Source organism: Carassius auratus, chromosome 6, assembly GCF_003368295.1.
Source record: "Carassius auratus strain Wakin chromosome 6, ASM336829v1, whole genome shotgun sequence".
Lineage (NCBI taxonomy): Eukaryota > Metazoa > Chordata > Actinopteri > Cypriniformes > Cyprinidae > Carassius > Carassius auratus.
Genome location: NC_039248.1, coordinates 14255649 through 14311825, shown reverse-complemented (window position 1 = coordinate 14311825; position 56177 = coordinate 14255649). Strand labels below are relative to the sequence as shown.

Genomic DNA, 56177 nt, shown 5'->3' with positions numbered 1-56177 from the left:
ATTCTCTTCTGTGTCAGTCTTCGCTTTCGCCGTATTTTCAGGAGAGTGCAATGACACATGGACACGTGTGCATGGACACCTGTGGTCTCACAAAGCTCTGGTATATAGCTGAATAATAACAAATAAATATCAGATACTGAATGGCTTCTTGTTTCCCTCATACAGGATTACGGGGGTTTATCCTGGAGCTTTTCTACCGAGCTGACGGGTAACTTTATCACTAAAAATGACACGACCACAAAGCCAGTTCATCAATCATAGACAAGACGCTCCGCTGATTACATCGATGTAGGGCAGTAAATACAACCTGACCTGTTTCTGAGTGAAGCAGGTATGAGAAGAGCTCTACTGGGATCATTACATAACAAGGGCTTTGACCTGGAGGCCCAAATAAAACAGTATCAGAGAAATTAGAGCAAGTGGGAATAGTTAGACCATGAACACCTGGCTGCTGAGGGAAAGCAAGAGGCAGCCATTAAATACACATTAACCCCTCCTGACTGATTTGCAAACTAACTTTTTTGCAGTTATTATATATATATATATATATATATATATATATATATATATATATATATATATATATATATATATATATATATATATATATATATATATTATTGCTGTAAGTGTAATGCTGAATTTTCAGCATCCACAAGCATTCTGTTTATTGTCAACAAAGCTGAAAACATTTGTTTTGAGTGATCTTCATGGAAAGTGTGATGCAATATTTTCCCCAGGATTTTTTGGATTAACTAAACGTTCAAATGGAAAGCATTTTTTGAAATACATTTCTTTGGAAACACTTTAATATGTTAATGGTTTTATATACTCTTTTAGCATTAACATATACAAACAAGACAACAAGATTGAGAATAAATCTATATTTAGTTGGAAAAAGACAACATCTACAACCCAGTACATTGGGACTTCAGCACAAAGGAAGGTGGAAAATTCACTACAATACAGTGACACTGAATATTCTTCATATTAAAAATATTTTTAAAGGCAAAAAGAGATAAGCCGGCAGACAGAAGAGCTTGTCCATGTCATATTTTCAATACAAAAGCACCTTCAGAAATGGCCACAGCATCAAGGAAAAAACACAACACCCAAATTAACAACAGGCCACTGAGAGAACCCAGTACTACTGTTGGGAAACATTAAGAAAATGTAACTTTACAAGCATCACACAACAAGAAAGCAAGGCTGAAATTGCCATTCAAAGCATACTGTTGTTCAAATAAGATTAAGATTGTGGTTTAGCAAAGTCTTAATGCAGGTACAAGTTCAGTTGCATGATGCACAGGCATAGATATATCCAGCCTTAGGCATGAGACAGATGTGTAATGATGAAGATACACAGTGAAGGTGTCTGTAGGATCTCAGCACCGCTGGTTCACAGTAGTTTAACTCTGGCTGTCGTCTCGAGACAGGAGCACGGCAATGAATGAGTCAGAGCAGGAATACTTCATTAAGGCTGGTTCAGCTGGTCTGGTCAAGTTGTTTTCTGCCAGCTGTGTCGTGAAGACATTACAAACTCACTTTTCACCAATGCATGGCAACTCACAAGATTATTACAAAAAAGGTACAGGAGCTGTAAACATGGAATGATGTCAAAATGCATGATTATAACAGTCAAAAAAAACTACAATCAGAGAAATCATCATGTGCTCAGTGTGTATACAGAAAAATCATATGCTACCCTATTGTGAGTTTCTATTGCTGGTTAGAACCCAGAACGAGATGGCACAATGACATTTTGTCATAAAAGAGACAATGATTATTAATAAAAAAGAAAAAAATCAGAAGATATCTGTACATTAACATAAGGCATCTTGTAAATAAACATTAAAGGGTTATAATATATCACGTACCATGATCTGCTAGTATTGCTAATGTAAATTCTAATGTAAATTCTGAGGTTTTGAATAGGGGAAATCTCATCCCATTGACTGAAAGTAGGAATTTAAAGAATGGAGAAATTGGTAAAGCAACACATGTTGGTAACACTTTGCAATAAGACAAAATGTAAAGGTTAAAAGTATCATGAACTAATTCTGATTTTTTTTTTTTTTTTGTGCAACCTATAATGGCTAGTTAGGTTAATGTTCATTCTACATACACTACCATTCAGCTTGGGTTTGTCAAGATTTTATTATTATTTTATTTTTGTCTGTTTGTAATATAGGCTTATTTATGATGTTACCAAAAATATTTAAAATAAATAATTCTATTTTGAACTTTCTCTTTGTTCAGCAAAGTTATCATATTAAGTAGTAATAATAAGAAATGCTTCTTAAGCACCAAATCAGCAGATATGCAGAAATGATTTCTGGAGGTTATGTGACATAAAAGCCTGGCATAATTTTAATATACAAAAAAAACAAACAAACAAGAAAACTACAAAAACATCTCACTGACCCCAAACTTTTGAATGGTAACGTATACTAATACATTTTTAGCATTTGTTTTAACAAGTTGTATACATTTACTTTGAATTATTAGCTACGAATTATTCATTAACAATTAACAATAGTACAGCACATTTATAAATTAACACTGATTGACATTAATAAATGCTGTTAAAATGCTTTTCATTGCTAGTTCATGGTTCCTAACACATTAATGATAACAAATTCAACCTTATTGTAAAGTGTTTCCCACATGTTGTTTCAGTAATTAAAATAAGAAAAAAAAAAGTATAGGACATACTAAGACTTTCATACTAAGGAGCCCCATTTTTTACATGACATGCAAAAAAAATGAATAATTTGTTCGCATGATTTACTAATTCGTTCCCTCAATTTACTAAAACGTGCACACGATTAGCGTTCCCTCGATTTACTATTGCATTCCCTCGATTTACTATTGCGTTCGCTCAATTTGCTAAATCGAGGGAACTAATTAGTAAATTGTGCACACAATTTATAAATCGAGTGAACGCAATAGTAAATCTTGGGAATGCAATAGTAATTGTGTGTGCACGTTTTAGTACATTGAGAGAACGAATTAGTAAATCATGCACACGATTTAGCCTTATATTTTTTCCTGCGTGTCATGTGCGGGGCTCCGTACCATACAAATGCATAAACACATCACCTTATTTTACTCTTAAAATGCTGATCTGCAAGTTTTAGCAGTTGTTGAACATGTGAAACACAGTTGGCCTGGTCTACTGCGAGAAAATAAAAAGGGCACAGTCTAGCGTGTATTGATTTGACAGGAGGGGTTGGCTTTGTATCTCTCCATTGTTTAGACACAGTGAGTTAATGGGGGAGGGCCGAAGCAGCACTGCGTCAATGTGACGCCTCCAAAAGACACCTGTTTCCTCCTCCACTGAGCGCAAGCACCCTTCACACATTAGTGATGCTGACATTTCAACCCTCACATCAACCCCCAACTCCTCCCTGCAACTGGACGCCTTTAAAAGCATCAGATGGGGTCAAAGCACTGCTGATGAGGCTTTGCTTATCTGCAGATATATATGACAGAGTGCAGTCATTAAAAATGATCGTTTCCTGTGCTTCATGATACTGAGAACCGCCCACACTGACCTCACCCTTTATTTGCAGAAGACACAACCACATCAGTGGACACTATCACAAAGCAAACAATTCATCTGTGCTGTGCCCTAAAGTGAAAAATTCATTCATGGGTTGGTTTTGTCTTTGCACCACAAATAATTTGTTTACTAGGAGCTTTGACTCTCCTTTTTACAGAAAACAGGAAAATTTCTAATGTGGATACAATCAAATAATAGCTTGGGGTTTAGCTCATTTTAAGGCGAATAGTGAATGAATGTATGAAGATCATATTCTGTCTATAAAAAAAACAATAAAAGGAAACATCAAAACATACAGTAAGAGTTCAAGCATCCCACTACAATATAGTGCATGGCTTTTTATCTTTAAAAGGGTTTTCCGAAGCTGGGATACCCATAAGTAGAGGATCATACTTTGCATGTTCACTGCAGTAATTCATGAGGTCTGCAGAAGCTTTAGATACCTGCACAGGAGAGATACAATATGAACAACAATTGTTAGATTTGTATGATTTATAAATTAACAATTTATTAGTCATTAAAGGGGGAGTTCATTTGCTACATAAAACATTTGCAAATAAAGCACCATTTCCATTTCATGTTTCCATCATCACTTTCTACAATACTGGAAAAGTAGCAATTAAAACAAAAGTTTCTGCAACTGGGGAAGCATGTGGCTCTTTTTTTTCTTCTTACATAATACTGTAAATGATTTGCAGCAGATGATATGCAATTACAAACACTGTCATGTTATCTTGAATGCCTGATGTTTGGGAATGCAGTCGTTTGAGACAGTTATGGGAGGTGATTGATTTGTATGAACACCAAATCATTTTAATAATGGATTTTGCCTCAGGTATTTCAAACTAATAAAATAACATTTAAGATGGTTTGGGATGGGCTGGTGTGCTGATTAGTTCGGTCATTCTATTACATGATTTGCTGAGGCAAAGTAGCATGAGTTTGTTGTTGTTGTTGTTTATGCGAATCAAGGAATTTATTCTGATTAATTTTTTAAGATTTTATGCAGATCTTGAAAAATGATATGTGATAATTGAGGCCGATGCGATACACATCTCGGTGCATAGCCAACAAAGAATAAATAAAAAATATGATGCGATACGATACAAATCACCCTTGTTATGAAGCAGTGAAGTCCAATCTAGATTTGAGTCGACAATGCGATTCGATGCAATGATCGCTAAATTAACTTAAAACGTAATTCACCCAAAAATGAAAATTAGCCCATAAATTACTCACCCTCAAGTCATCCTAGGTGTAGGGGGTGGTTGGTGTACAAAGTCCTCCTGTAGTGAATCGATGCATTTTTGTAAGAAAAATATTAAAATTTAATATTTAAAAAGCAATAATCAATTTAATCTAGCTTCCGCTCACTGTTGTACAAGGAGGCAGCTCCGGGTGGATGATGTATGAGGTCAGCTTTGCTCAGAAGGGATGCACGCGAAAGTGCAGGGGAGAGATCAAAACAAAACAATGTTCACTAATTAGAAGTACAAAACGAGGATTTGTAAGAATTTCGATATACAGGTGCCGGTCATATAATTAGAATATCATCAAAAAGTTGATTTATTTCACTAATTCCATTCAAAAAGTGAAACTTGTAAATTATAATCATTCATTACGAACAGACTGATATATTTCAAATGTTTATTTCTTTTAATTTGGATGATTATAACTGACAATTAAGGAAAATCCCAAATTCAATATCTTATAAAATTAGAATATTGTGAAAAGGTTCAATATTGAAGACACCTGGTGCCACACTCTAATCAGCTAATTAACTCAAAACACCTGCAAAGGCCTTTAAATGGTCTCTTAGTATAGTTCTGTAGGCTACACAATCATGGGGAAGACTGCTGACTTGACAGTTGTCCAAAAGACGACCACTGACACCTTGCACAAGGAGGGCAAGACACAAAAGGTCATTGCAAAAGAGGCTGGTTGTTCACAGAGCTGTGTCCAATCACATTAATAGTGAGGCAAAGGGAAGGAAAGGATGTGGTAGAAAAAAAGTGTACAAGCAATAGGGATAACCGCACCCTTGAGAGGATTGTGAAACAAAACCCATTAAAAAATATGGGGGAGATTCACAAAGTGTGGACTGCAGCTGGAGTCAGTTCTTCAAGAACCACTACACACAGACGTATGCAAGACATGGGTTTTAGCTGTCGCATTCCTTGTGTCAAGACACTCTTGAACAACAGACTGTGTCAGAAGCGTCTAAAGACAAAAAGGACTGGACTGCTTCTGAGTGCAAAAGTTATGTTCTCTGATGAAAGTAAATTTAGCATTTCCTTTGGAAATCAGGGACCCAGAGTCTGGAGGAAGAGAGGAGAGGCTTACAATCCATGTTGCTTTAGGTCCAGTGTAAAGTTTCCACAGTCAGTGATGGTTTGGGGGTCATGTCATCTGCTGGTGTTGGTCCACTGTGTTTTCTGACGTCCAAGGTCAACGCAGCCATATACCAGGAAGTTTTAGAGCACTTCATGCTTCCTGCTGCTGACCAACTTTATGAAGATGCAGATTTCATTTTCCAACAGGACTTGGCACCTGCACACAGTGCCAAAGCTTCCAGTACCTGGTTTAAGGACCATGGTATCCCTGTTCTTAATTGGCCAGCATACTTGCTTGACCTTAACCCCATTGAAAATATGGGGAATTGTGAAGAGGTAGATGTGATATGCCAGACACAACAATGCAGAAGAGCTGAAGGCCACTATCAGGGCAACCTGGGCTCTCTTAACACCTGAGCACTGCAGACTGATCGACTCCATGCCACACCGCATTGCTGCAGTAATAAAGCAAAAGGAGCCCCAAATAAATGTTGAGTGCTGTACATGCTCATACTTTTCAGTTGACCAAGATTTCTAAAAATCCTTTCTTTGTATTGGTCTTAAGTAATATTCTAATTTTCTGAGATACTGAATTAGGGATTTTCATTAGTTGTCAGTTAAAATCATCAAAATTAAAGAAATAAACACTTGAAATATATCAGTCTGTGTGTAATGAATGAATATAATATACAAGTTTCACTTTTTGAATGGAATTAGTGAAATAAATCAACTTTTTGATGACATTCTAATCATACGACCAGCAGCTGTAAGCCAAGAGGAGACTGGTTTTCCTTTGCTAAAGTAAGGAAACTTTGCTTCCTTTGCTCCTGTTAACAAACGTTGGTTTTCACGAGACTCACATGTGCATACCCCATACTTCATCCTCCTGGAGCTGCTTCTGTGTACAACTGTTGGTGCAAGCTACATGAATCGATTTCCTACAGGAGGCCTTTGTTCACCCCCTGGAGCCATGTGAGACACTTTTTTATGGATGGGGGCTTTTTATTTCACTTCTTTTGGACTGATGCCATGAAACACCAAATGAGTGCCATTAAACAGCTTGAAAGATCAAAGACCATTTTTTATATAACTCCGACTGGATTCATCTGAAAGAAAAAAGTCATATACACCTAGGATGACTTGAGTGTAAGTAATTCTTCTAACGCCTCAAGGCCTATTTCATAAAACAAGTTTACCAAATAAGCCAGGCTTATTTCAGTTCGTCTGACTCATTGTCAAATGTTTTGGTTCCATAAAGCAAATTTAACATTGATCAACCTCAGTCACTGTGGCAACTTATTCTGGGAAACTAACCTGGTCCCGGTCAGGCTAACTGTCAGGCTAAGCTAAGTTCCTCTAACACGCAATGATATTACTTCTAACTCTCTCATATACTATTATAGTCATGCAGCCGTTAAGACTGGTTTTATGATAATCGTACCTTTTATATTGAGCAGAACAAATAGGATAACATTGGAAAATTACAATCTAAAATAGCTCTTTAAAGCATTAAAATCACTAAATTAAAAATTAAAATAAATAATTAAAAAAAAGACTACATTTTAACTTCTTAGAAACACACATTAACTAATTTGAGCTTAGTAATTAGGACTGTATTAGCTTACATTTTATTTACCCATTACAATAGTCCCTTTACAGTTACTGCTCTCATAAAAAATACACTACAACATTTCTACAAAAGGCATATTTAATGTCCAACAACAAATATTTTAGCAAAATGCAGATTTTACTCAGAATTATTGTATCACTGACATCACTGTTTTCCAAAATTTGTGTGACATTAGTACATTGGGACATTAGTATGCCATTTCAACTGTCTTTAATTATGCTAGACAATTATCTATTTTCCTTCCCAATTTGACATGATATTTATGATCATGAGAAACATACTTTTATAAATGGTATTTTAGCATTAATCCATTAAGTAGTAGTATTTGACACTAATACCATGGTAAGTGAAAGGAACATTACATTTACCTTTATCCTCTCTATGTTAGCTTCTATCCGTAGCTGTTGAACAGTCCTTCTGGCCTGGGCTATATTATTAGAGCTTTGCATCTTAGACGACATCTTCGATTATCTTCACGGACCTGAAAACAAATGAAAAGTTGATTTTGACATGCACTATAAGCAGCCTGCAGAAGATCAAAGTTACACATCATTTAGGTCCCATGATTCATGAACTACATACAGCAGAATTCTCTTACAAAGCATGCAAAACAGGAAATTTACATGTATGTACATGTTAACACACATAGTGAGACAGCAAAAACTCTCTGAGGAGGTACACAGGGTAACTTTGACTCCTGCAAAGGTTGGGGGTGTATAGTGTGTCAGGCCCCCAGCGAGGGGCTTTTTCACTGCGTCTGCTTTGCGACTGCAGGAGGGAGAACTAAAGCAAGCTGTGTGTGTTTGAACAGATGATCACATGCTGCCAGTGGTTCAGTCTCTGCGGCTACTGTCTGTTCCTGCGTAACACGCTTTCCGTAAACCATCGTCACCGGTTCCTCTGCCAACTCATCTTACACAATGAACACATGTGCACAAGTGGAGAGAGACAGAGTCAGCAGTGCAGTCGCTCTAGCAGAAGGAGTTGTGCAATGTAAACGGTCTAAGAAAAACGGAAATGGTGGAGTCAAACGGGTGGTCTCTCATCAAACAGGAGATAAAAAGAGGACGATTAGCTTTCTAACTTCCTAAATTTAGTGAAACAAAGCAATGTTGAAACCTGACAGGTTGATACTGAAATGCTTACATTTCAGCAGTGGATACCAAAACCAGTAAAATTGCACAGCAAAATGAATATGCCAATAAACACACTTCATTAGTTTGAAAAAAGAAAAGAAATACAGAAAAAATTCAAATAAAGTATAAATATAAACAAAAGTTCCTTAATGAACAATCAGACATCTCCAAAGACAGCTCTACCAAAAAAGTAAATGTCATTATCCAAATCATTAATAAAAAAAAGTTTCAGTATATTGTTTTCTCTTTTTATTGTCAATACAGTTGTTTCATTGATATTGACTGATAATGAAACAACCCTGCTGAAAAAATAGAAACCATCACAGAAATGGCACTACAAATACCATTACAAACATTACAAACCATCAGCTTTCAACAATTAAAACCATTTAAAATGGTTTCCTGTATTGTAGTGTGTTTTGGGATATATTCCAATAGTATTTAGTGGTTTTAATAAGACACCAATAGAAGGCAACCAATTTTCAATAGAGAGCAAAAGGCACCATTTACAGTTTCCAATAAAACCAGTACAATTTCCAATATAGCCAGTAAAACCATCACAAATTCTGTGATGGTTTCTATTGTTTTTTGTTGTTGTTGTTGTTGTAGCATGGTTTAACAAACAAAACAGATTCTTAATTTCTTGTTTGATTCTTTTTTCGCTGCTCATGTTTAATGTAGACAAGTTGTGAGTGTTGGTTTTAACAACATGGGAAGTGTTTAACAGAGTGGCTTCCATATTGCTACATGGTCAGCTGCATAATCTCTAGCACAACAAACCCTGATATCCTACTTCCTGAGAAGCCCACACATAGCTTTATCAAGAAATAAGAGGAAGAGTGTATGGCTGTCTCCTGTTCGACTGGCACAGGGCTGGTATCTCTACACGGAGGTCCGTGTTGGGGGTGACCTTATCTGGCCGCACACCAGACAAACTTAGAAGGGGTTAAGAGGTTTGGATAACAACTAGTTGTTAATGCAGTGACATAATTAGTGTGAGACAGAGTCCATAGTTGCTCCCACAAGCCCTGAGGTCAAGGGGCCATTCATACATTACGGGCCAGAGAACAAACTGTTTAGCTGCTTAACAAGTATAGACAAAACATGACACTTCTGATGTCATCGGTTTACTTACCATTACATCTTCCGGACAATAAGGCATCCCAGGTTGCTAATTTTATTTCAATCTAGAGTTGATCAAATCAACTGTTTTGCATCCATGTCTTTTGCTTTAAGACAGGAAATGGCCGATTATCAATGTATGCGATTATCAATGCATGCGTTTAAAAGCAGTTATAATTGAGCACATATTGTGTGCATCTCTATTGAGGTTTAGACAACAAAACACAAATATATACATTATATGTACATGTTTTTTTTTTTTCCGTTTGTTTGTTATCTCATTGATTACCGTTTTAGCTTTTATTAGTTTTATACTTTTTGAAGTAGCTTTTAGATTTATTTAGAATTATTAGATTTTCCAGTTTCATTGTATTTTTAGTTGAAAGTTTATAATTTTGTTGTGTTTTTTGGGATTTTCATTTTGTTTTTACATATTAAATTTAGTTAAGATTTTAAATTTAGTTATTTTTCCGTTTTAGTTATTTTAGTAAATCAAGCTCAACTGAAAGAAAATTAAAAAATATGTCTTGGCAACAAGATGAAATAAAAAAAAAAAGTTTAATTTATATTTTCTTTTGTTTCAGTATACAATTATTTTACTTAAAGTAGGCTAACTAAAATTATTTGTATGATTTTAGTTGTAGTTATTGTTAACTCAGAACTCAAAACTAATGCTAAGTCAGAACTATAATAATAATAACAATAATAATTCATTTTATTTATAGGCACCTTTTTTAAAACACTCAAGGACACCTTAAAAAATAATAAAATACAAAATAACTAAAAAAGGAAATGCACAATAAAACACAAAAGTATATCAATCAGAATAAACGTAAAAAAAAAAAAAAAGATCTTACTTTTTTTAATGTTATGAAAGAGTCTGATTTAATCCGAAATCGTACCAGTCTGAGTTGAGCAAATGCAAAAGACAATGTCATTTGTCCAAGGACAGATTGTGTTGAGTTGATATCAGTCAAGGTTGAGTAAGAATGCAGCTCTGTGAAAGGGCACAGTGTTCCTGTGAGGTAATGGTTCATTCGCACAGAGTGGCTCTGAGAGACAACCAGTTTATTTTCTGCAGACGCAGCACAGAGAGCACAACTGTGACGCAGACAGACACGGCTCAAGAGATGGGCCAATCAAACTCGCTCGTGACCTCTGACCCCTCAGGCTGATTGTTGTGCTCATCAACTCACACCAGCCAAGCAGAGGTTCCCATGTAGAGACAGAGTCAAGATGACAATGTGATTAACCTCCAAAACTAGCACCCAGCAAGCCTTCCAGGAGCCCACATCCGTTTCATTAACCCACTCCCTTCTCTCCCTGCAGTATAAATGATTAAAGATGTGTATGAATGTATAAATAGCGAAGAAACAGGAAGAGGGGCGTCTGTGAGCCTGGACTCAGAGGAGAAAGGTTTCGCTAATTACTACATATCCGGACCCACAGGATTTCATTCATCCCTCTCACGTTCGTCCTGATAAAACCCTTCATTTGCTCTAGAATTTGTCCTTTCTGTGCTGGGAAATCAGTATGTGAGGTTTCTGCCACTAAAGTCTTTTTATGCATTTGCCCTCTACTGTCTGCGCAACACTGACTTCGAATCGTCCAGCAGGTTAACCGCTGGTTTAAATGCAGAGTGGACACAGGATGTCGGCCAGTACAGCTGGCCGCTGAAGAGAGAGGACACTCGAGGTGCACTCAACTGTGCCGGACGGCTCATCTGGACGTCTCGACTGTAATTACAGCTTTAGAGAGAGATACCCAACAGTCAAGCACACTCTAAAAGCTCAGGCTGACGCCACAGCATTCAGTCTTTTGTTACATCTCTCTCACATCTGCCCTCGCTGTGACCCTGCCCCCAAAAACAAATGTGACGATTCAAGAGTGAAGGCCTATTCACACTAACAAATGTTTGGCATGAAAATTTTCTCTGTTTAGATCAATGTAAAAAAAAAAAAAAAAAACTGTAGCTGATAGAGATTTGCAATTCATCAAAATGCAGTTTTGATTTTGGCTTCCAACGTTTATGAAAATGCAAAATCAATTATTGTTCCCTATTCACTCCTCCATAAAAGCCCAAACTTCAAGTGTAAATCAGAAAAATCATGTAGCATGACTTCCGTTTATGTGAAAGTGCTCTATCACAGAACAGAACACGGGCAAGTAAAGTAAACTTTTATCTTATGGTGCATGCTTAAACAGTCATATTCATGCAGAAATGTGTCAAAACGTGGCACTTGGTGATTATTCATTGTAAACCCTCCTCAGTTTGGTCTTAAGTGAACATAAACATTTGAGAATGAAAACATGTATATATATGTATATGTATAAGTATATAGGATCTGTGCAGCACTTAGCTGTGATGACCAGTATTATTCCTTCTGCTGACTGTGTGCATAATATTAATCAAACAACAAAATACAAAAAGAAAATTACTCACAGCTATTGACTGAATGATTTTTGAAGCTTTAATAATAACTTTAACAAGTTTGATTCTAACAGTGAAGACTATGCTGTTTTATTTTACATTATTCAATTTCTGCAGTAGCTGTTATGTGACATGTCATAGATGTTATGGCTGTTAGCTCAATACTTTAGATAAAAAATTAAAGCATTGTTTCTTTTATTTGTATCTTTAAATATTTAGGATTTTGTTTTTATTGTATTACTATTTATTTTTCAATATTTTTTGAGGACTTTTAAAAATATATAAGTTACTGTAGTATTCTGCTGTGGTATCGAGAATTGTGAAATTTTGCTGGTATCTAAAATGCACATTATAGCAACTTTATTAAAAAAAAATATATATATATATATATATATATTTTTTTTTTTTTTTTTTTTAACTGTACCATAAATGTTCGATTTGTGTGACATAACAAAAATTAAACTTAAACTGCTGTCATTCATTCAAAACTGCTGAAAACCTTACCTTTTTAACTGTTTATTTTTGTAAGATATTTTGAGATCAAAACAAATGTGTGGTACTTTTATGTGTCACACCATAGGACATTACATCACACTAAAGGACAGAAATGGTAGCTATTAAATTATTTGTATTTAATTTTGAACATGTCAAAGAATAAAGTGCAATTTTGATACAAATTATATCAACATGTATTTTAAACAAAACAAAAAAATATTTTAATCAACAAAATTCAGTCTTTAAGTCAATCAGTATGTTACTGAAACGATCTTTAACTATCTTTAAATTAATCACTCATATAAAATTTTGGTCATATGACCCACTCATGATAGTGTTAAATAATTATTTAGGTTGCATCTGGGAACTCAACATTTTCTTGAAATGAGAAGCGCTTATCAACTAAATATAATCATTTTTAAGTTTTAATTATAAAATTGTTATTATTATTATTATTATTATTATTATTATATAGCCATAGTTATATATAATTACAAAATGTACCCACAATTGAACAGCTCTACAAAATTCAGCAAACCAGGATTTTGTAAATCACTTTTTTTTTTTATCAGAGTCGGTGGTATGCATGATATGCAAATGTTTATGCAGTCTAAACAGATGCATTAACAGCTGTAACAAAAAAAAGAGTGAATGAAATAAGGTGTTGCATTGGAGAGCTGGTGCTCGTCTAATGACGGAGGTCAGGAGGGGTTGGCTGGATGTTTGTATGTCTTGCAAACGTGTAGAAACCGTGTGAGAGAGGGCGAGTGAGATGAGAGAAAGAGAAGGGACTGTAACCGCTTTGAAGTGTGTGACTCGAGCTGAATCACTAACAAACAACAAGAAGGGGAAACTAAGGAAGACCACCAAAAGGCAGAGTACAGACCACCTTGGGGCACAGAGAAATACTGCAGCTGACTGAGCTGCCCACTGGGCCACCCACACCTCTACATACAGGCTCGTGCCTCCCTCCCGCTCTGGCTCTGCCGTTGCCTGCTGGATCTCAGCCAGGACCAGGCGGCTCCAGACATCGACCCAGCCTCTGATGTAGCACTCCAGGAATAACAGAGCGCTGACATACTGAGACCACCACAGCGGTGACACGGAGAGTGGGAAATGACTTTCAAAACTATTTTACAAATTATAAATTAAATCTTCACATTTTCTGAAGAACAAGTGTGTCACTGCAATGCATGGTTAGAAAGGGTTGATATGTTTTTAGCATTATGGGTGGTTGCTAACTGGCTTGCATAAAAAACAACATCAAAAACACCTGAAGTCTCAAAAATGCTTGGGTCTCTCCCTCAATGTAAATACTTGTTACAATCCAAAAGCATTTAGAAAAGTAATAGTATCTTTTAACAACCTGCAAGATTAAGGTATATTGCAGACATGCAATAGCACAAATGTAGTTTGATTCACAAGCAAATGACTTTTTTGAGCAAATTCTGTTCAATTGTTGGACTATTAATTCCATTATTTGTAAGACTTATTGTACAAAATCATAAGATACTGAACTGAATCATTAATTCGCAAACCAGATATCATTATACTTGAATGCGCTCACAACAGACCCGAAATAGAAGACAATGCTGAATAAATTTGTAGTTTTTGGTATTTTTGGACCAAAATGTATTTTCAATGCTTCAACAAATTTTAACTGACCCTCTCACATGGACTACTTTGATGATGTACTCTATGCTACAAGAGTATTTGTTGGTATGTACACTACAGTATGCCTTTCACATTAATGTTATTCATATTCACACTGCACTAGTTCTTTTTTTTTTTTTTTTTTCAAGACTTGAGGAGAAGTATATATACAGCTGCGTTTCCAATGCTCAGACAGGAATTTGCCAGCTGGTCGTACCTCACATGAGAGCCCTTGACCACAGTGACAGCCCAAGTCTGACTGGACCACCATCACTGGGACAGAATCCAGCAAGTGTGCACATTAAGTCTTTAGCATTCTGAACATAACGTCTTAAGATATACATGAATAAAGCACTGTGTTCCCAAATGACTGGGTGGCGGTATGGGTCACAAAGTTCTAAGAAGAACAAGCTAGTTCTTATTCCCCTGTCCCACAGAGTTTTTTTTTGCCAGGTCTATTATCTTTCCTTCACACAGCATGATTGCTAAGTGACGGTTATGGAAAAATTGTGCCTTGTGCTGTTGTAACACAATAAGGCTGTTGAGTTGGATGCACAGTGCACAGAAAGGACAATGAAGACTGTGCTATCAGAGAACCGATGCACTCCAGCTTGTAAAGTGGGAGATTATGGCTAGACAGCAAAACACGGCAGGCCGAGGTAACCAGTTTAACAGCACCCTCATGGGAGCTAATCTCCGAGAGCCAGATATTATCAGACAGACAGGCTGAAGCCATGAAGCGTGGGGAAGAAGGGAGACAGCCTCTCTCACAGTGACGCAGGGCTTTGGGAGGGGAAGGCGGGGGAGGTGAGGAGTGTCGACAGAGGTGTGTGCATGCATGTGTTTGTTTAAATGGAGAGATGGGAGTCACGAAAAAAAATGCTGAACACTTTAGTGCTGACTGTGAAGGTAATTCTATAGATAAGAACACATTAAGATACTTGATCATGACAGACAAGAGATGATAGATTGTGTGAATGCCTTAGAGGTGTCAGGTAAAGGCACCAAGCATAGATTGTTTAATTTACACTGTGTACTCGGGACATGTAGCCAGTGAGTCACAGCTTGTGAGTTTCTCCCATGTCTCCAGAGTGTCTAGGACTAAGGGACTGAAGAAAAGAGATGAAAAGTAAATGCACACCTACATCCCTAAAACATCCGGGACTGTAAGACTCCAACAGCCTCCATTGCGTCTGATTCAGAGAGTATTCTTCTTCTTTCTGGCTATGGCTACAATTACAATGTCACACCTTGAGGTGTGAGTTTGGAAATGTCATGCTCAAACAGAATAAAAATCTCATATCAATATTATTGCAATTGTGGCGCAAATGCAGCCAGTGTAAATGCATTCATGTCACCTCTGAGCTGCATAAACCGTCTGGGTAACTACAGTGTACATCTAAATATTTGTTTGTTTTTCACATTTGCTGGAACAGAAATTTTAGTATCTGATGTGAGCACACCAGACAGTGCTGGAACGAGAAAAATGTGGCGGTAAAAGCCATTTGATCTCTCAGTACACAAACGCACAGACATCAGATCTCTCTCTCCTCACACATTCTTCAAGCTGGCCCGCACACAGCTCTGCCCAATGCAATGTGGACTGCCAGGTGAGAGACTTCAGAGACTCCGACTTCACTTTCAAGTCTATGAGCATCTCGCCACATCTGCACGGCAGGACGAAAGCCAAATCAGAGAATGACCATCAAATGCAGCGGAGAGGAACGATGTTTGCATTTGGGATGGGCGGCCCTTCTGGGGTATGGTGGGACAGGAAATGGTGCGGCACAGTAGGGAGAGTTCAGTTAGGAACAACCAGATGCAACATCAATGAACGAACCCACCATCTGCTTCTATTAATATACCAGTATGGGACAAAGAGAGATGGGTGGGGGAGAGAATGCAGATGCAGCAGAAGTCTGTTTGCTTTAGACCTTGGCTATTGAACGAGACTATCTGGCATGAAATTCTGGTTAAATGGGTTGAGAGTGTGCGTGCACCTTAAAGTGGCCTCAACTGGCCTTTTGTAAAAAAAAAAATCCCATTAAGTCCACTTGTCCTTGTAAGTTTGTGCCAAAAGCAGAGGCTCCACGCTTGCCCTTACTCTTAAAGTCAGTATGAAATTAAATTCATTTTTTAAATCCATGGACTGTTCATCCATGCATATGTTTTTATTTTTACATTTATTTTAAACAATGTCGCAACTCATTTCGTGAAACAACAGACTTCTATCAGTGATGTATGCCAAACTTCTCCAATCATTTTGTCTGTTTAAACTTTTCTTACAAAAAACAGCAAGCTCACATTCAAATGTAGTACATCTGGATTTCATTCACATTGCCATTTTCATATTATATAGATACTTTTTTTAATGGTCGCTTTAATACGTTTCAAATCAAATGTGAATGCAGGGCTATGACTATGTAGTATGTGATTGCAGATGCAGCTAAGAAGTTTCTAGCATGCTAAAGACCTTGATAAGGTGGTTCTGCTGTATTTAATTAGAGTTGGAGCTTACTGGATAAAGCAGTTTACAGTGGAAATAATCTGTTGTTTTCCGAGTACTGATATTTACGCAATTACTTCATGAAAGTTAATCTCCAGATGAGTCGCTGGCCGTTAATACCAGGAATTATAGTGCATTTACATCGATTCAATAACAAGTAGACAATGCTAAACAGCGTCTAAAATATTTTGAGCGTGTCCACTTTCAACCACTCCCAGAGGTAGTCAAATACTGATTCAGTGGCATGTGGTTAAAAGACTTGAACAGCCACAAAAGGTCAATTACTCCACCAAACGTTTGAGTGTTCTGAGCATTTTGAGAAAATGCACCTGATCCAAACTTTGCTATGTTGTGCCAAAACATTTTCATCTCCTTTCCATTCGCTTCCTTTCCTGCTCATAATCAGCGTAAAAGCTTGATTCATTCAGTCTTACTTGTGCACTGAACTCGCCGGCCCACAAAAGTGATGTAGAGTGTGACAAAATAGGAAGAGAGGGTCTAGACAAAATCTGAACATAAGTTGCCATAGGTGATGCCTTTAAAAGGCATGTTAAGACCAGGTGTAAATGATAATATGTCAAAGCTGACCACTTAAGATCAGATCTCGATAAACATCTTAATAACAAGTGGAAACAGGGCCCTTAATGGGACAGCAAAAAAACATCCAGGAACATGCAACTGCTGAAACTGACTCAGTGTTTCTTTGTGTTCTTTTGTGGCATCAGCAGCTTTTATCCTTACTGTCACTGTGGTTAATGCACTAACAGAGACAAACATTTTAAATCACTCGACATCTTCAGAGCTGCTGGTAACCTGTCACCTTTTCTTCACCCTACTGTCATGTTATGTATAAGTGCATCTTTAAGGAGATCAAAGAGGACGGGTGAGTCATGCAAAGGCCATCTTTTATGACAGTGTGCATGCTCACCTTCGGTGAAAGCCTGTATGAGCAGATCACAGCTTTTGTTTGGGTGTTTTATCGTGGAGTGGAGTTTGATAGGGGCTCTGTGTGTGGTGAGAAAGTAGAAAGGCTTTCTTCTGTCTCTGTACAAACAGATCGTGCACTATGAAGCACTGACTCACCTTTATAAACCTGATAACACATACCAGACATGAAGACGAGCAGTCTGTCTGGACCCTGTTTGTTCTTAAACGATGCACAACAGACACTTTCATTTATTTAAAGTCATTTCATGGTTCATGCTATCAAAGCAGATCATTATATTCAGTGATCTCGGCATGCAGACAATAAGGAAGCTGTGGTTGCATGTGTGCAAGAAGGGTTGCATTAAGGTTCCCAGAAATTACAGTATATAGTTTTCCAGTTCCTCAAAATCTCAAAAACTCATTGACCCTATTGAGAAAATGTTGCACTGGTGAACTCTGCATGTGAGGTCTACATTTATCTTATGGAAGAAGAAGAATCTCTGTATTTCAGCCAAGTAACCAATGCTGAGAAGCAACACTGAAGCATATTTGCGAGCATGAAAAAAAATGCAAATCAAGAATAAATAAAAATCACTACAGTCACATGACATGGTTTAAGGCATGAATATGCATTAGAATATGCATATGCACAATATGCATCAGAATCACCATAATTACAAGAGAGCTCTGCATTGTACCGACTAGGGGGTTACTTTTTCACCTTCAAGCAAAAATGTGGATTCTTATTCATACGATTAGATTATGACTTAGAAGATGTGGAATACACATATTGCATGGACTACTTTTGTGTTAATTTTAATTAGAAGAAACTTCATATTGCTCTCTATTTTAGCTCAACAGATCTTGTTCCTGTTCACTTTGATTGTATGGAAAGAGCAAAGAATTTTGCGATGCATGAAAGATGGTGTGTGTGTTGCTTGTCTGGTGTGACAAAAGAGTAAGTAAATGATGACAGAATTTTATATTTTGGTCAACTATCCCTTTAATTCGAACTTCAAAACAAAACCACATAACTACTTTCATTTACTGGAACATGCTAGTTGCGTAAAGACTGGAAGAGTATCTATGAATATCTGTCGTATTTCATGTTAAGCTGGTCAACTCTGCGTTTCCTGCTGCGCAACAGTACAGACGCACAACTCTGACGTCCGTCAGGGGATGTCATCATTTGTCAGTGGAATAAATGTGAGGGACACAGTAAAAGAGACTCCCAGCCAAGCCTGCACGCAGGAAAGCTACAACTGGAAGAGCGTGTATCTTAAGATCAAGCAGAGCGTTTTGGACACAGCACCCTCCCCAGGGTCTACAGAGGAGGGGCTGATGCTGACAAGAGCTCAATCCCATTTTTTTTCCTTTCACACACCACTCCCTGCAGCCCTGAGCTCTGGGTTAGACTATTTTTGTGCTGCTCGAACAAACACATTTAGGTCCTGCCAACGAATCCATTCCAAGTCTAGGGGCCAGGCCAGACTGAGCTCATCTCCCAAGAATCCAGTTTCAAACTAACGGTTCCTCACATTAACACATACTGTGACCCTAAAAAAGTATTTAGACACCTAAGCCACATTCAATATGTATAAATGCAATTCCATGAGATAAATTAAACTAAGTTTTATAAATAATTTTTGAGCTGTCCTTGCAACTCCAATGACAACTGTTTGTATATACACTGGGTAAAAAATAATAATAATAATTAAAAACATTAAAAGTAACAATTAAAAGCTTTTTCCTCGAAACTTACACATGGAAAAATATCTTCATCAGTCATTGTTTTTAAGTTTTTAAAATACATAGTGACATATTTTTGTAAAGTATTTGTAGCAAATATCATGCATTTTTAATTCATAAACATCATCACAATTTTTTATAGGTTGTATAACATGACATTTTACAAACTGAACTAACCTTGACAAAAAATGCTCAAAATATTATGCTATTTTATTGACCTTGTGACAAAGTTTATTAGCGGTCTTCGCTGTAATATAATTTCTTGTTTTTTTTTTCTGCATGTTGGTTGCATCACATGACATCACAAAAACTGTCAAATTTTACTTTTTTTCAATATACTTTTAACCTTTTTGGACAGCTCTCACAGGACCTATGATATCTGTTGGGCAATGAAATATGTTTGACTCCGTGCCATTTTTTCATGAATGACTTTTGAGACCTCACCTCATCCGTCCAACAAAGATGTTTAATGTTAGCTGCTCTCACAGCAGCAAAAAAATGCTAGTCAACCGATGGGATCCTCATCACACAATGGACAGACGAACCTGGATGGTGTATTTGTTGGACATTAACTCAATTCAAGTCTCAACTTCTCGTATACATGGATCTAATGTGAAAACTATACATTTATGGCATTCAGCTTTTTATGTCGTGTAAGCTTTTCTAAAATCTTTGTAAAAAAGTTTTTTTTTTTTTTTTTTAAGTGTACCAGGCTTGGCATGGGTTCCAAATTTGCACAGTTGTTATTTGTTTTATTTCACTATCTCCAGAAGATTTTCAAAAAACTTATTTTTTTTCTTTAGCATATCAGAACAAATTTGCTTCCAAGTTATGCATGTCTTTCTATAAAATGCCACCTGCTGTAATCTAATACATTGTTAGTAATACTTTATATGAATGTGCCTTGAAGTGTCTGAAAACATCAAATGCTCAAATGCCAGTCAGATACAAAAGTACATATGTTGCCATCTGACTTTGCATGTAAACTTTATTTACTCTCTTTATCTCTATGCAAACACCTAAATCTCTCCACAAACAGTCACAGTAAAAGAGCAAAGCAAGGATTTGTATGAATGTGCAGGCAATGTGTGTGTATGTACGAAAGCACAATAGCTCAAGCAGCACAGGATCAAGAAATTGCTGTAGAAGTGAGTACAGAAAAGCTTTGGGTGTGTTTGGGTGTGAAACTGACCCATCAAGGATACATGGCAAAGTTGTTTAGTCACCTTTTACCTTCTTTCCATTTAAAAACCATCTCCGTTGTGTTAAGAATCGCAGCTTACATTCATGACAATGACGTCACATTTCCATGTAAATCTATGTTTACTCTCCAGTTATGTGCAAAGAACATCAAAGATGAACACATTACTGACATACTGTAGCAAAGTTATATTTAAATCTCCTAAAATCACCCTTCCTTACCTCTACTTTGATCTATTTAAATCAAGCCATCCATATGCACAAAAATATTCCTACAACTATTTGCTGTTTCCTAAGAACTGTTATGACAAGCAAACAGTGCAGATGAGATTATGAGATATTTCAGTGGAACTGACAGCAGGCATGAGACAGACTGCAGAAAAAGGACAGTGATGGCATGAGGCAGGAATGTGAGGTGCAGCTTCACACACAAACATAGGTTGTTATTTTGTTTTACAGTAGAAGAGTACATTCTTATCTCTTAAACATGGTGTCACATGCAAGGTTATGTGCTCTTGTTATCTTTTAGATGGCGACAGTCTTCTACACACCCGTAAGGAAAGAAAAAAGAAAAATCACAAATGTTCAGTATCTTCAGTATCTCAATCGGTACTTCAAGACAACAATGACGTTATATAGGGGGGCAAATAAGGAATTTTGCAAGCCTCCTATGGTAAATAACCATAATAATCTCACATGCATACTCTACTGATAATGTAATAAAATCTGCAGTCAAAAGTCATATATTCTTACAATTCTCAATGATTACTTCTAGACTAAATGATCTGAGTGAACTACGCTGTAGAATATAGATTTTTTTTCTTTTACAGGTTTGTAATTGTACTGTTATCTGTAATTTCCTTTTTTTTCTCTCTCTCTCTATCTCTAAAGGAGAAATGTGATAATTATTATTACATATTAAATGAGAATGTCATTAGGCATGACTTAGCAAAAAGGATTTTCTTCCACTGTGCTTAATATTTAAACTGTCCCCACCACATACAAACATACAAAAATAATAATTTAAGCTGGAAAAACTTAAAATGCAAGCTTTAAATTCATATTACAGCACTCTTTTGGAAAACAATGTTATATATTGATTTGTTTCAGTACTTTCTAAATGGTGCTTCCATTACTATTGTCAATCTTGCCTCATCTGTGTTAGTCAGCTAGATGATGTCATTTTTCTTACATTTAAATCAGCAGAATACACAGCATCAATATTCAATATATCACAAATGACTTATGCAATATTTAAGTTTGCAAAGCACTTGACCATTGAATGCATTGACAATGCAACACCGCCCTGACAAAATGAAAATTCTGTTAACTGGTCAAAAACACTCACAAGTAATGCGAGTTATGTAATCAGATATCTTTTTTTTTTTTTTTTTGAAATTTGTAAAATACTTTTAGTATGTTTATTATAGTAATACAGCATGAGATAAGAAGTATCTAAACATTTAATATTTGCCACATTTTGCAACAGAAATATTAAACAACTTAAAGAAATATTTAATGATGCAAAGAAGTTTTTTTGTCAAATTCCACATTTTTTAACTGGAAATAGACTTTTCCGTTCACGTGTTTCATGTAGAGTACTCTGTTTACTATTTCAATGTGATGAAACAAGAAATATTAAGTAACAGCAAATGTCTGTGGGAAACTGGCACAACAAACTAAATCACCATGTACTGCATTTTTGAGATATTGCAATGTGACTCAGTGAAGAAAGTCCCTGATGCAGGTGAAAACAGCCTCTTTTGTTTTTGTGGAGGGAAAAAGAGAGAAAAGCATAACGATGACCTCATCGTGGCATAACTTAACAATGATGTGTGTTCACAAGCATCCATCTCTTGCCTACATGACTGAATACTACCCTTACTGTCCAGAAACAAAGAGTTTGTGTACAAGGAAGAGAGAGAGAGAGAGAGAGAGAGAGAGAGAGAGAGTGTGTGCACGCACTCAGGCTGACCTCAATGGGTAGGAATAGGTAAGACTGGGAAATCAAGCTGGATTCTCTCACACTTCAACGGCTGATGAGAAAGCACCTGACCAAAGAACACATTCCTGCATAGTTAGTCACCTCCTCAGTGCAGTTCAAAGAACACACACTCACACAAACACATGCATATGTAAGCTTACATACTGTATGAGAAAATCTAATGCAAACAACCTTGCATTGTAGATGCAAATTTACTATTTACTATTATGTAAATTATCACGTGCATTGTATACTTTTATCACTGTGTTTTACACAAAGTTATGTGTAGTATATATCATACAGACTTAAATTTGCAAACTGTTGAACATTAATCAGATTTATATCAGAAAAGAGACAGATAAATCAATTACCAAAATAGTATAGTATACATAAAATAGTTTCTGACACATGGCAATGCTCTACACCCTGTGTGAAACTCTGGCCTCTGCATGGCTGCAATCTTGAGAAGGGGCCTCAATGACAATTGAGAATTCAGAGAATTCAGAGTTAATGCTTAACTGGAAGCTGGGCGTTAGTTCAGTTCTGTTCCTCCCTTGATTCTTAGAAGTGCCAGCACTGTTTTTCTAGTGAAGTGAAATTGAAAGATTTCTCTGAACAGGTGGAAAAGGTGAAGCCTACCTGAAAAAATAAAAACAGTGCCTGCAGGGCCAAGGACAAGAGGGGGCTGCTTGTGGTGTTGTTGAGCAATGACATGTCCGTTAAAAAAAGGAAAAGCAAGGAAGACATTTCAGAGAAACGTTTGTCAATAAAAACCATGTGACTGTCTTACGGTAAGGCAGAGTAAATGGAAATATAACTGAACTGAAAACCCAGAAACAGACAAGTCTGTTAAAATGCAGTGCAGAAGGGTCAAATGCTTAAATCAGAGCCCTGCGCATTAAAATCAAACGCAAACTATCTTAAGTCACACAACGATCTTGTTTTGTGTTCTCACTCGTCCTACACTACTCAATCTGTTTCTATGAGAGACATACACATGGGGTCATCTTGCTCTGGTGGGAGGACAGGACAAGGTAGAAGTGAGTGTATGTTTGTAAATGTGTGTGACTGTCCTGCTGTGGTCTGGAGGCCGTTCTCTTGACCTGTAGATGGAATGTGTACTTTGTGCAAACTTAGTGGGGGGCCAGTGCTAATATGACCCTTAGAGAGACTGAACGGAGGCAGACGGCTCATGGGAAGGTCCCTCCCCTCTCTCTTGTCAAATACCTTGGTGAACACATTTCTGAGGACCTGGCTTGGACTAACCACATTCAAGCTCAAGTTAAAAAAGCCAGACAACGACTGTACCATCTGAGACTAGAATCCTGAAAACTTTCTATAGCCCTGATTGACTCAGTGCATCTCATTGTGGTATGAACAGTTCACCCAGGATTTTAAAGCCCTGCAAAGAGTAGTGCGCTCCACTGAGCACATCACCAGAACATCTCTCCCCTCTCTGCAAGACATCCACACCAGGAGATGTATATCTAGTGCTGTTAAGATCCTTAAAGACCCCACCCACCCTGGAAATCCACTGTTTCATCTGCTACAGTCAGGCAGATGCTTCCACAGTCTGATGGCAAAAACGGAGAGGTTCAGAAGGAGTTTCTTCCCCCACGCTATCAGACTACTAAACAATGGACATTAAACACACTACACTTTAGAGACTGGTAGTGTAGGGTAACCCAATAACTCTTTGCACACTGCACTTTTTCATGACAACCTAACTATGCACATCATCATTTCTTGTAGCATCGCTACACAGTATCTGTGTAGTAGTTTAATATATTATGTATATTTCATTATTTGTACTTAATTATCTTTTTATTTTATTTTTATTCTGTATATTTTATTATTTGTATTTAATTCTTCTTATTTTTTTCTCCTTATTTTTTTCTTAGATTTCATTATTTGTATTTAATTTTCTCTAATTGTTTTTCGCACAGTCTAAAAAGAGTACGCCAGACCTACAATTCACTGCTTGTTGTATGTCATATAACTTGTATGTGACAAATAAAATCTTGAATCTTGAATAAATCTTGAATCCTGTTAATTTTCCATGTTCCAACCTCCCAAGGAGGAAGTGAGGAAGAACTAAAACCTGGGGGGGGGGGATCCCACCATAAACAAGCAATGAGCCTTTTCAATCAGTCGTGATAGTTTAGAAAGCACTAACTGGCACAGTTGGTCTCAAGTATTATTTTCACAACTCTACAATCTCACGGACACGACCTCTAACTCTCCATAAGGAGTGTCCATGCAGATTATACATCAATGACTAAAGTTGTTGTTTTTTTTTCAATAACAAAAGCTGCAAGACACTAGACATGTGCCGGTATTCTGTAATGCGATACATAAAGCTAATGAACATGCATGATATTGTTATCGTGAGCGCTTCAATAAATAAATGCTTAATTTGCTACCATGATTTAACAAAATTAAAATGAGGGAACAAATTAGCGCGGCATGACCATGATTTAACTACAAGAAGAAAAAAATTCTCAAACATAGCAATGAATTAAAATATTTTGGGAGCAAATTCTTAATTTTATGTCATCTGTGGGGTTTTACAGTAATCCAAATTTTTGCCTTTAGAAATTATTTTTTGTGGTAGTTAACTGTGTAACAAATGCTTTTAATTGCGCTAACTTGTCCCCAGAATATTATTTTAGCTGCATTTCGAATGAAGCAGAATTAGAGATGTGTTAGAATTAGATATGTGCCACTCACCTGCTCTGAGGCTATACATCATGTGGGCTCATAAATATTAATAAGGCTGATAAGATAAGGGTTTCAATGGTAGATAAGACTCATTTAAACACTGAGGCAGTTCTGAAGAAATGTTTTGTGTATAGTATACTCATCCAACACAGAGGGACACACATATAGACACGGTGAGACAATACATTGCAAGAACACAAATAGCACAAGCATCTGAACCATGTCAACGTAAGTTGTTCATAAGCTTTGCTGCTTTTTTAATGAAGAGCGTTTGAAACCCAGTAATTGCCAGAGGTCTGTGTCCGAATGTCTGCTTTTGATGTGCATGAGGAGACGAGGTTTATCCTACAGGAAACACAGTGTCTAAACTGCCTGTGATGCACATAGACTAAACATACATTACTGCACATGCAACAGCACATTACACCCACATACACAGACACATGTATTCTCAGCATCGGAAACTCCTTCAAAAGACTCATCATTTAAAGTGGTTGAAGTCCAGTTAAGCTAACCATTTGCATTATTATATAAAGAGACACCATACAAATATTGCTAGCATACTAAAATTGCTCAAAACTTGCAAAAATGCAGAATTTCCCTTTAAAATGTATGTGCAAAAGTCAAAGAGTGCTTCTATCTGTTTTTTTTTCTTTAATTATTCAGAACATCCAGACACAAAAGACAAAATTTCCATTAGAGAATGCTTCCTTTATGTGGTTCATGTGTGAATGGTTCACTCTTTACATGAACCTACTAACACTGTAGGTTCCAATACAAACATTTATGTCTGAATTTATGTCTAAAATCTTTACTTTCAAATGTCCCAACCCTCAAGCTTTAAACATGTCAAATTCCTAAAGATTTAATTTTGGAGGAATTTCTTCTGCCTTCTTTAGTCCACAAAAAAAAATAACCTGGAAATTATGCAAATGTCAATATAAATAAAGTCAACTTAGTAAAATTTGTTCCCAAATGCATGTTAAACGCAGTGTTTACAGAGAAACGGCATTAACTGTGAACCAGGATGCTGTGACAATGCAATATTATAAACTGCACGTGTATAAATAAATACTCTGAAACATGCACCTAAACAGATTATATAATTCTTCAATTAAATAATAATCTTTTATTTGATAATCACAATTTGGTAAGATATACAGCTGTTTCAGTTTAACTTAGATGTTTATTTTTAATGTTACATTCGATTTAATTAATCCATGATTGCAAAAAATACCAATGTAATGTTCTTTAAATGTGCAAATAAGAAATAATTAAAGCAAAAAAAAGAGAGAGAGTTTATCTTCTACTTAAACTGGAATATTAACACTCATTAAACTGTGGGGGTGAGAGGACTGGCAAAGCTGCCCCCCTCTACTTTCCAACACATTAATAATCTCTGGCCACCGACAGCCACTGCCGCTGCAATTAAACTCTACTTATTTATGGCCAGGCAAATATTTCCTTTTCCTCTGTCTGCCAAGAGACATGACTTCAAATGAACCTCAAAAAGAGAGAGAGAGAGAGAGAGAGAGAGAGAGAGGACAAAAAGCACCATGAAAGGCAGACTGCAAGCAGAATTTCAGGCATGTGGAGATTGTTCCTGTGAGGCCACAGAGGGTTTGGTCACATGCCGCTGACCTGTGATCATCACTGAACATTTCGGCTCATGTCCTGCTGAAGGCAAGGGTGATGGAAATGTTTCCAGATTACATACACATATACTGTATACCAGCATCGACTGATAAGTGCCTTAAGCGAGACTTTTATTTTAACAGCACTGAGACCACCTGACCACCTGATGCACAGACACTCACAGTCTTAGTATTACTAATTAGACAGAACTGTCAAACAAAGAACATAAACTAAGGAAACATATCATATTTTCTCATATGCTTTTGGCATTCAGCAAATATGCATGTGAATCAATATTTAATCCCACAAACCTTGCAAGCTTTCAACTGTTAGATTCTAAGTGTGTGATTGTTAAAAAGAAAAGTTAATTATCGTTCTGCTGTAAGTAACAAACTATTCAATTCAATTCAAGTTTATTTGTATAACGTTTTTGCGATACGAATCATTGCAAATCAATATGCAATTTGAGTTTCATTGTGTGCTATATGTAAAATTAGTTGTAGTATGTACTTACAATTACTGTAATTACAAGATTACTGAGTGAACTGTTCACTTACTTTTTAGTCAAGTCAGTTTCTTTATTTGTAAAAAGAAATTATAGGATTACAGAATCGATAATTTACTGACTAAAGTATAAATTTTGTACATTTCCAAATAATTTTATGTTAATTTATTTTCAAATTCTTCATAATTTAGTAAATATTATTTAAAATAAATATGCAGTTTATTGCAGCATACATCTTCAAATGAAATCTATGCGAGATCATATATACTGTCTTTGCATTAGCCACTCTCCACCTCTCAATATCAACACTGGCCATTAAAAAAAATTCTATAGTAGTCGACCACTATTCTTTTTTATTGTGCCTCAGATGAAAATCATATATCAAATTATTCATATAGTCATGTAACACTAAACTGCCACAAACACACAAAGCAAATATTTTATTTTTTCACCTAAAATTAGATTACCGTATTTTTTGGACTATAAGTCGCACCTGAGTAAAAGTCGCATCAGTCCAAAAATACGTCATGATGAGGAAAAAAACATATAAGTCGCACTGGACTATAAGTCGCATTTATTTAGAACCAAGAACCAATAAAAAACATTACCATCTACAGCCGCGAGAGGGCGCTATATGTTTTCAGTGGTAGACTACAGGAGCACTGAGCAGCATAGAGCGCCCTCTCGCGGCTGGAGACGGTAATGTTTTCTATTGGTTCATTTCTCTTGGTTCATGTCAAATTAATTTTGATAAATAAGTCGCACCTGACTATAAGTCGCAAGACCAGCCAAACGATGAAAAAAAGTGCAACTTATAGTCCGGAAAATACGATACTTATAATTGCACATAAATGTACTAAAAGTGTTTTAGTGGAAACTGATCAAACTTCAGCTTCAGCATTTTTAGAGAAGACAAAAACGAATTCCTCATGAGCACACATTTTTCCATTGTTGGAATGCATAATAATAACGTCTCTACAGCCCCATACCACTCTGGAGATTTTCTGACCTATGGAAGATGATGCAGAAAATTTCAATAAAGTTTCACAGTATAGGTACAACTGAGATAAAAGTTTGAAATTTTACATCATACTTACAGGCAAATTAAATACACAATAAAATGCATATCTGCACTGGATCCAACGAATGACAGTCATTGTTAGTGTGAGAAAGAAAGCCTGAGTACCAGGAATTTGATCTGAGATGACCCAGTTAAAGATACTCCTCAGATAATCTTACCACACGCTTCTGCAATGAACAAAAAGTCAAATGTTCAAGCCCTGATTTTGGCTCTGAGAGCTGGTAAAGAGCACTTCATGTCTCCTGCTAGTCAATTAGTGACTGTAAGATTTGAACTGGCCCTTTTCCCGAAGGAGAAAGATGCTGAAGGTACACAACAACACAGGATTCAGACACTCTTATCAGAACTATTACTGTTAAACAAATCTGACTGCTGTCAGGAGACCATGAGTGCACCAGACATCCGACAGATTCAGCCATGAGGGAGATCTGTGAATGAATTAGCTCTGGTTCAAGTGTCTCAGTGGTACTGTGTGTGTTCATATCAGCTCTTTAAAAACTCTCTTCAAAACAGCCTGAACAGATTGTCTCCAGGCTGGCTTCCAAAGCAGCATCCAAACTGAAATCCTACAGTATACAAAGGTACTTTATCACACCACTGCAAATATGCGGTAAGCTAGGTAATGACCTGTTTTAGTCTACATTTTATTGTATTTTCTGGGTAGTAAGCTTTATTTAAAGGGTTAGTTCACCCAAAAATGTATTAATTAAAAATGTATAAACTATTAATGACATAATTTTCATTTTTGGGCGAACTAACCCTTTAATTACTTTGAAATATATCTCTCCTTTCAAATCTCTTTGGACATCATATTATAGAACAAATAACTATCACAAACATATAATGCAAAATATTTTCAACAAGTACTACTTACTATGACTGTAGCATGTTGCTAAGTAGAGCTGAAACAACGAATCGATTTAATCGATTAAAATCGATTATTAAAATAGTTGTCAACTAATTTAGTAATCGATTCGTCGCTAAATAAATTTTATTTGCCATAAGCGGCTCATTTCGTGCATATTTCAAATCTGCGGTGACCAAAGTGTGGCAGTAATGAGCCACCGGAGGTTTTACTCAGCCAGTACAGCAGGTGAAGTAGCGAATAGCCAATAGCTGGCCTCGTTTTATGTCACGTGCTTCCCGAACAGCGTCTCTGCAGCATTCAGCGGGAAGTGGGAGTACTTTACTTTGAGCCTTCAAAATGAAGAGTAACCTGTAAATTCTGCACTACTGAACTGTTTAAGGGGCCGTTCACATATCGTGTCTTTTGCGTGCTCAAGTTCGTTATTTCCTATGTAGGCGCGCAGTATGCACGCTCATAATGGAAGCGACGCGGTCGCGACACGCACGCGGTGCGATGCGCCCGTTTTTCCAGGCGCGTCCACACCGCATCCATTTATCCTTTGCTGAAATTTCCGGGTCTTCATGGAGACGCCACGTCATGGTTGCTTAGCAAAGGCAGACGCCTCAGGGGCGCTTCTGCCCGAGCGCTTTGGAAAGAAGGAGAAAGCGGCGCGACTAGCGTTTTCCACGCGTTTTTAGGTGCGATATGTGATCGGCCCCTAAGAATTTTATTTGTGCAGATTCTCCAGTACAAGGTTGTTTGCAAATGTTTAGTCGTAAAAGCTGATAACATTGCTTTTTAACAGTTAACATTTAAAGCTTTACAAACATGTTATGTGATCAGTTTGTCATTTACCAGTTCATAATTCAGACTTGCAGCCTAATTATGACTGAATGAGAGAGGTAAATGTTTGAGTATATTTCCTAAGTATTCACTGCTCTTTTTCACACAGCAGGTTTTTTGTGTGTGTCCCAATTTTTTTTTTCTGGACAACCTTCTGATGGATTTTACTTTAAATTGTGAGTTCCATTCAGGTTTCATGCCATTGGCACTTTTTTTCGAAGGATTGTTTACAATTTCACAGCATAAGCTATAACGCTTTTTCCCAGTAAATAATAAAATACAATGCACTGCAATTTTATTCTGTTTTATCCTTATACTTCGTGAAAATATGTTCTCAAAGATTCCTTAAGCTTTGTTTGGGATGTTAAACTACTTTAGGAGCTCTAAGGACTGCCATGGTGAAAACAATATTTGAAATCTCCTTGTGAATTTTGCTAGAGTATGGGTCAGTGTTTTGATTGCAGAAGAGTTCGACAAAGGATTACTAACATAATAAAACAACTCCAGGTATATTTTTGATGAGGATATGACAATGCAAAATGGTTAAAATCTCTTAAAAATCTATGCTGAATGATAAAGACCCTTTATTAATAATTTACTTGGGGAAAAAATGGAAAAAACTAAAATATAAGTACATAAACCGATTAATCGATTAATCGTAAAAATAATCGACAGATTAATCGATTATCAAAATAATCGTTAGTTGCAGCCCTATTGCTAAGCTAATCACTACTGATACTGTAACACGTTTTTTTATACAGAGCACAGAAACGTGTGCTCTTTTTAACATATTCACTTGTTTCATTTAATTTTCATTCTCTCGATTTAGACACAATTCAACAAAAGGGGACCTTTACACAACACTATCTTCAACTAAAAAAATGAAAACCTTTTTATGCATTGTTGCAGTTCATTTACGCGACAATTCAATTTTGAGTTCATTTTCATAAGTTCATGATTTTGAAAAATAATACCATTACCACCAAATGGCATTTATCGTTACATAAATTGGTAAAAAAATGGTAATGTCTTGCACATATTATTACTGTTTAGTCTATAGGTGCACATATGTAAGGGGAACCTAATTAGTGCAACATGGCCACAATTTCACTAAAACAAGGGAACAAATTAGTAAACCATAGCCACAAATGAACTAAAATGAGGAAACAGTAAAAAGTTAAAAAGTGGCCACAATTTAATAAATCGTGAGAATAAATTCATAGTATATGCTTTTTTCTTTTGCATTCCATGTGCAGGTCTCTTGACATTTATAAACTGAAACTATTTTTGGTGTTGAATGAAATATAATATATATATACATTCCTCTAGCATCTTGTGAACACAATGCATTCTGGAACTCCCTTCTCCAAGACTAAATGTAACACTGACTTGCAATTTATTTTTCAAATCAACACAATTATAATCTATTTGGACCAGCCTAACATAAGGAATGCATATGATGCCTTAAAATCCTGCCTAGGCAGCTCGCCGGGTTTAGAACAGAGCTATTATGTGCAGATATGCGGATATGACTGATCCAGGCAGCAGACACACAGGTAAGTTATGTCTTCTACTTGCTGTAAAACTCTGTCCCTTTGTTTTCACTGGCTCTCCTAACAGGGCTTCTCCCTATTTTCTCTAAATGAAGTTATGAGCAGGAACCTGCTCTACAAGTCACAAGATGCAGCTGGCAAGATTATTCCACAGTGGCATAAACCAGCAGTCAATTAGACAAATTTGTTTCTCTGTCATGGAAGAAACTGTACATAGCTTCTATTGTTTTAATTTGTAATCTTTTAATACTGATTATTTATATAATATTTTCAGTTCAAGCCAAAATAAACTTTAATGCATATTTTTACTCTATTTTACTCATATTTTTAAATTGTTTGTCTTGTACAGGTACTTCCTCTAAAACTATGTTCCTTTTCCCACCATGTTGCCATCGAATTGTCTAAAAATCCAAAACACTTCATATTTGTTTTCAATAAACACTTTTTTTCCTATATAGCATCACACACATTTTCATCAATCAGATGTGTGTGATGATGATCTATGCAAACAAGTGAGACAATCCTTATGAAATGGAATTTTTTCATTACAGCTAATGCATGTAAAAATGAAGTGGCGTTTTTGTCTTTGTTGATATATATGTATTTTTTATGTATCAATATATAGCCACATTTGGTACATGAATATATTGTAGTATTGAAAAATATAAGCACTAGGCCTATAGTTTTTTTAATTGAATATATCTCATTGTATTTTCCAGTATATTCCCATATACTATATTCTGTTTCATAAGGGTTTAGAGAGTGGGGCATATTTGTTTGGCAGACCACAATTCACACTGAGTTAAAATGATGATTTTGTACATTTATTAAAATTTTCTTTCTGGTCCTACTGGCTCATCCTCACAGTGCAGCTGATTTCAGGTTTTGTTATTCTTGTGGTACATTTTGTAGGCAAAACATGACCCTCACACACAGGAACAAGGAACTTCATATTCTGTTAACAAGCAACTACAAAGTTATCTGTGGTCAGCACCCGCACTAACAGACAGAGAGAAAAACAAATCCTAAATGAAGCACTTCCTCATTTTCCTGTGGGGCATACTGCTACACGCATGATCAAAAAGACCAGTACTACAAAGCCAAGTAACATCACTTCCTGCCAGGCCACGTCTGTCTGTGCTTCGAGCCGGTCTGCGCGGATGTCGAGTGAGTGTGTCTGCGCAGAGGACGTGGGAGAGTGTGAGTCTAGTACGTGCTTGTGAAGGGGGAGCTAAACGCATGGCAGACGGAACTCAACCACATTCATATAATTCAATGTCCATATATGTGCAGATGTTTGCGAAACAGGAAGGTAGAGATGTCTTGAAGGGTATGGCCTATAATAAAGAAATGTGGTAATGTAGACCAAAGGTGTCAATTCTCACTTTGACAGTGTTTTATTTAGTTTAATTTTATTTTATTTATATATTTAGTACTATAATTTTTTTTTTCATATTTTTTCTTATTTTACTTTCATTTGATTCTTTTTTAGTAATTTTCTGTGCTGTTGTTATTTTTATTATTTTTTTAATTTGTGACCATGGACCACAAGACCAGTCATAAGGGTCTTTTTTTTATTATTGGGATCTGAAAGCAGAATAAATAATTTTTCCGTTGATGTATGGTTTGTTAGGATTGGACAATATTTGGCTGAGAAACAACTATCTGAAAATCTGGAATCTGACGGTGCAAAAAAATCTAAATATTGAGAAAAATCACCTTTAAAGTTGTTCAAATTAAGTCATTTGTATTGTATATTACTGATAAAAAATTAAGCTATTATTTAAGGCAGGAAATTTGCTAAATATCTTCACGGAACATGATCTTTCCTTAATTTCCTAATGATTTTTGACATTAAAGAAATATTGATTATTTTGGCCCATACAATGTATTGTTGGCTATTGCTAAAAATATACCTATGCAATTTAAACTGGTTTTGTGATTCAGGATCGCGTGTATACTTTCATATTTATTTATTTTTTACATTTTATATTTAGTTTTGGTAATTTTGTAAACTTAAAAATAAAGTAACTATTAGAAAAAAATAGAATAAATATATATGCATTATAATTTTTTATTTAATTCGTTTAACAGTTCACATCTCACTAGTGGGCATTCCATACGTTCCTAGAAGACAACAACAAATAAACTTGTGCAAACGCATATTGAGGCATGTCTCTCCTGCAGACACACAAATGCATTCCTAACCATACATTCTGCTTAAAAACTTCCACAGGATACCAGCGATGCTTCCAGGTCTTTTGCACATACAACATTTGCCAAAGACGGGTTAACATTCACATCCGCTGTGCCCATTAGATATAGCATACCATTAATGCAAGCCCACCAGCCAAGAGCACACATGATTATGAGCTCTGAGAGAGCGAGCCATCGATCCACACAAAAGAAAGACTGAAACCAAAACCGGCTGCTCTTGTTGTCTTGCAAGAAGAAGGAATTTTTCCCACACTTCCTCCAGCAGAGGTGAAAAAACAGCCTTTCTCAGCCAAGAAGAGCCTCCCTCCTCTAAAGCAGCTCAGTATGACACTCCATCACAGATTGTATTACACACTTCATGCATTCCAACCTGCTCTCTGCTTAAACATTTAACAAATACACTTTCATTCACGTGAACTACGGCTGCGTTCTGGGAAACGATGAGCACACCTGACCTGCCTATACTGTTGAGTGTGTTTTTACAATGCTAGGCTAGTTTTGAGAGTGAAACTTTCACAAAGAATTTTGTTTCGTAAGGAGTGGACACAACAACAGGGCCTTTACTCTGAAAACACTTTAGTCCTCTGTGAGAAGTGGAGGAGCAGAGCTGAAGGAGCACCATTCCAGCATGCAAATAGTCTAATATAATACCACATAATGGTGGGATTCAATTAGATTATACACAGAATTATAATATATACATGCTGGACCTTGTGCACGGCAACTGAAGAACCCAGTGTACTTTGTTGATGGCATCTTAATAAAACTCTTTTTACAGTTCTTTGACTCCCCCTAGTGGAGAAAGTGGCTTCCAAAATTATATTAACCACGAATTGTAGCTCTAGACATCCAAAAGTAATCATGTATGATAAGACAACTGTCCCGTAACCTTATAATTAGGATGATGGAGGGCCCTTTAAAGTTGTTCATGAGAGGAATGAGAGGAACACTTTATTTTAAGGACCAATTCTTTGTATAAACTAGTTGCATAAGAGCATGCATGTTACTAGCATATTGGCTGTTTATTAGTATTTATCAAGTACTAATAATTGATGCCTTTTTCTGCATTACCATATTTTAGATCCCTTAATCCTATCTCAGACTGAAATTTAACAACTATGTTACTAACAATTAATAAGCAGCAAATTAGGAGTAAATTACTAGTCAATACGTGTTCCCTCTTCTAAAGTGTTACCGAATGTATTAACTATTTTTTGCAAATCCCTACTTAAAATAAATAATTTTGTTTAAATAATTGATTTATATTTTACATTCTACTTAAGTCAAAAGAAGTGATTAAAACAATACTTGTAAATGTTTGGCTTTCTAGTAAGCTGACAGTGCATTTATACTGTCTGCTTTTAAAATAATATTTGATACAAAGACCTGAAAGAAAATTGTACTTCAAATTTAAATTAACTGTATAGTGCTTTTTACAATATATATCATTCTAACACAAATACTAAATAAAATAAAAAAAAATAAAAAATCTCATTTAAAATTTTTGAAGTCTTTAGAATAAATTTTGTAAATGTTAACTTATTAAAGACTGTTATGATAGATATAAATTAGATAGACAGACAGACAAGCAAATACAAAATACATAGTGTTTCTATATAACACTAATCTCTGAAGTAATTTAGGAGCTTGATAATATTGCTCTATCACGCTGTAATTGCATGCATTGTTGTCTTTATCCCACTAGGGGTCAGTGTTCCCCAGATTTCATCACTCTCCAATCGCTATCCATATATCAGGAAGAAAAATGTGTGTGTGTGTGTGTGCGTTTGCGTGTGCGTGTTCCTACTTTACCATATTTTGGGAACAAATTTGTACCCAAAAGTGAGCTAAACCTGACAAAATCTCCAAAAACCTCCCTTTGGGGACGTCCTAATTTGTAAAACTGTTATAAAAATAAAGTTGTTTTTTTTAATTGTGAAAATGCAGACAGTTTTATGTTTAGGTGTAGGCGATAGAATATACAATTTGTACAGTACAGTATAAAAACCATTACGCCTATGGAATGTCCCCATTTAGATAGCTAAGTAAACGTGTGTGTGCTCGCATGCATGTGTGTGTGTTTGTAATTGTATTAAACATCTGAGTTTTTTTTTATTTTTTTCATTAATTTAGCAAGGATGTATTAATTTGATCAAAAGGGACAGTGAAGACATTTATAATGTTACAAAACATTTCAGAAATGTTGCTCTTTTGAACTTTATATTCCTCAAAGAATCTTGAATAAATGAATTGCAGTTTCCAAAAAAAAAAAAACTACAACTTTTTTTTGCAATAATAATAATAAGAAGAAATGTTTCATGAACACTACATCAGCATATTAGAATATAAAAATGTTACCAACCCCAAACCTTTGAACAGTAGTATATGTATATCCACAAATATTATTACAAACTGTGTGCTCATTGAAAGATTATAGACAGACGTTTGAGACAGAATAAACAAACATGGACAAAGAGAGGAGAATTCTTGGGCAACTTATTAACTGTGCAGGTAATAAAAACTCCATCCGCGCAGATTTTTGGCAACTTTTAACCCCCATTTTGGATTGTGAAAGTAAATGCTAACAACAAAAGTATTCCAGGAGGATATAAAACTCAGAAATAGAAGGAAACACTGATTATCTGGATCAGGTTGGACATTATCAGCAAGAGGATCTGACCATATTCTAGTGAAACCAGTTTAACCCCTAAGGCTCACCTTCATCAACCAACAGATGCAGTTAGACGTGAAGCATGACAAAACCTGAAAAACACAATTCTTGTAAAATCCCTATGGTCAATATTTCCTCCTTGCATGTTCATATTTGGCATGATTTCAATCGATGAAATGAAATCTCCAGCCTCTCTACACCTTTTCTGGACATGAAGTCTGGGAATATATTTCATCCTCAAAAACATGACTTTGTAGCCAAAAAATAAAAATCTGTAAAATCATCCATATGTGTATGAGTGCATACTAGAGTTGTTCCGATTCCGATACTAGTATCGGAAATATCTCCGATACCACAACAAATTCTGGCATCGGCATCGGCGAGTACATGAACCCATATACCGATCCGATACCATTTTCTTAAAAAAGACCTAGTTATGACCGCAAGCTTTGCCTAACCGCTGCACGGTTCTTCTTCGCTGCTCAGAATGCATTGAAAACACAGGAAGTTGTGCTGTGTTGCCACAAGCAACCCCTGTTTAGAGCAGCGAAGAAGAAATGAAAACGCGTTAGCAGCCCTGATCTATATATGACTGGATCACTCATCACATTCTAAACTGCCAAAAGACAGTGAAGCCGCTACTATATTATAGATCAGTGGTTAGCAGTATGTCTCTGTAGTACCGGTAGTTACAGACTCTCAAGTATATTCAGTACCGGCAGCTGCGTTCAGTCGCTTCCGTGTAAGTCAAAGCGCAGGGCTCCAGACAGTAGCCGAATATATACTAGTGTCTGTGAATATTAAACTGCAAAATACTATTTAAATATTACTCCCGCAAAATCTACATCTCTGTGGGTGACTGGCACAGATGCGCGAGAGCTCGCTGTTTTGTAGTCTCTGCTGTGTGTCATGAGGACACGAACGCATAAACCGTCACTTCATGAGAATTTACCGTTTCATTTGAGAATACTGTCATATCATAAACACAGACACTCAAAGATCTTCATGGCAGCCCATTAAAATAAATGTTTGGTTTACATGAGTAAATTGACAATATATAAAGCTACTGTTGTAGCCTACAGTAATAATAATACGTCTCTATAATAATAATAATTATGCCTAGATGGTTGCTTGTTTTTTACTTGTTTTGTTGTAAAGAGATTATCTGATTAATAGATCTTTTTTTATATTCCTAGACTTATTTGTTGCAGTTTTTTTTATACAGTTATATTGTAAAACTTAAATACCTTTTTTAGTTCGCGGTGTTAGATTTTTGGCTGCATTTGAAGTTCTTTTTTGCATATGAAAATAAATAATACTGTCAAATTCATGTTAGATAATAAAAATACTGTAATAAATACAGTAGTTCACCATGTATTTGTTCATGTTTTATTGAGGGATCTGTCTGAAGCACACCATAAAAAGAATTCTAGCAATTTACACAGGGCTAGTAGTATATACAGCTGTATATACAGATACACACCCAGGTATCGGATCAGTACTCGGTATCGGCCGATACCCTGAGCCCAGGTATCGGAATCGGTATCGGGAAGAGAAAAAGGGTATCGGAACATCTCTAGTGCATACGACTACCCAATCATATTAGAGTTTGCCAGATTGAGTGTTTTACAGTGTTTCTTTTAGCCATGCATCAGAGATGAACATTCGACTAACATTCTACCAAACTATAGTATGATTATTGTGGACAATAAAGCAACTGTATCAGTATGAAATGTTACATTTATTGCAGTCTCTTGTAAGCAGCTGGAGCGGTCAATTTAGGCAGTTGAGGCAGACAACTGCTGTCTGTTACAGTAGATAAGCTAATCTCTGACAAATACAGGCATTGTTTGTATGGTTCTGAAAAACTTTTTTGAACAAAATAATCTAATTTTATCTGATATAACATACAACTCTACAATTTTCATAGTCATGAAAATAAAGAAAACTCTTTGAATGAGAAGGTGTGTCCAAACTTTTGGTCTGTACTGTACGTCAAACCAAAACACTCGGTTCAGGCATTTTAAATAGCTTTCCTACCTACCTGTCAACGTATGTATCTGCTTACCTCTGCGCACCCTGTTCATGCAGACAGAATACGTCATTAGCGCATTCACACACACTGTGCAGACAGAGCTAAAATGGCAGACAAACATCAACAACCCGGTCATCCTTCCTGGTATTGTAGTATTTTTCAAGTTTTCTCACTGGTTAATGACTGACTTCGGAACATGGACTGAAATTGGGAACCGCTGATGTAGCCGTAGCTTTGGACGGCGTTGCAGGAAGGGTGGGACGTTCGCTTCCAGTGCTATCAGGCTAATGTTAGCATTTTCCAAGATCTCCTATTGCACCTTTAATAGATCTGGCCAAAAAAAAAAAAAGAACAACCTCACTGACCCAGTTAAATAAGAGATCTTTGCAGAAAATCTCTGTAATCCTTTCACAGCCAAAACACACACAGTGAGACACAACAAGCTTGTAATAGCCAAGTCTGAATTCTGGCAGTAGACTAATTGTAGCAAGTACTACAACAACGGCATACATTCTGGGTTTTTAGATCACTAGGCAACAGAACAGAAAACTCCTCATGGACACAGGAAGAGGGGGGACTCCAGATGAAACACTTAATAAACATAAAGTAGAGGCAAAGTCCGAATACTACGTCTTACTGCTAATTTAATGTTAGTATTAATCACAAACATGCTTTTTTTGTCAGCTTAAAATCTTTTTCTAATTCATTCGCAGCACAATTCTCCTTTAAGTGTTTATAATTTGTGTAATCTAGTTGTCACAACAACACAACACCGTGACAAACGATAAGGCCTTGTGGACAGTGAGTACTGAGGTCATTTAAAGAGTCACGCTTACACAAAACAATCATGGCACGTCAGCGACGCCCAATCATTCATTCAAGCACAGAATCGATTAGGCATAATGAAGTTACTATCGTATCTCTGTTCCTTCAAAGCACACCCACAAACTCTCATTCTTCCACAGCTCAATCATCTACTTAATCATATTTGGCTCAAAGACAAAAAAAGATGCTTGTCGACACCAAACATCAAGGTGTGTGCTGTTTTTGTTTAGGTGCTAAACCTATTTTCTTCTTTTATTACCTAGTGTGGTGTACAGTTTCTAGGCAACCAGTTAATTTCCTAGCCAGTGAGTTTGTACAGGGTTCTCCTTTTTCTGCCTTCCCATGTATGCTATAACAGGACCACAGCATTTATCTGCGGACACCTAATTAACCAGCTCATGCCGAGTGACCTGTGCATCTTTATCTGAGTGATTTCTGCTGTCCATGCACCTCTCAGTCAACAAGCTTCCAACAAGTAGCCTGAAAGTCCACAAATGACATATTAGATGACAGAAACATTTGTTGCAATAAATACTTAAAGAGTTAAAGGGGTCATATAAAATTTTTCCTTTCTCTTTGGAGTGTTACAAGCTCTTGGTACATAAAGAAGATCTGTAAAGTTGCAAATACTGAAGTCTCAAATCCAAAGAGATATTCTTCATACAAGTTGAGTCAAACACGCACTCCTAAAATGTCTCGTTCTAACACACCCCCACATGTCTACGTCACGATGTGGGAAGATTTGCATAGCACCGCTCAAATGTTCACACAAAGAAAGAAGGTGTAACTTTTATTCTTATTGTTGCCGCTGCCGTGTTGTGGAGATGCAGTGGTTCGTTGTGAAAGCAAAACTACTTTGTGTAAAAAGAAATCAGTGGTTAAGTTGCATTTACAACACTGTTCCAGAACAGTTCAGATGTGTGCTGCACTTTTTACAGAGGACTGTTTCCTGATGCAACGCAATGTGTAAAAAGACGGTTTAAGTCAGCACTTTCTTAATTCCATTTCTCGTGACCCCCTGGTCTGCCCATTTTGTATGTTTTTCTTATCGCGTCAGACATTTGTTCTATTCAAACGTAAGTGCCCTGCGAAGTGGATCAAAGAATATCCCGCCATAATTCCAGTTTGAAGCGAATGTATATGTTCCATTCAAAGTGCATTAAAGTGCAAGATGTGAATTTAAATCGTATTTATTTATAGAGGTATACACTTGTCCGTGTGTAGACGTTGCACAGAGCAAATCTGTGAATGAATGTTCCGAAGTGAGGTAAACTTCAACAGATTTCCCCTGCTCAGGGAATAGGGAGCAATGAACACTGTGTAGGCACCATGTCAATCGGAACACAGTTCAAGCAAGGAGCTCACTTCTAATGAGCTGACTAACAAAAGAGTGTGTTAACAAAGAGAGACATGCAAAATACCACAAAAAAAACAAACAAACAAATAAACTCATTTCATTACACCAAATACACCAAATTATGTTCTTTTCAGCAACATCATATGATCCCCTTTAATTCAACTAGGGTACACTGTGTAATTAGCATTTGTACACATGACTGATAAATGACATAAAGGGATAATTGACCAAAAAATAAAAATTATGACTTTAATTACTCATGTTGTTCCAAACTTGTAACCTGTTCATCTTCGGAACACAAATTAAGATATTTCTGATGAAATTCAAGAGCTTTCTTACCCTTCACAGATAGCAATGTAACCGAAATGTTCCAAGCCTAGTAAAGCAGCGGCTATTTATTGTAAATAGCAATATATGCTGTGTACACTATAAGTGCAAATAGCAATTAGATGCTATTTAAACTAAGTGCAAATAGCAATGGATTCTATTTACACTTAGGGTGTACTCACATAGGCATTTTGAACTGTGCCCGAGTGCGTTTGACCCCCAAATCCCAGTTTACTTGACTAGTATATATACCAGAAAATCTTGCTATTTTAACATAGTGTAAATAGAATCTATAGCTATTTGCAATAAGTGTGAATAGCATATCACTGAAAAATACTATTTTCACTCGGCATACTCACACTAGACATGGTTGACTTGATCCGAGCACGATAACTGCCCCACTGGCCTGCACTCACACTTACACTGAACATTTTGGGCCGAAGCATGCTTACGTCATGTACGAGATAATGGAGAAACCCAATTTTGCTAATATTCTGCCAAATAACTAATAATAATTAATTTATAATGTATGCTGTACATTGATTTTCACTTGTATGTATTAGAGAATTTTTACACAGGCAGCTGATGTTAATTAAATAATTTGCAGCTTTACTCACATACTACATTTCCTGTTCATCAATAAGGTGAAAACCAGAGCCATTATAATCCTAAGTATACTTGACTGAATTTAATTAATTGAAAAGTGTTGTAGTAGTAATAGAATATGTTTGTAGACATAATGATGACAGCGCACACAAAACAGTGTCTGTTTCGTGCTCTGGCATGGTTATCGCTCACATTGCATGCGTACTGTGCCTAAGCCCAACTGAACCATTGCCTGGCCCACATCTTCCAACCGGGTCGGTGACAGCTAAACGAATAAGTGACAAAATAATGCAAACATTTTCCTATTTACATGTTGTGATCTGTATAGTCACAGCGTGTACAAATAACAAGGCTATATGAGACAGAGACCATTTTTAATCATATAAATACTGGGAACTATATTCTCACTAGGCGTAGGAGCACAGCTAACGTTACTTGGGCGGAGTGATTAGCGCAGCACACGAGACGCGCTGTTGATGGTTCCGTAAACAAACAAACGTGACTAACTAGCTAGACATGACTCGTGATCATGGCTGACTTTGAGGAATTGTCAGATTCAGAGGAATTTTACTGTGTATCAAACCAAGAACCATATAGTCTAGAATAGATCCAGAACCATATAGTTTTTAGCCAGAATACACAGACGAGGAGTTACAAACTTTGGAAGCTGTAAGACAAGATGTCGAAGGGAGATTCAGAACGAACACAGACAGGTGCTGTAAATGTGGAACATGCCAACCTATGCCGACAGAAACCGAGTGCCTTTGTTGTAATGAATGGGGTATTGCCATCAATGTCAAGGCTTGATGACAATCAAAATATTTGCGTCACTACCACGGAAGATTTCTCTGCCCTACACCCGGGAGTTGTCTTTTTTTCCCATTGTGACAAGATCAACTGGAAGAAACACCCCATGCCGAGTGAACCTAATGGTCAGCTGTCCACCAATGTTAGTCATCTCAAAACATAACGGAACACTTACCGCAGCAACAGGTGATCCAATTTGTCCTGTCTTTATTATCGATGGGATGGCTGTATCCTTTAGCACACGTTTCATGGCCCGTGTGGCAACTTGCATTCTTTCAAAATACTCGTCTACAGTAAAATGTTCAGAGCAAACAAAATACTTTGTGATGGTGTTTACAGGTGTGTTTGGATCTATTTCCAGAGCAAGTAGCCATCGATTCATCAGTTCAGCATTTTGGGTTGGATCACGAGTCACGTCTAGCTAGTCACTTGTTTTGTTTACGGAATCATCAACAGCGCGTCTCGTGTGCTGCGCTAATCACTCCGCCCAAGTAGCCACTCCGCCCAAGTAACGTAAGCTGTGCTCCTACGCCTAGTGAGAATATAGTTCCCAGTATTTATACGATTAAAAATGGTCTCTGTTTCATATAGCCTTGTTATTTGTACATGCTGTGACTATACAGATCACAACATGTAAATAGGAAAATGTTTGCATTATTTTGTCACTTATTGGGATTACTATGCTAACAGTATCCATTTACATCCAGTCTTTGTGCTAAGCTAGGCTAGCGGTGGGTGGGTCAAATAACACTTACAAAATGCACAGAAATGAAAAACGTATGTATGGACTTATCTAACTCTGGGGGATACTGTGAATAAGCTAAAGTCCCAAAAAGTCGGTGTGTTCCTTTAAAGCTGCAGTCGGTAACTTTTGACGCTCTAACGGTTAATAAACAGAACTGCTTGCGTGTTGCGGAAGGACATTGTAACCGGAGCTACTTCTCTCTGTTCATGTCTATGAAGAATCACAAAGGTACTGGGTTACTCCGCCGCGGTACCCCCTGAAGCAATCTAAAATAGTCTGAATATATACACTTATTATAGGTGTACCCTAGTGATTCAGGACAGGCTAAAAACACGGTTTGGAAAATGAATTCATGGTGTACTCGCTTATTATATAAATTTTGTATACTTTGAACGCAAAAAAAAAGTTACGGACCGAAGCTCTGATTGGTTGTTTCTCTTACCGCTCCCGGAGCAGTTCTGTTTATTAACCATTAGAGCGTCAAAAGTTACCGACTGCAGCTTTAAATAGGGAAAATGCCATTAAAAAAATACATATATATTATACATATATACATACTGTTCACAAAACCGAAAATAATCTTGAAAAATAGGATTAGACTCTGTACCTCTGACTGATTGAACAACTAAACTTAAATTTTTTTAAATGACTGTCCAAAGCAAAGATCTCTACATTTGCTCTAAGGAAAGAAACAGTAGAATACAGTTTGATGAATGTATTTAGAAAGAGAAATAACTGATTTCAATTGTTCATGGGCTTCTACCCCACGTGTAGACTCTGCATTGTCACCAGCAAGTGATCCAATGAAATGAATGACGTCAAGACAGACACAGACAGTTTTGCTAATATGAAACGTAAAACATAATAAAGCAGCTTATTTTATTTTAAAGTCAGCATTGTCATTCTGAATTTATAAGAAACCGTTAAATAATGTTGTATTGTTTTTCTGCTGTCAGTGTTTAGCAGCTGTGACAGATTCAATGTTGCTGTTATTTCATGTTGATACAGTTCTTCTTATCATTCTGAATTTATAAGAAACAGTTAAATAATTTTGCCATGTTGGGTAAATAAATGGAGAGAGAAACAGAACCTCCAAAGATAGAATTCCGTTTCAGTCTTTTTGTGTATTGAACATTCAAAAGAGATAAATGAAGTTAGCTTAAGGCCAACAATTAAGGTGTATTTCTTTGTCTGCTTCAGCATTGAGCTGAGGACAGCGATATAAGTTGCTATCCTCAGTGCCGCAGAAAATCCTCAGTGCCACAGAAAAAACAGTTTTCTGGAGGCCCACCTACAATAAAAATCCTGGCGCTGCTAGTGACTTAAAGTAGTTAATTTAAACAACATAACTAAATTAACTTTACTTTTAAGAAAAACACACAAATGAATTTTTTTAACCCATTTGCATTTGCAGAAGGTGTCTTATATTTACATTAGTAATTCCATATTTTTTCATCTTCGACCATTATACAAAAATAATGACTTTATTCAACAATTCTTCTCCTCCGCGTAACCGTCCCCTGCACACATCAAGGTACTCTCGTTGATGGCATCAGACCTACAAAGTTGGTTACGCAGTGTAGAATAATTGTTGAATAAAGTAGTTATTTTTGTTTTCTTTGTACACCAAAAATATTCTCGTAGCTTCGTAAAATTACGGTTGAACTACTGATGTCAGACAGACTACAGCAAAGCCTTCTGGGAGACAAATGAAATGAAGTCAATGAGAGAGGTGCTCTCTGATGGTTAGACTAATGAGCTCTACCTTGAATTCCCTGAGCCGATGTGCACTGGCGTAGTGGGAACCAGATCACGTGAGGTTTGCCGGGATTTCATTCAGCAGCACAGTTCCACTGAGATTAATAAACTTCTAATTAAGCTCTTAATCAATTAATACAGGCACATTACCAAATTAATTCAAAGCAAACACAGACTAAAAGCCAAATTATTTCATGGGATTTATTTTCATGGAGATATTTAAAGTTGAAACACTTAATATACTGAATGACATTGTTTGGGTAAACAGGTCTGCCTCAAACTCATGCAGTTGGTAAACACGTCATAACTAATGTTTTCAAAGTGCCTTAAAGCCAGAGTGTTTACATTTATTAGTAAAACAACTATTGAATGGATAACTTATAGTTGGCCCAGTACATTAAACTGCTAATTTAATACAAAAATGAAACACTTGACCTTTAAAGGTCAATAACTTCAAAACAAAGAAACAGATCAATCTGGAAAAAGTACTCTGGAGCTGCTGTGATCAACAGAGCAAGGCTGCTTAATGATGAGAATAACAGCTTCTTAGAGATCAAACCATGTCTCCACAGGTCAGAGGCAGATTGTGTCACATCCTAGTACAGGGTGTGTTTATAAAAGAGTAAGAAACTATGTTTCGAATCATGTCTGTCATAACAAATTTACTGCCTTGTGTAGCTTAATCATACACTGATAAAAGAAAGATGACCATAAATATGTGGTGAAACTGAGATTCAGTGCCAACAGTCTAAACTAGGAACTAATTTTTTTACTGACAGCCCTACTTTGGGGCAAAAATGTGGCCTTTACTAATGTTTGTGCTAAAATATTACAAACCTGTTTCCAAAAATGTTGGGACACACAAGGAATGTAATAATTTACAAATCTCATAAACTTGAAGTTAGAGTTATTATCATCTACCGTGCATAATATCATCCAAAGATTCAGAGAATCTGGAATAATCTCTGTGTGTAAGGGTTAAGGCCAAAAAACCATACTGGATGCCTGTGATCTTTGGGCCCTTAGACGGCACTCCATCACATACAGGAATGCTACTGTAATGGAAATCACAACATGTGTTAAGGAATACTTCCAGAAAACATTGTCGGTGAACACAATCCACCGTGCCATTCACCGTTGCTGGCTAAAACTCTATAGGTCAAAAAAGAAGCCATATCTAAACATGATCCAGAAGCACAGGTGTTTTCTCTGGGCCAAGGCTCATTTAAAATGGACTGAGGCAAAGTGGAAAACTGTTCTGTGTTCAGACGAATCAAAATTTTAAGTTCTTTTTGGAAAACTGGGATGCCATGTCATCCAGACTAAAGAGGACAAGGACAACCCAAGTTGTTATCAGTGCTCAGTTCAGAAGCCTGCATCTCTGATGGTATGGGTTACATGAGTATGTGTGGCATGGGCAGCTTACACATCTGGAAAGCCACCATCAATACTGAAAGTTATACCTAATTTCTAGAACAACATATGCTCCCATACAGACATCGTCTCTTTCAGGGAAGACCTTGCATTTTCCAACATGACAATGCCAGACCACATACTGCATCAATTACAACATCATGGCTGCGTAGAAGAAGGAATTGGGTACTGAAATGGCCAGCCTGCAGTCCAGATCTTTCACATTTTGTGCATCATAAAGAGGAAGATGTGACAAAGAAGACCTAAGACAGTTGAGCAACTAGAAGTCTGTATTAGACAAGAATGGGACACCATTCCTATTCCTAAACTTGAGCAACTTGTCTCCTCAGTCCCCAGATGTTTGCAGACTGTTATAAAAAGAAGAGGGGATGCCACACGGTGGTAAACGTGGCCTTGTCCCAACTTTTTTGAGATGTGTTGATGCCATGAAATTTAAAATCAACTTATTTTCCCCATAAAATGATACATTTTCTCAGTTTAAACATTTGATATGTCATCTATGTTGTATTCTGAATAAAATATTGAAATTTGAAACTTCCACATTATTGCATTCTGTTTTTATTCACAATTTGTACAGTTTCCCAACTTTTTTGGAATCGGGTTTGTAGAAAGGTTGCACCATGCAAGCAGTTCTGAGTGGAATTTCAGTGAAGAAGCAGACACAGGACACAGACAATGATATTAGGAATCACATAATAACTAGATACACTAGTACCATCCAAATGTTTTTGAACAGTAAGATTTATGTTTTTAAAGAAGTCTTGTCTGCTCAAGTCTGCATTTATTTGATCCAAAGTAGCAAAAACTCTAACATTTTTAAATCTGGAATATTTTTTTATATTTAAAATGATTTTTTGTTTTCTATTTTACTATATTTGAAAATGTCATTTATTCCTGTGATTTCAAAGCTGAATTTTTAGCATCATTATTCCAGTCACATGATCCTACAGAAATCATTCTTAGATTTTGATTAATTACTCAAATCCCTTTCTCTACTTCACTGTTCAACCAAATTTGTTAATTTAACTGTTGAAAAAATGTGTTCTACTTAAATGAATATATTTCTGTCCAATGCAGTATGAAATTAAACTAAATGTGGATTCTGTTAACTGTGACAAGATGAGTGACAAGATGCTTCAAATGGTGAAGTTTATCAAATCAAGGACTGCATATATTAAAGAAGTTGTGCTATGTGTTTCAGAGTGACAAGTAGCAGTGTTTTCTGTACTTTTTATATCTATCTCTATACCTTTCTCTCTCTACAATTTTCATATAAATGCAAACAATATAAATAAATATCTTACTAAAAAAAAAGATTAGTTGCATCTCATGTGACTAATAACCCACATTAGAAAACCTTATGTGTTTTGAAAAAAAATATTTAAATATTAAGCAAATATTTTACATCAATGGGGTTCGGCAGACAAAAAAAGTTTAAGAACCCCTCATCTACTGACTTCAGAGGGACAGAAAGGTATTTTTAGAAACTTACATTTAGTATCTATCAGTTCACAAGAAGAAGACTTTTAATTTATTGATTTAGGATGATATTGATTATATATTGGCCAAATGAAAACACTTAGACATTAATTAATCTTTAAAAACATAAATAATTTAATAAAAATTTAACTTTTAGCAAATCCCAAAATGAATATCCATTACAGAGCGATCAGATTCAATTAAGAGGGAAAGCCAATGGCTAACCTTGCAACTTGCGTGTACCTGAACCTGGACAAAACTGGTAAATCCACATACATTGTTTAACATGACTCTGACCTGATAGCATGTAGTAATCAGACAGAAAGTATCTAACTTATATTAACTTTAAGTATCTCTGTATGTATTGCACACTGCAGACTTCCTATAAGAAATTAATTGAAAATGCTATGACATGAAATTCTGTATCACAGATACAGAAAAATACAATATTAATAGCATGCTGAAAAGTAGGGCCATTAAAGCCATGGTGATGTGATAACTGCAAGTAGACTCACAGCCTGTAAGTACGTTTTCATATTTAAAGAATTTGCCACTGATGATTCAAACTGGAGTTTTGAGCTGTGTAGAGTAGCGTTTGTCGTTTCTCCAATCACAAATGAAGACATGGTTTTATGTTTATGTAGCGTGATACACAAATCAATGTATAAAAACTAGGGCCGGGACTTTAACGCGTTAATTGAGATTAATTAATTACACAAAAAATAACGCGTTAACTAAGATTAATTAAAAAAAATTTTAAAAATCCCGCATTTTTAATAACTTATTTTTGCACCGCGGAACGTTTCTCACTGGATGAGTTTCGGCGGACCGATTATACTGGAGCACCAACTAACGTTCGCTTCGCATTTCACTGCAGCACATCGAGCCTCAAGTATCACCTCAACGCAAAACATATAGCAGCTAGCGTGGACTTTACACTTTATGTTGAACTATGTATTATTTTGTTGTTGCAACTGGCACTTTATGTTGAACTCTTTATTGTTTTGGCCAAGGTTATTGAGAGTTGGACTTAGTATGTTATGGCCTCTGAAGCAACAGAGAGATGTTTTCTAATAGTCAGTGTTTCCAATGTTCTGAATGTAATTGACAGTATTGTGTTTTACTTAAAAAAACACTTTCTTCCTGAATTTCTGAAATGTACTATTTCTAAATTGTTTCTAAATATGCTATTGCTACACTTCATGGCAAAAATTGCACTGGTCTGCTAGACTTGGTTGAACAAAAATAAACAATATTTTGCTGCTTAAAGCTTATGTATTCAGTCATTATTCAATGGTATACTATAAATCCATGTGAAAAAAATTACTTCTCACTGTTCTCAGGTCAAATATTTATATGCGATTAAAATGTGATTAATTTCGATTAATTAATTACAAAGCCTATAATTAATTAGATTAATTTTTTTAATCGAGTCCCGCCCCTAGTAAAAACACAATATAAGTCATTATAATTAGTAATTATGACCCCACGGGATGCAACAAATGCCTTGTTTATAAAGGGAATTTGTTGGTTTTGTCTTGTCGAGATGGGACACACGGCATCAAAAGATGTTTAGGGGCGTAGCATTTCCATCACACGTTTGAGGCATTCGGCCAATCACAACACACTGGATAGCTGGCCAATCAGAACACAACTCGCTTTTCAGATCAATGAGCTTTGTAAAAATCAATGTGTTTCAAAAAGAGGCACAGAGGAGAAACAATAATGTACAGTATGTGGAAAATAATGTGTTTTTTGAACCTTAAACCATATAAAGACATTTCATTACACCAAATACACAAAATGTTTTTAGCAACATCATATGAACCCTGTAAAAGTCTTTTTAGAATTCGTTCACCTCAAAAATAAAGTTTTTTTTTTTTTTCTCAACCTCACATTATTCTGATCCTGTATTGTATAGACAAATCAGTGTTGTCTTGGACCCAGTGACTTCTATTATAGGACGAAAACAGTTCTTCCAAATATCTTCTTTTGTATTCCAAAGAAGTCAGGAAGTACTAAGGTTTGGAAAGACAAAAGGGTGAGTAAATAATGTCCCAAAAAAATGAGGTGGGGTGTACTATACCTATTTTCATGAGCTATAACTCCAACCAAAAAAGGCTTGTTTATTGGCCTTTCTTGTCAGAGTTATAGCTTATGAAAATAGCTATAGTTCTCCCCACCCCATTAAGCATAGAAAGCTGGTAAAGATTTAAGACCTACTCCTGACAAAACATTTCACAGAATTAACAGCCTAGAAACATCCATACAGCCATTGTTTCAAATGCTGTACTGTGTAAATACAGAGTATGATATTAATATCTTGTAGCAAACATTTCTAAAATAAATGAAATATAATGCCACTGACAGAACAGACTTGTTTAAAAGATCAATGGTGCAAATTCATCTACAGTAAGTTTACACATCTGGTTCATGTCAGTCAGAAAGAATGAGTTTGTTCTGGCTTTCTTCTGGATGACATGAACTATGTTCTTGAATTTCCTGCGATATGTCACATCTTGATTTGTTACTGCAGAACACTGATGATGATCATTGTTTCCCAAACATAAAGAACAGAAGAAAAGTAGCAGCTCCCATAAAGGAATCATTTCTTCATATCCAGATATAAATGATTCTGTATATCGTAAACAATGTAGCTGGAAACACATCCATGGCAAATAGATAAATCTGCCACAAATCTCAACAGCCATGGTAATAATTTTCTTATTGTTGAACATGGGCTTCTGCTTACAGCAACTATCAAACACATGTTTATCAACATTTACACGATTATTTACCCCTGAACAGTGCAGTACATATTTAAACGCCTTTATACATATTGTATACATGTTGTCAGTTTGACACTTACCGTATCTCGGCTGGGTTTAGTTGGGAGGAAAAAAACGGGAATAGAAGACCAGCCTTGGTGTAATACTTGAAAAACAGACCGTTCTGTCGATGGCAGTTCATAAAGTTCGCCTGTTACAACTGTCACCTCATTAACTTATTGTTATTCTTGACTTGAATGCTCTGAAAAACTGTCTCTGTTTATCTGATACAGTCGAACTCACAAAACGATCGACCTTTCACTTCTGTACGCGTAAATAAGGCGGAATGGTGGGAACGGTGGAGGACTGGAGCGCAACAGTTTCTCTACACGTCTTCGGCGTGAGTTTAATTACGAATTATACTATGGCAGAGGCAGAGCTTATGAATATAAATTAGGCCACGCTGACGTTGCCTGGTAACATTCGGACAGCGTCCAGTCACGTAAAAACTGTTCATATTCATGAGCAAAAGATTCAGCAAATCACTCTTGGCCACTAGGAGAACGCCAGATTGCGTCATTAATATTAATGTTTTAAGCCTTTGCCATAGCAGGATTATCATCTCTTTAGGAGCGCCATCTGTCGAAGCAACGTAATATAACCTCAACCGTGTATTTCCATTTTAAATTATATCAAGTTTTACATTTTCTGCATCTTTTCTTACTGTTGTCATTTAAAATCTCCATCAAGAACACTTCTTCATCAACACTTTAAAAGTTTTATTTAAAATACTGTCATTAACAAAAACAAAACAGAACACAGGCTGTCTATAAAACGGGTCGACTTTATTGCTTAGAGAATACAGCTTACAGCTTTTGCAAAAGGCATGTGAATACGCTTCTGAACTACATCTTACCAGTCATCACAAGATATGAATTAACCACACATTCACAACTCCAATTTTACACATTGCACCTGGAAAAAATCTGCTATCAAAACATTGTACAAAGTGAGAGTTACAGAGCACTCGGTGCGATATGCACCAAAGCGCCCACGTCATATAGAGAGGAAATACCATGAGCAGATTTCTGAAGCCTATCTGGTGACTGAATTTTCAAAGTTTTTCTATCTTTGGTTCTAAGGGACAGATTTTATACTGCACATGTAAATCTTTTCCTTGGAATACTGTTTTGAACACAGGGCAGGTAAAAGCCTATCTACACGTAATCTTTATCCTCACTTGAACTAAAAAAAAAAAAAAAGAACCAAAAAGCAACATCCTACATTACAAACCACATTCTCAGATCTCACTCGCAGAACAAAGAGAAATACAGAAGCGGGGATGAACGGCTGTAAAAATCATTTTCCAAAACATTTTCCCCAGATGTGTCTCTTTAAGCTATTTTACAAAGACAAATATAAGAGAAATACGCAAGTCACCTAAAACAGAATGCAATTCGAAACGCCGGCTCCTGAATTTAACCAATGACAATTAACATGTTGCGCCTCATGCCACATCACATGAGTTAACATCCTTCCCACACAGATACGGTGAAAATTATGCCAACTGCCTTCAATTAAATCAGGAACAAATGAGAAAGAAAAGAAGGATTCTCAAAAGCTAATAATTCTAGTTAACAAGTGAATCGAGTCAAACATAGCAACAAATCACAGGAGAATGCCCATGATTGCTCCTAAACCATCAGTATGAATTTATACTGGCGATCTGGGATTTATAAGTTTATATAGAAGAGAACACTGCAGAGGTCCCTCTCTGCTAAGGTTACAGAGAACAGAGTGTGTGTGGGAGACCGAACATGTCGGTAAATATATATATTTGTCAATCTATCTGTGTGCTTCGGTGAAAGCCTGCCGGGATTCACATGTCGTCCTCTTCATCTTCATCCTGGGAAGATCCGGCCTGCTGAGCGGAACTGGCTGAAGCGGCCGCTAGCTGTGCCTGCTGGGCGGCCTGCTGCATCTGTAACCACTCCTGCTGTGCCAGCTCAGCCTGCTGCTGCCGTGCCTGTAAGACAGCCCAACTTATCAGAAGAGCCACTTGAAATCACAGCGTTCATGCTGTTACACAAATACAAGGCATAAACTGGAAAGCCACCGAGCGGGAAGTTCATTTAAGCATCTTTGTGCACATTTCAAAATGCTTTTAAAGCTATTATAGGATTTTTACCTTGGCAAATAATTCCTGTTGTTGACGAAGAAGTTCTTCCTCAGGTATCCCAAGGTTCTCTAGTCGAGAGCTGGCCTTCCTCCGTTTAAGTGCTACAGTTTTACACTCTTGCAGAACATCTTTTACTTCTGTGATGTATGACCCAAAACCTAGACTTTCAAGTGCTGAGGAAAGATAAATCAATTCCCTGTTACATATAGCGGTAGGACAAAGGATCAACACATTTATGCTGTAAATCTATATCATGGTTTCAACACAATATTATCTATTCACGGTCTCTGCAAATCCAAACATAGTAAATTAATCTTTAGTTACACCAAGAACGATAACTTTAAAGATAACGATATTAGCGTCCAAACCAGTGAACGATATTGTCTGTTTTTTCTAAACACACATGCATCTGCCGCTTTAAATCCTCAAGCTCTTATAGCAGAATGGATTCTGATTGGATGTCAATGTTTATATCGTTCATCAGCTGGAAAAAAATCGTTCTGAAAATGATTCCAACGATACCGTTTCTCCATGCCTTTATCATTATAGTTGTAGTCTGGACTCTGCTATTCTTTAATATTGAGAAAATTTTTTAGAACTATATCTTTATCGTTATCTTTATAGTTATCGTGCTTGGTGTGAATAAGCCTTAAGACCTCAGAAGACCTAAAAGGTTGCAGGTTCAAACCCACAAAGGGACGACAATCCAATTACCATTGTGGATTTGATTAACATATTTAAAGGGAAAGCTCTTTTTTTTAACCCCTCATGTTGCTCCAAACCTGTATGACTTATTTCCTTCTATGGAACACAAGGATACTGGGATGATTTTTGAAGGACTGCATGAAAGTGTTTTTGTGTTATGAGTTTTGTTCATACAATTTAAAAAAAAAAAAATAATGCTCAACACTGCAAGAAAAAAAAAACTTTCCAAATTATCTTATTTTGTGTTCCAAAGAAGAATGAAGAGCATACAAGGAGTTTCATTATCGGATGAACTCCAACCAATCCAACCAGTTTAAGGTGTTCCCCCAGAGCATATTCAGCTAGTCTTCAAGACTGAAGAGACGAAAATTGCCCAAAACCCCTATAAATCAGTCAAATGATAAACCTGACCAGGAGACAAACGTAACCAAACTAGTTCTTCAGACAGTCTTAATGTATCAGCTATGTTTATGCATCTGGCCACAGAGTGAGAGCATCTAAGAGAAGCAGAAGCAGGGGTGTTTCCCAAAAACATCTTTAGCTAATCTAAAGCATCTTTAGGGGTCGTTAGTTCTGTTGAACTCTATTGGTAATGACAGAACTTGCGACCATAGTTGCTTTTGGAAACGCACCCCAGAGTTTAGCCTGGTTTTTCATCATGAACTGTATTGAAAATAAACCAATGACAGTGAATGGTGACGGAAGCAAACGTCCTATTTTGTGTACATCTTAAGCAAGAAAGAAATACAGGTTTTGGAATAACATGAAAATGAATAAATAACAGAATGAACTACCCTCCAACTCAAACTCACTAAGCAGACTATGAATATAACTCTCCAACACGTATCCAAATGGATTCATTAGCGTCTAGTGACCTCACAGCCATCCTCACCGTTTATAACATGTTCTGGGGATATAGTCTTCTTCTCGGATTTATTGCAGATCTCGTTGGCCTCGGATGAGACGAGGTGAATAAACTCTGTGCAGCAGTTCACCACCAGCTCTCTGGCATCGTTCGCCACTCGCACATTGGGAAGCGTTTCTTTAATCATTTTATTGATCGCCGCCCTCGGGATCGTCAGGTCATCGTCGGTGCCCGATGAAGAGGCCATGAGGGATGAGCTGCCCAGACGCTTCAGAGTTTGAAGGGAATCGAAAGCAGGCGAGGAAGTTCAGTGGACTGTTAATGAAACAACACCCACAGCGGCGGCTTTGTGTGGAGATTCAAATGATGCGGTCGGTTTCTTCTAGCAGATCACTAAAACACTGTCAGAGAGAATGTATACTTTTGCATATACGTTTGAATTCAAATTCAGGGAAAGAGTGTGAGTGTGTGACACACGGAAGGGAGGATGAGAGGAGTCGGTACCTTTCGGTCGTTCAGTTTACGCTGACTCTCCACATCCACACATCAGAGCTGCTTCTGCTGCTGTTCCTGTGCGCGTTCATAATCATGATTCAGCTCCGATCATTCATCCTCAAGCTGCTTGGATAAACTAACAGACACCTCGCGCGTTCGGCTAAAGCCCGGGGCGGATTTTTTAAAGCATTCGGAGCTCTTAATTCATTACTTCACCCACTCGGTTAGCGATCAACGAAATGAACCCCACCATGCAACACTTCCGGATATCCGGTGAATCTTCTGCTTGTTATTGTTTCGTAGGGTTGCTTGACACTGCCTCCTACTGTACGGAACGGAACTTATGAAATTTGATCTCGAGGTACTCTTGTACCCACAGCAACTCGAAATCCGTCAAACCATTAAACACTGTATATTGTATAAAGCCCTAAAATTTTGTTGGGAAAAAGTACAAAACTGAGAACGCATGATTAGAGAAAGTCACGTGGTTATAGACTATAGTTTTTGGTCCAAGCAGCCATGCAGTTCCTTGAACCTCGTGTTTGTTATTGTTTTCTTTTCTTCCTTCTTCATATGTTATGAATAATTATGTGAGATAATAGTAAAATATTGAGGCGATGCACTGCAAATTTTATCACGTTTAGGTCATTGTTTAGGTTGCTATTTACATAGTTCATCGTTACATGACGTTTTTATTTAGTAAAGTGCTGCGGGACTTAAAATAGAAATATACAAATTAATCAGAATTTGTGAAAACTTATCAAATATCATTTAATGACCCAGTTGATAAAAAAGTTAAATCAAGATTAAAATATTCCCTTGTTTTGCGAGACAGCTTTCAATGGTGGCTTTGGTAGTTTGGTCAGAGTGATTTGTTACTCTGCCAGACAAATTTGTACTTCTGCTCTTTGAGTTTCTAATTTAAGAATTGATTTAATTGATTTTTTTTTTTTTTTTTTTTTTTTTTTTGTTTGCTTGTTTTATTTTT

The 56177-nt window shown here is 36.6% G+C and overlaps 2 protein-coding genes across 5 annotated transcripts; both read right to left on the bottom strand.

Annotated features, from left to right (window-relative positions):
* Nucleotides 1-3552: 3552 nt before the first annotated feature.
* gng12b (guanine nucleotide binding protein (G protein), gamma 12b) lies at nt 3553-51366 on the bottom strand. Of its 4 annotated transcripts, XM_026262943.1 has the most exons (4): nt 51047-51366; nt 22723-22798; nt 7897-8009; nt 3553-4008 (listed from the first exon to the last, which is right to left on the bottom strand). In XM_026262943.1, exons 3-4 carry the CDS (start codon nt 7987-7989, stop codon nt 3883-3885), a joined length of 219 nt encoding a protein of 72 aa, XP_026118728.1. In that variant the 5' UTR covers nt 7990-8009; nt 22723-22798; nt 51047-51366; the 3' UTR covers nt 3553-3882. The 4 variants fall into 4 exon arrangements, with proteins under 4 accessions (XP_026118728.1, XP_026118721.1, XP_026118739.1 ...); XM_026262936.1 differs by lacking the exon at nt 22723-22798 and having other exon boundaries at nt 51047-51363; XM_026262954.1 differs by lacking the exons at nt 22723-22798; nt 51047-51366 and adding an exon at nt 36852-37074.
* Nucleotides 51367-51769: 403 nt separating this feature from the next.
* On the bottom strand, nt 51770-55469 carry LOC113097661 (protein Dr1). The gene is made up of 4 exons (XM_026262925.1): nt 55199-55469; nt 54722-55095; nt 53134-53297; nt 51770-52971 (listed from the first exon to the last, which is right to left on the bottom strand). The coding sequence occupies exons 2-4, from the start codon at nt 54939-54941 to the stop codon at nt 52825-52827; spliced, it is 531 nt and encodes a 176-aa protein (XP_026118710.1). The 5' UTR covers nt 54942-55095; nt 55199-55469; the 3' UTR covers nt 51770-52824.
* Between the last annotated feature and the right edge of the window lie 708 nt (nt 55470-56177).

What these genes read in the sequence shown, in the direction of transcription:
- gng12b (XM_026262943.1), bottom strand. Translation starts at nt 7,989, where the DNA reads ATGTCGTCTAAGATGCAAAGCTCTAATAATATAGCCCAGGCCAGAAGG. An exon ending in CTAACATAGAGAGGATAAAG is followed by an intron (nt 4,009 to 7,896) that starts GTAAATGTAATG and finishes TCTCCTGTGCAG; the next exon opens with GTATCTAAAGCTTCTGCAGA.
- LOC113097661 (XM_026262925.1), bottom strand. Translation starts at nt 54,941, where the DNA reads ATGGCCTCTTCATCGGGCACCGACGATGACCTGACGATCCCGAGGGCG. An exon ending in CCCAGAACATGTTATAAACG is followed by an intron (nt 53,298 to 54,721) that starts GTGAGGATGGCT and finishes ATCTTTCCTCAG; the next exon opens with CACTTGAAAGTCTAGGTTTT. An exon ending in AACAGGAATTATTTGCCAAG is followed by an intron (nt 52,972 to 53,133) that starts GTAAAAATCCTA and finishes GCTGTCTTACAG; the next exon opens with GCACGGCAGCAGCAGGCTGA.